A 66,414-nucleotide genomic window follows, 5' to 3' on the forward strand; every position below is an offset into this window, starting at 1 on the left:
TTTGAGGAGTGTCCTCTAACCACACACTTTACTGGCCCGTGACCCAAAACCTAAAGGCCCTCTATCAGCTGGAGGACAAACCTGGAGTTAAACACAGACAGATGAGACGCTGATATTACCTGATAGTTGGAGTGATGTAAGAAGTAGTCAGGGCATCCTGCTAAGGCCATGATTTCCTCCAGTGTTCCCTCAGTAGGCAGCGACTCCCATGAGCCTCAACGGCACTCTGCAAACAAGTGCAGGAGAAAGATACAGTTGCTGAATAACCTGAATAATGAAGAAAAGATGGGAAGAGTCAAATGTTAAAAATAATGAAATAACATTGAACATTTAACATCTCAGCTGAGCGCTGTAATTTGTGCCGCACGCACGCGGGAACTTTTGGAAAGTCCGCATCGGCGCGGTTTGCCCGTAGGGGAAAAAAGGGACTACACCCACTCCCTGCCGAAAGGGAAAAACAAAAGCTGCATGTGCGCGAGCGGCGGCGCACGCGTAGATGGACATGTGCAGCGCAAATCCAATGTAAACACAGCGACACACAAGTCAGTTCCCAAACAAAGCCTGGGGCTTAAGACTAACTAGGAAAAGCGTCCGCGAGGCCGCAACGCATGACCGTTCACCACCTGCGGACTGATGGGGAAGGAAAAGGGGGGGGGGGGGGGGGTCGAGCAACTTGAAATAGGAGTCGGCCGTTTGCAACTGCATCGTGCAGCATTATCTGCTGTGAGTAAGCAGAGTGGAGACGCGTGCTTGGAAGGAGGCTGCGATCGCATCCTGTTCATCTTACTCAGATATTCGGTTACATTCACTGACATTACCTCAAGCTGCATTTGCGGCAACGCCGCTGCTCCCGTTAAACGTAGCGATAACGAGGCGAGGCCGCAGGTGACGCAGCTTTTAGCGACACCCACGCTGGACCCTGAACGCCTCCCTCTTTGACCATCTTGGTTTCTCCTCACTTGCTCTCTCAGAGCGACTCTATTGTATAGGACATTATATAACACATATCAGATGGTTCAAACAATATCTCCTCCTCCTCGGCTCTTCTTCACCCCACTAATTACTGTCTCAACTGGGGCTCTGCTATCTTTAGGTCACTCCGCGTACGGAGACTGTGTGTCTAAATGTGTGCAGCTTCTCCGTTGCAGATAATTGCACTCTCTTTCTTCCTTTTTTTTTGAGCATTTTTTCTATTTCGCATGTTCCTGCACAGGCTCATGTGTTCGCTCACACCAATCAAAGCGCTGGCCAAAAGGCCAAGCGCAGCTGATTGCATGTGCAGCTAATAAGCCTGAAAGCGAAGCCAAAGCTCCAAGTGCTTGACATTTGCTGACATTTGTGCTTCCTCCTGCAGAGAACAGGAGCAATTCAGCCTCACTGGTCACACAGGGAGAACTGGAGAATTAAAAAGGGAGCAACTTAAACTGTGTCCAACATCTTTCCAAGAACAAGCCGACTGCTGGGTTTGATATTTACACTGTCATCAGGACAGAACTTGATACATTCTCCATCTGCACCTGTAGCTCACACTCAGTGAGACATTCCCTTAAGATACTGGATCCCAAAGCGACTTTAGGCGTCTTTCTACCTCCCAGCCTGCATTAAGTCACAGCTAATGGAGCTTTACGACAGACCATGGACACATATGCACATATCCGCACTCAGCCAGCTTATCCTCATGGTGCTGCAGCTTCTAGGTTTCCATAACTCCCTCACAAAGTTGGCATCGGTGGAATAAGGAGGGAGGAGATGAAACAGCCACCGCAGGGGCCTCCTGACACTGATGGAGCATCTAGACCGGCTGCTGAGATGAAGGCTTATGGCTTTTTTTTTTTTTTTTTTCTCCAAGGACTGAAACTCCCTCCACCACCACCAGCAGCGACTGCAGTGATGTAGCACACAAATCTTCATCTAAAAGCACGTCCAGCAGCTACATTACAGGAAGCATGGCCCAACTTTACAAACGCAACACGTACAGCGCGTTTGTATCCAATTCCATTTGTAAAATATAAATAAACATAATAAGACAGACTTTGAAGCGACTTGTACAACAACGGTGGAGTTAATCTCGTGCCAAACACACACCAAAGTGCTTACTGTTGTCAAAGAGCAGGACGCAGCTCAGGAATCAGTGTCCAGGACGCGCGACGGAGCCGGAGCCGGCGCGCTTCGACCGTCCTCGTCTGGGTCTCCACACAAACTGCTCCCCCCCCCCGAAAAAGAGAACTCCGTCCGCTTCTCCGTGCTGTCTTCACCTTGCCAGCGCCGCCACCACCCTCCTCCTCCTCCTCCTCCTCCTCCTCTGCGAAGCGCTCTCCTCGCACACGTACGCACACATAAACCGCACTCACACTCGCAGTCATTCAAACACACGCACACATGCGCTGGTCTCACCCTGCACTTTCCAACCAGCTGACTCTTCTCACTCCGTACACACACACACACACGCACACGCACACACATACACGCGCATACACGCTCTCTCCAAAGGGAACCTCCTCTCCCCGCTCCGCCCTGCTCGCAACAGCACGCTGCAAAAAATGAGCCCCTTTTTTACAAGTTCGTGTTCGTAATCACGATCGAATAAATATAAAAATAACATATTTTACCCATTAATCGTCCCCTTCTTGTAAATGTAGCTCCACGTCAATTTATTTTAGACAAGTTTCCCTTTTTTAAAAGCCCTGCTTAATTGGGTGTTGACACTTTTTGCAGTGTACGCAGCCTCTGACTCGGAGCGGGCCTCCGCTCCGCGAGTTGAAGTGACACAGTCATTAGTGTCAAACCATCCATCTGGTGTCACAGCTGCAGGTTTACAGTGTGTACCTGCTCCGCAGCCTGTAGCATGTAGCCCTCATGTCGAATCTAATCACACACACCCACACCAGCGGCCTATAGGCGCATCGCAGCCGCGGCACAGGGGGTAAAAATAACACTATGATAACTTCCTATCGCACCACTTGATACTGAAAGACACTAAAACACACTGTCACCACAAAACAGAGTTGGGTGATATGAAATGACTTGATTGTTTGACTTTGGTGATGTTAGAGCAGCTTTTTCCCACAGACCTGCTAACGTGACTGAATTCCCTGACATTTTCCGTTTTGAAACCTTCATATATACTTGTTCTATTTATTTTTTCATTCAACGCACCGTACTAAGCTGTGGCACTACCAAGGATGAATAAGCAAACAGACCAACCGTGGGTCCCCTGGTAGCCTTCACACAGTTCATACAGAGTTCAGCTTCTCATTGAAAATACAAAAATGCAAATGTTAACATCAAAGACAGACAGAAAATGTGGACCAAATGACATAAAATGGCCCAGAGAAGATGCAAAGTAACACAAAAGAGACTCCAGTCCAGCCTCACAGCTCTAACACCATGAACACAAGCTTCTTCTAATGTAGTTCCACTTCTTTAACAGGCCATAAATTGTTTGTATGGTGTTAGATCATCCTTGACCCCCCCCCCCCCCCCCCTTTCACCAATCCATCAACCCGTGGGCATTCACAAACCCAGGCTGCACCCACACGCACACACGTCAACCCCAGCCCTCACCTTATCTGCTTGCAGACCTGCGGCGAACACGTCGGGGTCGACGGCAGATAAGAAGGAAGCTCGAAAAGGCGGATTCAGCGCGTACACGTGTTAAAGCCTGTCAAACACGAGCCGGCGCATTCAGCAGCCCGGGGCCACATGTGCATGAGGATTCGTGAGTAAAAAAAAAAAATGCTGGCTTTGTATTTGGGTCAAAGGTACAGGCTATTTCCAGAATCTCTGCTCCGTTTCAACCTTTGTTTACAAAGCTAACACCAGGAGGTTGACCAGAAAAATATGCAGAGTATCAAACCGCATCACCATCACATGGAAGTGCTTATGCTTACAGCATGTGTGCGCATGGACGTACTGTAGTGACTGGAATTACATATCAGACCCAATCTTTACCGCAGGACTTACAGTAGCTGAAGCTCACAGCGTCCTGAGCTCAGTCCAGTGGTTTACGCTGTCCCACATTTGAGCACCTCAGTGCGGCAGCGTCTAATGCAGTGATGGTTGGCAGGTACTGGTTTCCATAAAGATGAGTAAAAGCCTGCAGCTGCTCATCCTGCAGCATCAAACTACTGTGCACATGCATTCAGACACACCTCATCCCCACCGTTTCTATTCTGAAGCATTTGTTCGACACCTTTCGCCAGTCACACGTAACGGAGTTACACGGACGACAACAGAAACATCTTGAAGCCTCCCGCTGAAGCGGACCGGTCCTGCCAACACATGGACGTCCTCTGTGTTTTGAAAACACAAAAGCGTGGCTCTTATATAAAAAAAAAAAAAATCCACTGACTCTCGTTGGGAAACAGTTACACATCCCAGATGTTGGTCTTTTCAGGGCTCTGGGAGGCCAAGTTCATCACACACACACTCACACACACACACACACACACACACACCACTAACATCACCATGGGCTAAATTGCCTCCAGTTGTAAATACACTGTACACTACGCTACATGCGACGGATCGCAGGCCAGAGAGTGACATCAAAGCTCGACCCTATTTGATGTGTGGGACAATTAAAATGCCATAAATGCCTGGGTCACATATTCGGCGCGCTGTGTGTTTTTGAAACCTCCGAGACCTCCGTGGAGTAAACAAAGCCAAGTCCGGCCACATAGAACTGGGTCACCCCGGCGCTGTGTGTGTTTGTGTGCCGCGTCTTCCAGAGGACACTGTGTTTGCTTGTGGTGTGTTTTGTAGGTGATTCATTGTGTTTGTCTGTGTTTGCGGGTGTGTTCATGTAGACAAAACGTCTATGGTTAGGTGGTCTGGGAGATGCTGTTGACAACCCCCAGGGTTTTTTTTGTTAAATCTATACTATTTCACTTTTCCAGTTTTATTTTTCTAACTAAATATGTGCTCTAAACTTTTCTTAACGTGATCCAGACTCGCTGAACAGCAGAGTCAGCACTTCTGCTTTTCTAACTAACCACCTGTCAAATTGTCAAGCGCTTAGTTGTTGTTGGTTTGTGTTATGACTAGACTTCTTTTGGGCTTAGCAGTTCTTGTGTTTAGTGCAGTGTAGGAAACGCCAGCTTGACCTTTATACATATATATATAGTAACATAAAACTGCCTTTTTGCGTCATTTCAAATCACCTTCTCTGGTGATCGTTAAAATCAAAATGTGCTTTTCCTGAACACAGGATTGGAATAGAATTAGGCATCTACATTACAAACTGAAATCTTATTAAGAGCTTGGTACACTGTGTTGGGATTCAGAGCTTTTGGTCCTTTTGGTGTTTATAAGCCCTGAAATATGCAAACACACACACAGATGAGTGTATTTCAGTCCTTACGTACAACAGATCAAAAGAAATGTGCTTTTCTAATAATTAGCACACAACATACTGTACATGTCACTTTTTGTGGCACTTGAATACTTTGTTTTGAATATTTAGTGTGTGTGTGTGCGTGCGTGCGTGCGTGCGTGCGTGCGTGCGTGCGTGCGTGCGTGTGTGTGTGTGTGTGTGTGCCCCAGCTCCCTCCCAAAGTCGCTTAGAGCGAGTCAGGAGATCAAAGTCGAAGCTGTAGATTAATCCACATAACAGGAGCTTTTCCACTAGTAACAGAACATTCCTTTAATTCTGGCTGCCTGGTACGTCAGTGCCACCGAGTATCAACAGCCCCGTTCAAACACGGCCAAGAGAAATAAGGTTGTGTCACAATACGGCAGAGAGATTTAGTCAAACATAAATATACACTGCAACAGTATTAGAAATAAAAGGTTGTACAGATGTTGGTGAATCCATAATGGTTTGGAAGGATGAAAGATGTTTGTACTGTAGTTTTGTTGAAGCATAGTCACCTTAGGCCTTCTCATGCACTGGTGTCTTACTGTAAATGAAGACTTTTATCATTTGTTCTATTTACTGCCACTAGACGTCACACAATTCCCATAAGCGCTGATGACAGACAGCTCAACAGTCGCTGCATCAGGGCATCAGATCAACCGTAAATAGTGGCCCGCTGCTGCTGGGAACGACAATGATGAGAGTAAAATCAAAGCAGTAAAGTGTGGGAGTGGAAGAACGGCTGAGTCAAGTGGTTTTTAACCCTACACAGTAATTTGAGCCTCTAATATTGAAAAAGCTAAAGATTACGGACCTTGGTGTGTTTCTCGTTTGAGGAGCTTGAAAATGACCCTTTGTTGATGACTTCTCTTAATCTTTCTTTGTTGAGGGCCGATTAGGGGCTGAGCTAAGGTTAAGGTGAAACCTCCAGTCCTGCTTTGTCCATAAAGTGGCCCTGAATGCATTTCCAGTGCCGGAAGCAGTGCACAGCAGCTCCTCCGGATCAAACAGAGAAATCATTTTGTAATGCTATCGCACAGAGCCGGCCTGTGTTTTGTCTCAGTGAGAAGGCCTCAGCCGTTGCCAGGCAGATGTTTTGGTTGGATCGCCGCGAGGTGGAACGCCACCCTTCCATCTGGCTCCGGCTCCACGAGCTGCAGGAATACCGAGAAAGACGGGAACACAGCTCCCCTTTCAATAGCAATAGTACGATGCAGGAATGCTCTTCCTGCACCTGCAAGTCCTTTCTCTTATGAGTGCACCGGGAGGAAACAATACTTGAGCAATAATCGTTCGAGGAATTTAATTTCGCTTTGGCTAAATCATTTCGGAATGTTTGCATTGTGCCTCTGAAACCGAGTCCGTCCCAGCGCAGGGGATTTTCATTATGACCGGGTCAAATGGATCCTGAGAGTCGGAGATGAAAACTCTCTTCTGTCACCAAGTGTCCTCTGCAATCGAAAAGCTAAGAAAGAACCTTTACAGCCACTAACGTGTAGCAGGAGCTGTGAAACTCTTCATGCTGCAGCAAAGACCTGAGCAACTGAGCTATTTACAGTTAAACACACGAAACAAAGTATCCCAGGGTTAAGCAAAGGTTTAAAGAGGCAGCTCCCTCCCATCATGCCCTGTCTCCCTCTTTAAGTATCAGCTATCGGCTGCCAAAAGACTGACTGGATATTAATAGCAACACTCCAAGAGTCTAAACCACGTTTGTTTGGGTCAAGGCTGAGCTCAGGGTCCATTAAAACAATACAGAGGAACTCAAACGACTCGGGAAGCATCAAGGAGAGGGCCGAGAGGTAAACGGAACAGCCCTCTGATGTCCTAGCTGCTCCGGTTGAAGAGGTTAATCATTTAAACTCAGTGAGTCTGAGTGCGGTGTATATGTGTCGGCCAGAAACTTGGCGTCGCGCTGCCGAACGCCAGCCAAGCTGCAGGGAGGGTGATTCGCGAAGCCCCACAGCACAAAGATCAGGAACAAGAAGGCGAAAGCTTTGAGAGCCATTTAATCTCCGGCGAACACTTAAAATCAGAGACGTCGGCCACTTTGTGCTGGGTTCAGCTCCCTAAAGGTGCGATGATGCTAACGTCACACTAAGATAAGTCTGAGACAGGCCTGAGTGTGTAATCTCATTTCTTTTAGCCAGAAAATGCTTTTTATTCTAAAAGACCTGTGAGGTCCAGGACAACAACACACAAGCTGCTCCTCTGTGCCAAACAGTGACATCTAGTGCACAGCAGCAACAGACAGGAAAGTGAGTGCGTGTTGGTCGTTTAGGTGCAAAAGTGATGCGAGTCAACCATTTTTGGTCGACTCGGAGGGTGTGTGAGCTACTGGCAGGTAGATGCAGCGTCCACTTCATCTCACCAAGCGTGGAACCCACCGGGACCACGAGGGGGTGACCTCTGAACAGCCACCTCCAGGTTATTAGTGTCTGGCCCAGCGGGACGTTCCGCCGGAGGTGCCACAGAAAGGTCAAACGGGAGAAAGTGACGTAACATGTAGAAGTGTGAATGTGTCCTGAGCGACTGCGGCCGGATAACTAGCACCGAGCCCTGCTGACACTGTCCAGAACATTCCCTTTTGAAAGTCAAGCCTAATTTTTCTCAGAACGCCGGGAACAAAATCCAACAGGAAGAGCAATGTGTGTGTGTGTGTGTGTGTGTGTGTGTGTGTGTGTGTGTGTGTGTGTGTGTGTGTGTGTGTCTGAACTTCTAGGATCTCTGGAACTGGCGTTTGCCCAAATCCTGACACATGTGTTCAGAATCCAAAGACAAAAAGAAGGAAAGGAGGGAGAGGGTGGACATAAAACTCCAGGGTTTGTGTATGTGAGGCAGACAGAGAGGTGGAGGGAAGAATGCAGCCAGGTCCATGAGTGTTTGGACAGTTACACAATAGGCAGAAAGAAATGAAAGGACTGGCCGCTCAGCTGTTCCACTGCCATGTGTGCGTGTTTTCCTCGGTGGGTGATTTAATAGCAAGCAGATAAGAGTTCATTTCAAATTCGTCACTCGCTAGTGGAACGTTTTCTCTCTTCCAAAGAGCCGTCACTACCAGTGATCAAGCCATCATCAGGATAAAAATACAAATGAAGCCCGACGCGTTACGTGGACAACCTGAGCTGAACTCAACTCGGCTGAAGAACCGGTGAGCTCCGTCACGTCACAGGCTGGAGGTCTGTGGTGAAGCAAAAGCCTCCGGAGCAACAGACCTGATGGAGAACGTCCTCCTGAAGCTGAGACCCCAGCAGGCTGCACACACACAGAGGGAGAGATTACCCATTAACAAGCCACAATGTCCATAGAGCAGCCCGTAGAGTTCCAGAAGGGCTTCCTATGGATGCAGGAGCCCAAGGGTGAATGGGAGGGATAAAGAACTGTTTATTATTCAGATCATGAAAAGAGCATGAAATTTACATTCTCACGGCACAGCTGAGGGCGAAGCCTCCGCGAGCAGGGAAGGAATGCGGCATCTCTATGGGTTCCAGATTTCAGGTGCTCATTGGCCTCCGGCCGGCTGCACCTTATTCTGATTGTTACACCAGTTCGCCAAGTTGCTTTTGAGCCGCTCCAGTATAAATCTAAAAGGTTGTAAACGCCTTGGAGCACAGCTGGCACTGCCTCAGGTTGGGAGGTTCTCCTGCCATTGTGGGTTCGATGGTTCAGCTCCCGGGTCCTTGGACGAGATGCTGAACCCCCGAGTTGTGAGTCAGCGCGTGAATGTCTTTGCATTTTCGAGAATGGCTTCATGAGCGCAGGACATTCACCCTCCGTGGAGCCGACTGTAGGTGTCATCTTGGAACATCATGTAATACCTCTGCGGCGTGTTGGGTATGTGTGGAGCCCAGGGTGAGGTAAACAGCGGGGCCGATGACCCCGACGCTGGGCTGCAGCTTATCGCTCCACGAAGGCGGCCGGGGCAGCGACATTGTTCCCCAATCAGTGGAGAGGAAGCGCGTTCCGCTGAGGCAGGAAAGGAGTGAAAGGAGGAGCGTGACTTCTTGACTCGGAGCTTAGTTATCTACGTCTGGATGTAAACTACACAACCCCCCCCCCCCTTCATTTTCCAGCATCACCAGAATGCAAAGGTCTGCTCCAGCCTCAGTTTGTGCGTTCGTGCGCAGTACAGTAGGTGCAGCCAGCAGTAAGACGGCCTCCTCCGATGCATCAGCTGGCCTCCACCCCCAGTAAAAAGCCTGGTGAGAAGTCATTACTGCGCTGCTGAATGGCAGCGATGGCTTTATTGGAGCTAAGGTCTTGGACGGAGGCTGTGAAGCCGGTTTAATGAGCGACGCGCTTCAGCCTGAGAATGCAGGCAAAAGGTCACAGTGTTCCTTCAGGAAAAGGTCGCGGCTAAAGCCTGCGCGTGTCAGTGTGGCACGAGGGCAACGCGCAGCAGACGACGCGTCGCGTACAGTAAATGCGTCCTAATTAAATCTTTACGAAACCGCGCGACTGTCCTTTTAGTCCTCCGTGTGCGTCTGTCTTTGTGTGTTTGAAATGGATTTTACTGGCAAGGTTAAATTATGAGCTGCTGTGGCGCTGAGCTCTGGCCAGCCCAGCGACACACACACACACACACACACACACACACACACACACACACACACACACACACACACACACACACACACACACAGCCTTGCCCTGCTATAAAAGTGGGGACTCACCATTGACATAATGCCTTCCTTAGCCCCTTACCCTAACCTTAACCATCACAAATAAAGGCAGACGTCTAATCTTTGCTCTAATCTGAACCAAACCTCAATTCTAATCTCAGCCCTAAAATCACATCTTGACCCTCAAAATTTTGTAGGGCCCAGCCAAACGGCCTCACAAGTGACTGTAGGGCCTCACTTTGGTAGGAAAAAAAAGGATTTTGGGCCCCACTCCGATCTAACCACAAGGACACACACACACACACACACACACACACACACACACACACACACACACACACACACACACGTCAAAGTGAACCCCTAAATATAGCTATTGCCCTGTTATTATCACAGCCGGGCAGGGCTCTGTTATCTCTCACCCTTCACTCCCATTGTTTTACTACTCCAGCAGATGACAGCTCCACTGAGGCTGGAGCCTGTTTGCTCTGTATATGGCCTGTTATGTAAGACCTGTGCTGCTGCTGCTGCTGCTGCTGCTTAGTTCACCGTGTTTTCCAGCTGCAACACTTTATAAATGATTTCACGTCAGGTTTTTTGTTCCAGTGAGGAGCAAATCCTCCCATGCTGCGCTGCAGCTACAGTCGTGTCTCAGATTGCTTCATTTCATGACTGTTTATCCCTGTGACAGGATAGAAACATGCCCAGATGGAAAGCTGAGCAGCCGCGGCACATTGGTTCAGGGGAACGCCGCTTCATCAGCAGCGGGAACAAGTGTGTGTGCGGGACACAAATATGTCAGTGCAGAAAAACACACATGATCACACACACTCAGTCTTCAGTAGAGTTGGTAAAGCAATCGCTGGACTGATTGCTGGGGACGGCCTGGTTCTTCAGATAAACACACACACACACACACACACACACACACACACACACACACACACACACACACACACACACACACACACACACACACACACCATGGGGATTGTGATGCTTTCCTTTTCATTGTTACGGATCAGCGGCATGAAAACGTCCATCACGGGCTGCCGCCCATTCAGGACTGGTCCCACTGAACAGCATGCTGGGAAGATGTGGTTCGGTGGCAGTGGCCTCGTCAAACCCCCCGCTGGGCTGCTGCCTGGCCCCGGACCGCCTGGCAATCTGGATCAGTGGTTGCAGACAGACGCAACAACATGTCACACCACACACACACACACACACACACACACACACACACACACACACACACACACACACACACACACACACACACACACACACATAAAAACCATTGTTGGCCCCATGTGTTGAGGAAGCACTGGCCTGTTTCAGCATGTCCCAGCGACAAACACTGTACGTACCACTTTCTCACAACACACACTTAGCTTCTCCTCTGTGCTGCTTAACACAAACAAACAGCGATTGGGTGGTCAGTGGGATTGGTACATACCAGGAAGAGCTTAGCGCCAGAGCTACAAAATGTACTGTGCACACAGCAGTACGAGGCTACTGAGTCCGCACTGATCCACACACAAAGCACAGTGTGAGGCCGTGGCGTTTTCATTTTCAGAACATCTTAGACACACGGTCACAGACTGGAGCAGTTTGTCCGGTGGATTAAGATTATGGGAAAAGCATTCACGTCTTGAGTGATACCCTCATGTCTTTATCCACCAGGAGCTTGTTAGCTTAGCTTAACTTGGCTTTGTCTAACAGAGGGGGAAACCAAATCTGATTACCATCACTTCTAAAGCTCTTTATTTTAAGGCTGTGTCATTTTTTTGTGTAATCTGTACTAAACCAAGAAGTAAGAATGACTGGAAATGTGACTTTTATGTTTCTTTTTTAGGTCCTCATTTGAAAATTTCAGACTCATGTTTCCAGTATTCAGTGTTTTGTTGCTGTGTCACAACCAGAACAGTGTTAATAATTCAGTTGAACCATGTACATTCACCTGTGTGGTAGTGTCTGCGTCCATCGTTTCTCATTTACTCAGGACTTTCCTTCAGTTTTTCTCCCATCACAGTACAGTGATGACGACGTGTGGTAAAAGAATCTGTTTGTCTTGAAAACATACTTTAATGCCTCATAGAGTCGTCATTAGATCAGAGATGATTTGTGAAACAAGCGTGACTCAGATTTTCCAGACATGAAACATTGAGGGCAACTGCAGTGAAAATATTATTACAGTCTAACTGCAACCATCTGTGATGCAGCGTTCATCATCCATCGACGAATGGATGCGTGTGAATCCAGGCCAGGTCGTCATACTTACAGTGTGAGGAACTGAGAACAAAAAGTATGTTGAATACATAAGGTAAAAAAAGAAATGACCCTCTGTCTCATTAGGGTCAAGGAGAGCCAGTGTTTGCATTAAAACCGTCTCAGGGGTCACAGGATTTCCCCACCGGCAGCAGTTGGCTGCAAAAATCCAGACGAGAATACAAACATGTTATTGGAGAGAGGGAAACAGGAAAAGCCAGACAAAGCGTCTGTGACGTGAAACCTGAAAATAAATCGTATGTGCTATCACTGCCACAGGTTACGGCTTTCCTGGAGAATGGCACAGTGTTTGTTTTTCAAGGTCCAAGTGAAGTGACTTCCTTGGCAACGGAAGAAATCCAAAGCAAAACGTTACAGACTGACCCAGCTAAAAGTGATTTATCAGCACAGCCACAACAATAGAACAGAACAGTTCAGTCAAATGCGATGTGCCATCATCCTGATACTGTACATGGACCAAACAGTCTGTATTTTTTTAGCAGAGCACTTTAATTGAATATTTTACTACTGCGTTAACCTTCTGCTAATGTATTCATTATACACAAAAAGTGCTGGTGACGACAGAACTAAGAATATGCAGATACATAGAGATGCATATCCCAATAATTACCTTTGCCAATTGAGAAGTTGGGTCTTAAAAATAATCAATATATTAATTTTAGGTTTTCTTTGCTGCTTTCTGTACTTCTATTTACTTTTTGAGTTAGAGCTCTGCAGATTTTTTGAACATGTTTGTGCTTCCATCTAGTGGTTCATCTGTTCCCTACAAGATACTGAAATATCATTAGGTAAAGATGGTAAAGCATACACATACCAATGGTCTAACAGCAAAGTATGTAGCGTGTATTGTGACAGTTATAAGTTTGTTTATGTCGGAACTGGTGAGGCGGAACTAATGTCCTTACATACAGCAAAGAGGCAGAATGACAAAGGACCGGAAGAGAGAAGAACAGGGATAGATGCTCTAAGGTGAAAGGGAAATAGGACGCAGAGCGGTGTTTAACTTTGTAGAGGAGACAGGCTGAGAGTGTAGAATAGAAAACGTTTTTTAAAGGAACAATGCAAACTCCAACACAAAAGGTGACGGTAAAGCACTACCAAGTTTGCCACCCGCTAATAAGGAGAGGAAGAAGAAGGAACTAAAGTTCCGTGGTTTGTAGCTGTCAGGTTTCTCTTCTATGCAACACAGTCAGAAAAAAGACGGTAAAGTTCAAGTATGCGGCTAAAGTTGAATTCATTTAAGTTTTTAAGTTTCCTCCGTACAAGTTATTGCGGCCAACGAAGTATGCCGCTATTTATTTGTATATGTATAATTAATATTACGCAGAAATCTGCTAATTGCTTAATTATCCAATTAAGTGACGTTTGTCGTTTATTGTAACGAGAATTGATTGAGAAATTTGAGTTTGAGTTTTATTCTTATATTTTCTATATTTTTTTTTATGAAACAGTCTAGGCTTTGTTTAAAATAACACTAAAATATATGTGAATGAATATAATTCACACCAACCAATAATAAAGTTTTGTTTTTTAGTAAATGTGGTCATTATATAACCAGGTAAATCTATTGTTTTATTCCACATTTTTCAGATAAACTATCACAAACTGGGTCAATGTAACAAAAAGAGGGGCGACAACACAGTTTAAATACCAATTAACAATGGCTTGTTGTAAATAATGAACAAAGGTAAATAATCAATAATGTCCATGAAGTGTGTAACATGAGTCTCAGTAGAGTGAGCAATGCATGAGTGAGTGGTGATTCAGTGTGTGCATGTTATCCAATGCAGAGCAAAAACAAACAGAACACAACCAACCGGGCCTAGTGGTTCCTTTGAGTCTCATCAACCTAAAATCTACACTTATACTTATAATAAATGTGCATTTTTGTATTTGAGGAATAAACCGCAATAACGCTGGACCTACCAGTTGCTTGATAATAGTGTAATTGTCTACAGATCATCAGAGTGGAGAAAAGGTATGAAAACATTAAAGAAAAGCTACAACAGCAGCTTTTCAGGGGTTGTAAGGTGAAGTTTCTCAGAATGCCGAGTTCCTGGATTCACTGAGGTACTACGGTGTGTCAATGTCTACATCTGTAATCGTTCACCTGACATCATGACAGCTGCCTTCTGTTTCATCTATTGGGACACTCATGTAGCCAATGCAGTGATGACCTACTACCCAGACAAGAACAATAAATATTACTGACAGAACCATCAAACTCGCAGAAAAGGTTTGGTGTCATGCATTTAAAATCAGTGATGGAGCAGAAATGCCTTCATATAAATCATGTGGGAATTTGTTTGGCTTCCGTACAACTGATACACACACTGAAAAATAAGAATTTGTCTGTGGCAACTGTGCTGAAATTGAGTGTGAGCAAGTTGTTTAAATATGAAAGTAAAATTACTGTAAAGAGCAGTCACAACTGAGTTCTAACGCACGAACAGCTGAGAACAGGAAAAATGTGCAAAAGTCTGCTTTTCGTGGCTCAGCTTTTACCTCATTGAAGGAAAATTTGAGTGGGATGATAAGGTCTATTTTTTGCCTTTTCTTATGATAATTGTGTATCTACTTCTTCTGTACTATATGAATTTGAACTGTTTGCACTGTTGCAGTTAAATCCTAATACAATTATGAGTAATTGTGTGACTTGCAATAGTAGAATAGAAAGTTGCAATAATTCTTATGATGAGCATGTCTGTTTTTAGTAATAATGGAGCTACAGTGGAAAGTAATGTAAGGCAATTTAAAATACAGTTCATGGCATAAACTGACAGTCTCTATCACTCTTCCCAGTCTCTATTCACCTCACCTCACAACATCAGTGCCACTTTTACCTTGCAATGAACCTACTCCCTTCTCCAACGGCACCAGAACTGCCCTGCTAAAAACTCTAAGTGGGGCCAACTCCTTTTTTTCCATAAAGGTCCTACTTTGGGAATGACCCAGGTGGAGGCAGCGCTGCACTGGTTTTCATGTGAAGCAGGTGACTGGGAGTCAGTGGTTCTAAGCTGTCAGGGCCATTTTCTCCCCCTGCGTGATGCAGTGGGGTGATTCATCACAAAGTTGCACTGATTTTTGTAAAAAGATATGTACATAGTCTCTGCATCTTTAGTTCTTGTAGAGCTGCTTTCAACTCATTTCAAGCACCAACAACGTCTCTTCCGTCGTTGTGCAGTTAACTTCTGCCATCTCCACCGCGTTTCACCCTTAACTGCATTACTCACTAGTAATGTGTCATGTGCAAAAGATGCGTCTCTGAGAGCCCATGCTTTGTAGTGAATCAGAAGAGCCCAGTTTTTTCAGGGAAGAATTCTATCAGGAACGCAGAAACCGCGCACCTGTGGGCTGTCGGCGCAAATGGGAAGTAAGAACAACTCCCCCAGCTGACGTACCCCAGTCACGGGACCGGCCTTCAGGAGACAGTTCACACGGACTAACGGCCGATGGAGACCGCTGGCTGCGCGCTTTGCCTGCTAATGGTCGCTTTTCAGGTGAGATTTAGTGCCATTTTTTTATTTCAATGTGATAGTTATATTTTTACAAAGGTTACTTTTTCTACACAAAATAACGTGAAGCGATTCGGTTGGTTTTAACCAGGGTTATGTTTTGTTTATAAACATAACACAATAAAAAAAAAATTGTAAAGAAATCATACGAATGTGAAACTACTGTGTTTTATGTGTAGGTCTTTCTAATGTGCAAAGAAAAATATGGACATGCACTTTTTTACTGAAAGCGAGTGACTTATCCTCATATCCCTGATCAGTGAGAGCTACAGAATCCCACTGTTCTGAAAACTGGGGAGAATTATTATCATGTTTTGGGGGATTTTTATTATTTTGAGACTTTTGGCCAACTAAGCATACCTTGGGTCAAATTGACCCGGGAACATTATAGTACATAAGAAATGAACATAATACGAGAGGTAACATGCGTTTCAGTTTTGTGTGGTGTACTTAGGTTTATGTCTCTGTTAGGACGTGTTAATCAATAACCTTGTTCTTCCAGGCCTCAGTTCTACTGAATGCTGAATGCCCAACATGTGCCCCTGGATTCAAATACGATATGTTGATGAGAGTGAGCAGGAAGCACCTGAAGCCGGGCACAGTCCTGGGCCAAGGTGAACTGTACATATACATTAATGAAGCTAATGTGTCCTCTAATGACTAACGTGGCTGCAGACAGACCCGTGTCGTGTCGTCCATGACTCCTGAATGGGCTGTGTTGTTTGAATGGAATTGAGAGCTTATTTGTAATGTGTGCAGATGTTTCTTTAAAGATGGGGTCACTTGACCTAAACTGTCCAGTGATATCTGAGCTGTGTAGCCCTATAGACCTCCCTGTACTGGACCAGGAAACTGTTTCAACACATCTGGCACTTAAACATTACACCTGAAGACACTGGCTATTTAGAAAACAAAAATACTGATTTGGGAATGATGGCTGGAGGGGAAAAGTAACACTTTTAACTGTACATTAATGTAGCAGACAGAGTCGAGGTGTGTAGGATAATTCATTGTGGTTTACATGTTTTTAGACAGTGGTTTTCATTGAGTAAATACAAGTTTGGATAATAAATATGTTGTTTTAGCTGTAAAAACTCTGGCTGGTACTGTAGTCTGCCCCTCTGTGGTCGGTAAAACTGAAAGAACCACAGTGAAACCTTTACAGAAAACATCCTTGTTGGAAAAATACTGCGATTAAACCATTGTAACATTGTTGGAATTTTTTTTGCTCAGCTAACGAGGTCATCTGCTGTGACCTCGTTAGCTGTGCTATCTGCAAGAACTAGGGAGTACCGGTGTGTAGCATCCTTATCTATGACCAGTGCCTGCTTTGTGCAGAAAATATTTCCCATGTACTGCGTGACTATATAAATATAATGAGCTGCCTTTTCTTCAGATGATAAAGTTGCCTTTGCTGTAAACTGCTCACTCCTTAAAATCCTGAAGAAGGTCTCAACTGATTGTGTCTCTTTTATTTAAGATTTACAAAGGGAAATCTTAATTTCCCTAACAATCCTTTTCTTTTTTTGGCCTAGTTTCACATTTAGAAAGTTAAAGGGATGGTTTACATACATGAACAGTAAGCCCTTCTTGTTTACTAGAACTCTAGCTCGTTCTGTTCCTGGCAGCTCTATGTGATTATATGCGTCCGTGACTTAATCATTTCCTGGGTGTGTGGGTTAACCATTTTTTCTGCTTTTAATCTTGCTAGCTGAGCTAAGTGATCACCATGATTGTTGATTCTGCTCAGCGATAGAGTTTTCTCTGCAAGGAAGAAAGTCGTCCACTCTCAACTATAAGGGACCTTGTATTGACAGAAGGAACCCAGCTGATGGGTTTTAAAGCCAGTTAAATCCATATTGTGTCCTACAATGAGGTGGTAACTGCATTGGACGCAGTGCTGTAGGTTGGGGCTGCATTACCTCGTCTACCTCGTTGTATTTATGTATTTGCTCATTCCAAAAGATTACCATCAGACGTGTGATGTCCCACTCAGTAAATTACAGTTAAACAAACAAGCTCAACCTTTTTTAAAAGGTTTCAGGCTAAGCTGTTTTTGCCTCCTCCTGCAGTCGGCTTCACTGACGGCACAGACCGCACCAGGTTCCTCTTCAGCAGTGACAACAGCCGGTTCAGCGTTCAGACCGATGGGACTTTAATGGTGAGTGGAGTTCAGGCCTTTTAATGCTCATCTTCACATCAAGTTAAACCTTCTAGAATTGTATATTTTGTAAAATATAAGTGCTGGGAAATCCTGTTTTAAGATTTAAATAATAATAAAAAAAATGTTATACTGTATACAAGAACTTATTATAGTTAACATATTTATGTAGTTAAAGCTGCAAAAAAAAACGAAAAAATCTGTTTTGCTGTTAACTTAATTAATAAAAACTTACAGCAGCTACTGTAATAAACGAGGCGAATAAAACTTTATAAATAGAATTTTTTTCAGGTCAAGAGAGCAGTAACTCTTCATGAAGGACATAGGGACTTCTCTGTCCATGCATGGGATTCACAGGGTCTCAAGACGACTGTTGATGTGAGGCTAATGTACCAAAGGCGTTCTCCTGAAATTGCTCATCACAACATTGAGCATTACCTTAGTGACCACAGTAATCAGCAACACCTCGCTGAAATGGAGTCTCTAGCAGAGGTAAGACAAGCACTATTAATCCTGCAGCAGTTACAAGTGTTAAGCAATGGTCTATTAGTAATAATATTTCCTTCATTTCATTTCATTTCATTTCATTCTGTGTGTGTGTGTGTGTGTGTGTGTGTGTGTGTGTGTGTGTGTGTGTGTGTGTGTGTGTGTGTGTGTGTGTGTGTTAGAAATTACCACACTCTCTAACTGTGTACTGTATGTGTTTGGTCCACAGGTGCCTGTTCTCTATTTTCCCAAGACTAAAGGCCTGAGGAGGAAGAGAGAGTGGGTTGTTCCTCACATCAATGTTCCTGAGAATAACAGAGGTCCATTTCCTCAAAAAATTACTAACGTAAGACAATCTATGTAATGTTTTTAATTCCCTTTCAATATTTGTATGAATTGTTTATTAACTCTTAACAGTTTTTGTTCAAATGCTTTTTTATGTTTATAGCAGATTTAACCCTAGAACACTCTCAACAAAAGTTAAACCATCACTTTTGCCGGGTAATTGTTACCCGATATAATATACCCAACAAAAAGTACTTATCATAGAAGATAAATCTAAACACAGTATGACAACGCATGATAAATTAGAGTGGTAGAGTGCTCAAGGGTTAAATTTTAGTTGTATTGTCAATTTATCATGATTGATTTTATAGTAATTTCAACTGGCTTAAATTTCAGTTGTATCATAGTGATTTTACAATCATTTTAACTGGCTTCTTTTGTTTTCTTTACCTTGATTGATTTAGAATAAATAACACGTTGTTGTGGAATAACTGAAGTCTTATTGTTTTTTCCAGATCCGTTCAAGTGAGGCTAAATTTAAGAGAATCTTTTATAGCATCACTGGTCCTGGAGCAGATCAACCTCCCATTGACCTTTTCACCATTGACAAAAACACGGGTGTTTTGTTCGTCACACAACCCCTGGACAGAGAGAGCCAGGCCAGATATGTGGTGAGAACCCCAAAACAAAGACACGCCTTCTTAAATCGATTACCCCTCAGTATCCAGGGTTGAATCTATTGACTATACAGCAACTTGACATTAAGTTGGTCAAAGAATGTTCTAGCATTAAGACACATTACATACTGTTATTATTTATTTTGATTCACTGTATAACCGTATTTATCTGTGTACAGTTTCAAGCTCATGCTGTGGCAGATGGTTTAGGAAATGTTGAGAAGCCAATGGAAATTGTAGTGAATGTGCTGGACCAGAACGACAACAAGCCTGTGTTCACTCAAGCTGTATTTGTAGGACAAGTTTCCGAGGCATCACCAAAAGGTATTTAATTTATTTTAAAGACCGATTTGCATCTATCTTGAGATCATCGCTCATCATATAATTCAGTACCTGATCCAACACGTGAGGAGAAGTTGAAATGGGCTCGTAACTACCAAAACCAGATGCAGTATCAGTTGTTGGTGTTTGAAGAGAAGAGATCATCCTCAATGCTGTGGTGGTGGTAAAGCCTCATACCTAAAATCTTCTGTTTTTTTAGGTTTTGAGATTTGTACAGTAAATGCCACAGACAAGGATGATCCAAATACAGATGGTGGAATAGTCCATTACCGTATTCTGAGCCAGAACCCCCAACTGTCCAGCGTCCCTCTGTTTGCCATAAATGAAGTCACCGGGGTCATCTATATCAGTGATATTGGGCTGGACAGAGAGGTGAGTTGTGTTCTCAGTTGTGCATCTCAAAGTGTCAAAGGTTTGCCCCAGACTTCACATCATGTTATTAAAATCTTCAGCACTTTGCTACTATTTGCGTGATATTTTGGGGTATGAGTTTGTTGTTTTATCCCTACGTCTAAGCCTTATGTGCTTTAAAGAAAATGGGAAAGAAGGTTCCTATTCGATTCAACGTACTAGAAATTTAAACATCAAACTCTGAATAAAGAGAAACACCATGAAAAGTTAAGATGTCATGTCAGGAAACTGAAACAATGATCAGTTCAAATCTGGATTTATTCCAACAGAAATGGCCAAAGTATACTTTGTGGATACAGGCTGCCGACACCAATGGAGAAGGGTTGCGTGCAGAAGCCCATGTAATTATTACTGTAACCGATAGCAACGACAATGCTCCAGTCTACACTCAGCGCACGGTAAGTATATAATACATATAATACCCAGTTACTCTTCATGACAGTATTTAAATTGGCTTAGAGTAAAGGAACCATATGTGGTCTACAAAGCCACCCAGTATAAGTGTTTAATGTTTTTAGCTTCTCTCATTTTCACCCATTTTTCTAGTATAAAGCAGAAGTGGAAGAAAACCACCATCTCGGTCACAAGGTGATCAAGATGGTGATAACGGATGGGGACGAGCCACATACCCCGGCCTGGAATGCCAAGTTCAGGATCGTTGGTGGTGACCCCGGAGGGCTTTTCAGTGTGACAACAGGAAGTAACAAACAAGAAGGAATTATTACAAATGTGAAGGTAGGAGGTGAAGTAAAGCAGTGAAAATGGTGGAATGATTGTTACTCAGTAATTAAAACAACATTCTTTTCCTTCTCCAGAGTCTTGACTTTGAAGCAAACAGCAAACACACCTTTTTGGTCGCAGTAGAGAATGAGGTTCCCTTTGCTGTTCCGCTGCCCACGGCCACTGCCACCGTGGTGGTCAACGTGAAGGATGTCAATGAACCTCCAGTGTTTAATCCTGAAACAAAGATCGTAACCAAACCAGAAGACCTGGTTCCTAACAGCGAAGTGACTCAGTACACAGCAACCGACCCAGACACAGCACGCTCACAGACTGTCCAGTGAGTGCCAGTAATGTCGGCCGCACCTTCAGGGATACGTCAATCTATATGCCTTAAGCTAAGGAGGAATGGATGCAAGGAGGAAATGTGTTTTGTTCTTTTACCGGTTTTTCTTTATTTTACATATTTGAACATTGGTTGAAATCTGACTTTTCATCTCTTGTCATTTCCCATCAGGTATAAAGTGATCAGCGACCCTGCAGGGTGGCTGAACATCAGTAAAGACAAAGGTGTGATACGGGTGAGAAGCAGCATGGACAGGGAGTCTCGCTTTGTCAGGGATAACTCGTACACAGCACTCATCGGTGCATATGATAATGGTAAGTGCAAAGCCAAAATGACTTTGGTGCATCTTTGGATGAAATCTCGAGTTGTCATAATCCTGGTTGAGTGCTGTCATCTTGTCATTTCATCAGACGAGTCCCCAGCCACAGGAACTGGTACACTGATCATTCGGCTTCAGGATGTCAATGACAACGCCCCGGCCATTGAGGAGCGCGCTATTAAGGTTTGTCTTTGACTAAAATCAGAACCTGTGCCATTGATGCACTCACATTTAAATGCGTCACAGGTTTCTGTTATGTAAATGTATGATTTCTCCTCAATGACGTGACTCATCATCACTGAGGAACAACTCTTTAAAGGTTCATGTCTGTTTGTTATTGTTTTCCAGGTATGCAACATGGAACCAGCTGAGCACCTGTTGACTGTGACTGATAGAGACGGGCCTGGATTTGGTGCTCCGTACGCCGTCTCATTACATGGCACGTCAAAAACCAACTGGACCGCTAAGATGAACAGCAACAGTATGTGAATGAAATGTGTATGACACCATTTCAGACTTCAGTTTTGGGTAGAAAATACATCAGTACTGCTGTTCAGATAACCTGTGTTACAGTATAGACTGTAGAACGCCCAGTGGAGTTGAAACCGACTTGTTGGGATTACTTTATACCTGTTGACTTATTTCAAGTGCTTTGGCTTTGGCTCACATTTACACTGATACAATTTTTTTTTCTATCTCCACCCCTTGAGGAGTGTTTTCTCTCTGTTCTCATTCTACTTTTGTTTGCAGCGTCTCCGTCCTTGTCTTTTTCTAGCACCCTGATCTGCTATTGTGGAATAACTTTGTTGAACATGGTGCTGATCTACTGGTCACTTTTGGTCAATCTACTGATCAACTTGGATAAAGTTTTCCTAAAAAGATTCACTGGGAAAACCTCTCTTCCCCAAGAGGACTGGAGCAGAGAGTCCTGGTGTCCTGTGTGTCTGGAGCCACTGTCCATCGAGGATGCAGAGGATATTATATTATTATTACATATTTTGGACTTTTGCGGTGCCCTGCTTTATCGAAAGATTGGACAATCGGCTCATTGGCACGTCCACCGGCCGCAAAGTAAAAAATAGGATGTGCAAGAGGCGATGAAGCCGTGAGTCCTGACCGATTGGACTATCGATCTGGACAAATTAGTCATGGATCGCTAAAAATGTTACTAGAATTGGCTGTACAGTATATTATTCTGTCTCTTCTCCCTCTCCCCCTCCCTTCCCGGGTCCAATCTAGCTCACCAGCTGTGCGTCTATCTCCTTTACCTTGTTGCGTCTTTCTCCAAGGACAACTGTTGGACTGACCTGTAAACATCTTGGTCGTCCTCGGTCATCTATAAACAACAGTTTACTATACTGATTCAGATACAAGACCCCCCCCCCCCCCAAGTTTCAGTTTCACCGTCTGCTATGTGTGTGTGGGGTGGGGTGGGGGGGGCACGTTTTTCCTTCGACGTGGGTACAATAAACCATGTTTTTGCTATCAAGGTGAGGACACTGTGACAACTTGGGGACACTTGAAAGGTCCCCACCGGTCCGAAAGCTTTTTTGAGGGTCAAGATGTGATTTTAGGGCTGTGGTTAGAACTGAGTTTTGGTTTGCAACTTGCTTCCACTGTCGGATGGCGCCGCTAGCGTGGCTGCCTGCAGAAATTCCTCTATTGTGGACTAATAAACGCATTCTATTGTATTCCATCTTGTAGCGCTAAGCTAAAATGACTAACTAAATGGTCAGGGATATCAAGTAAATGTTCTCTGTTGCAGAAACTGGCATAATCCTGAATTTGGCTACGGAGCTGCCCAGTGGAGACTATGTTGTGCTCCTGAGCGTTTCAGACAACCAGGGCTTGGACCAGGAAAGCACCCTGCAGGCCAAAGTGTGTGACTGCACTGGGGAGAACGTGACCTGCCAATGGTCGGTTGCAGGTGGTGCTGACCTGCCTGTGATCCTGGGAATCCTCGGAGGCATCCTGCTGCTGCTTGGTAAGTCTAGTTTTACTGGCCGGGCTCCGTGTCGGCCTTTTGAAAGTAAAAATAAAATCTGCATTTATTCATTCATTCACATTTTAGCACATGAGGATTTAATCTTTTTATAAATGAGCTCAGTCGCAGTTCTTGTATCTAGTAATTTCATTTAAATGTCTGACAAAATGACAACTGGTGGAGAGTTTGTTTAACTGGACTCTTGTTCAGATAGAAGATGGGCTATGCAAATTAGTCTAGTAATTTACATAGATCATCTCCTTAAATTGGAAGGGAACTGAGGACATGCTGCCAAATAAATGAATTCTTCCTCTGTCTAATACAGTATATATGTAGTAGATGCTGTGTCTCTTTATACTTACAATCGAATCAAATGTAGGTCTTATAGAAAATCCCAACCATCAGCACCTTAAAAGCTGGACTACAGTTAGGTTTAAGGGCTTGTATGAAAAAAATCAAACCATCCTTATCTAGGAGTTAAATTTGAAGTAGATCTTATTTTTCAGGAAGTGCCTCTAAATTTATCCTAAGAACAGCCAATGTACTGTAGGAGAAATGTCATCTCTCTGCCGATTCCAGTCAAAACTGGCAGCAGCATTTTGATTAGAGTCATTGGGACAATCTGAGCAGAGTTAGTCGTCCAGTCTGAGCTAATGATTGAGTCATGTCATTCAGCCATTTAGTCATTCAGCATGACTCTGTCTAAACATCTGGACCTAAGAGCTTGAGTGCCTTATAGTAAACTTTGTGCTCCACGTTCAGTGTTGGTGCTGCTGTTGCTGCTGTTTGCAAGACGGAGAAAAGTAGCGAAAAACGAACCTCTACTGCAGGAAGACATCAGAGACAACGTCTATATATACAATGAGGAGGGAGGTAGTGAGGACGACAACCAGGTATGCACAGAAAAATATCAGCTGTACATGAGTAAAAGTGTAAAAGTAACTGAGACTAAAACTCAAATTGCACTGACTTGTCAGGTGTACTGTAATTTTTATTTGAAATAAAAAACCTTTTTTTCTAAACTACATTCGGCCCATCCAGCCCTCGCCTAACCCACTTGGCTATGACTAAAGCTTGTGTCTGTGTTGTCAGAGCTTCGATCTTGGCGTTCTCCGCCGTGCGCTGGATAACCAGCCAGAAGTCCTCAGAAATGAAGTGGTGCCAAGCTTCATGCCGGCTCCTCAGTACCGGCCTCGTCCTGCCAACCTGGACGACATTGGCACATTCATTGATGATGTGAGTGGAAACATGAAGCGCCCATTTAAACATTATATTTTAAACTGAATAATGGTGATTCGTGTTTCTAATCTTACCTGATAAAACCGTGTCTGTGCTCCTCAGAACCTGAAGGCAGCAGACAGCGACCCCACGGCGCCCCCCTATGACTCGCTTCTGGTATTCAACTATGAGGGAGGGGGCTCGGGTGCAGGAAGCCTGTCGTCCCTGGACTCCTCGAGCAGCGGAGACCAGGACTACAACTCGCTCAACGAATGGGGGCCGCGCTTTAAGAAACTAGCAGATATGTGTGGTGGAGGGGAAGATGACGTGCTGTGAACAAACCTGCATGAATGGCTCTTAACACTGGATTTGTGTATATACGGACTGCGTGCATCCCAGGGCAAGTGATGTGAGCCAGACATGGGGCTCATACAGTATGTGCCTTGGGTTGAACACGTGTTGGGTTTGTGGTTTACGTTTGACTGCGCTTACTAGAGTTTAAAAAAAGTCCCCTGTTGTCAATCCTAAAGTGCCCCATCTTTATTTTACAGCCATGTTCAATACTAGAGGTGTTTTGTCTAATCTGTAGATTTCATGCAGATATTTGAGGCTGACAGCTTTAATACATGACTCTGGAAAAACATGTTTGCACTTGCACTGAAATCTTAAGCAGTCTACTGTATTTTTTGTCTATTCTGTTTAGTTTTTTATGCTGCAGTATGTTTTGTTTTCTGTTAGAACTATAGAACGATATCCTGGTAACCAACCAATATATTATATATTAAGCTTGAATTTCTATAATTTTCCGCTGAGCGTCAGTAGAACATCTGGCCATAGTGGCATGATTCTACATTCGTGTCTGAATTAATTTTCAGTTTGTCTGACTTTCTAATTTATTGGTGCAGTTGTGAGGGTACCTTTAAAGCGATCATGTCTTAGTTCAGAATGGAAATCTCACATGACTTTCAAAAAAAGTCTAGTTCTTGCTTTAGTTCCTGCCTTGATGCTGATTATTTTCGCCCGTGTTTTTAATCCGTCATCCTTATTTGTTCTATTTGGTTTGTTGTCTACTTGGTGTGTTATCTACCTTGAGTATGTGTGTGAGGTCACCTGTGACTACATGTCTTGTTGCTCATCGTGGTGGTTGTTTTCGTTCTGCATTTGGGTTTCACTTTCTCAGCTTCCTCGTGCTCCTCTTCAGTAGAAAGCGAGCGTTTGTGAATTTGAAAAACAGTCATCGCACAATCCAGTTAAAGATCTGTCACGTGAGCTCCCAATACACCCGACAAACCTTTATTTAATTATTCCATTGTCCTTTAAGCAGCAATACAAGTCCCACTGCTTCATTCCTCACTTCTGCCCAGTCGTCATCAATCTGAACAAAACAGGAGACATTAAAAAAAAATTAAAAAAGAACTACAAACAGTTGCTGATTCTCTGCAAATCCCTTCCTCACCATATCTTTGAAGGCCTCCCGGTGGTAGGCTGGATATCAAGTTCTTGTTTTGCTGTTCAAAGGTCAAATTCTATTAAAAATATAGCACTGTATGTACAGTAAAGGTTTAGTTTTCCCAATAAACAAAATCCCACCTTTAACCAGCTCAGCTTTTACAATGCTGCTACAGCTGTTCTTTAGTCCACTGCTCTAACAAGCGTTTAAATGGATCCTGAATGAACGAGTCTGATGAGTTTATCACAGAGTAAGCAGTTTATCCCAAACCAATCCAAAAGAACAGTTGCTAGCAAACTGGTGTCTTTTCACTTATTAACTAAATACACTCAACCCTAGTCTTCATGTAGTTACTGATGAGGGGTATTTATTCATTTTAAACCTGCTAAGCAGCCACTTTGCCGGTTCGATGCAGCAGAAATCTATGAACGTGATACTGAGCATTTAACGCTACTCACCTTCACCGTCACATTAAACAATTGAATAGGCATCAAGTTTTATATTAGAAAATATCACTATAGCTACCAAAAAAGCAATCAAAGGAACCAATTATTGGGTTAATTATTAAAAAAATACAGGCCAATCAAAGGCTCTATTGACTAATGCTCACTACAACTCATCGCCTGTGTCCACCAACTTATCATTAAAACCAACTCTGTGCCTTTCAGCAGAGGCTCAAAGGAGACACAATTAGAATAGAATAAACTCTACAGTAGTTACAACAGTTCATTAGCAATATAATGAGTGCATGGACGTGTGTAAACTGCACTAAACAAAGATGAATGACACAAGACCAAACCACAAAACATGAGCACCAGATTATTTAGCTAGAGGATTGAATTTCATTTTCTAATATTGTGCTTTGAATTATAGAGATATTTATAATTAACTTTTTCAATTAAGAAATTTGGTCTTTAAAATAATCAGTACAGTATCTTAAATTTAGGTTTATTCTGCTGCTCTCTGTACTTGTGCAAATTTTTCACATGGTTGTGCTTCCACCTAGTGGTTCATCTGTGCCCCTGGCAGCGAAACAAAAGAATAATTACTGTTGGTTGCTAATAATAATAATAATAATAATAATAAGTAAAAAATGCATATTTCAAGGTACTGGAATATCATCAATTAAAGATGATTAAGCATAAAGATGCTAATGTCCTAACAGTAGAGTTGAGGCAGAGAGAAGGAACAGATATGTAGGTCATACTGTACCTACTGTACTTAGGTCATGAGAAGTTACTCTTTTCAACATTCTGTAAACATTTACAACTGATAAAACCCTGGTGCTGGCAGGAAGCGTGGAGCTAGTTGTCCTTTGACCTCTGTACAGGTGTGACTGCAGCAGTATTGTTGAAGAAGTGAAAATCTAAGCAGACATGGGGAGAACATACTGACTCAACACAGAAAGCACCTGGAAGACGTTAAAATCAAGCCCAGGGCTGTTATTATTAAAAGCTCCTCTCTAGCAGTTAGATCTCTGCAGGCCTTTATTCAACACATTTGTCTCAGAGCAGATTCTGACAATGATTTAAGGATTCTGTCATTATGTTTAATAATCAAAGGAACTGTGTCATTTTATCATGATTCATGTGTAGCTTTATTCTGGATATTTTTCATTAATTGTACATTATATTGTTGTTACCGCCTGTTCAATTTTACATCGCAGTAGCTGATATTTAAAAGCAAAGGTCCCCATAGTTCAAGTTAAAACATTGACCATCAGTGATATAATATAATTAATTAATAGGTTTTCTGCATATATTCCATGTTTCATTGTAAGCAATAACACATAATTGGCCTCACAGTTGTAACTGAAGAGTATAATCATAAGAAACCATTAGAACGGATGATAAAAAGCTGCAGTAAATTAGTTCCTAAGCTCAGTTTTGTGGTTCGTAAAACACGTCACCGACCCACTTAAAATCCACCATCTTCAGCACCTGCTTAAGCACCATGCGAACACTGGCTTCAGCCTTCTCTCTGTTCTCTGCTGTGTATGTGGGAGATGTTGGTGCAGCTGCCTCTTTAACAGCTTTCTCTGCTTTAAGCAAGTTGCTCACACTCCCAACTTCAGCACAGTGACCGTAGGGCCACTCCTTTGTGTCCTTTGTGGGGAGACCAAACAAATTCCCACATGATCTGCAAGGTTCCATGTTGGTTTGATTCTTGATGTTAGAAGCCTGACATGTGACCTTATCCAGAGGAAGTTTGATGGTTCCGTCAAAATATTCCTTCTTTTTATATTTCTCGCTGGCTTTCTCTGGATAGTAGGTCATCACTGCACCAGCCACATATTCTTCCCAAGTGCTCAAGCTGGATGCAGCAATCACGATTTTCCCAGCATTAGGACCAGTAGTGGACATGGACACTCCATAGTAGTTGCTGTTGGATGTCTTACAGGTAGTAACACACATGGTGGTGGAGACCAGGAAGCCTGGTTTCAGACGGTCGGCGAATTCATGCACACGCTCTTTTATTTTGTCTATTTGACTCTTTCCTTCCTGCAGGACAATCTAGAACGACACATAGTTATTAAACACTGACACTCAGCTTTTCTCAACTTTTTGATTATTTTTAAAATGCAACAGAAGAAACTAACTGTACTGTACTGTCTTGTGAACCCTAGTGTCATGGCGTAGCCCATGCCTGGTATTTAATAGGAGGCCAAAGACCTTTTTTGAAAGCTTCTCTGTTCTGTTAAGTTCCCCATTTTTTTCTTTTATTGTGAATATTTGTGATGTATCATTGTTGTTTTTAAAACAGATATCTTTAATAAACTTGCATCAGGTGAGGAGTATCACTGACTCCCTGAGTGAGTGCATCTTCCAGTGCCCCATCAACCCTTACACTGTAGAATGTGAGTATTTCAATTATCGTTTCACTTTTGAGAATTTTCGACATTGAATCTAACACTTGGATTTGATCAGCCTAGTTCCAGTCTCCTACTGTACATTAATGCGTTTCAAAAGAAAACATAAATCTACACAACTGATGTGATAATGTGAACAGTGCTGAACTGTGAACACAAAGGTTGTATCAACAGCTGTCAATAGTGTGTTGTTGATTAAAGAACCACCACTGAAAGTACCTGGTAGTTTTGGGCTCCTTGTCTACTTCCTTAAGTTTACTACTTTTACTAATACTTTATTACAGAACATTTAGTGTTTTAGAAGGATTCCCTGTTTTCCATGGTTTTTACATTTCAATATGCAACCTTTGCAGGATTAAAATGTACATTAAAATAATTGTTTGAACTCTTACCATGTCCAGCACGCAGGAGAATGGGCTTCGCTTCGGAAGTTGGGACACATAATACTGTAGAGGTCGAGGGTATTGCCCCTTCAACATGTTCATCATATTGTCGTCAGTAACAATATCTTTAGGCTCATATTTTGGTTTATTGATTCCTCCGAGAAAGAAGATGCTGTGAAGTATCTGTTAGTAGAAATGCATAGAAACTGTCTACTGTTATAAACTGATACACATTTATATATGTGACACATGTGTATTGCCACACAAATGAACTTACCTCATCCACCAAGTGTTTGCTTCCTGGAGTGGTATTGGACCAAGCCAACATTTGGGTTATGATCTTCAAGGCATTCTCTCTAAAACCCTCTTGAACTAGTAGAAATTTCTCCCTTCAATATAATAATATTTATGACAAAGTAATTAACGAGTTACTGTAATAGCACGTTACAGCATTGATCACTTGAAGCTTAGAAGAATCAGCTGACTCACCTCGCTGTCAAAGACTCCTGCCACAACATGAGAAAAGCATGAAAATTAACATGACATTAACATGTGTAACAATAGTACTATTATTAGATAGAAGTGATTATTAGAATAAATATCAGTATTAAGAGGAGCGTCAACGGTAGAAAGGACAGAAGCTGCGACTCACCATTGCTTAAAAGTGAAAGTAAGTGAAAGGCTGCTTGTTATTGCAGCAATTCGGCCTTCAGGCCTTCAGGGGGCGATCATGTCCTAGTTCATGCTTGTGTCTCTGGTGGTGTCACGTGACTATGCTTCCTTTTCTGGGTGGCTTGACGCTGGGTATTAGTTTCCCTTGTGTATTTAGTTAGTATCAGTCATTCTTATTTGGTCTCATTTGTTTGTTGTCTAATGTGAGTGTGTGAGACGTCAATGCTACATGTCGTGTTGTTAGTTTTCTCTAGAGCTGTTTGTGGATCGCTTGGTTCATATTGTCAGTATCTGTGTTGACCCTGTTGGTTAGTTTAGTTTCCCCACTCGCCTTCTTTGCTTCCTTGAGCTCCGTCTCGACAGAGAATTTGCAACAGTCATTGCACAGACCAGTTAAAGTGTGATCTCCCAATACACCCGACAAGCCTTTATTATTATGTATTTAGAGTAGGATGTCATTTAAGCAGCAATACAAGTTGAAGTGAAAATAAAAAGTAGAATAACATTAAAAACAACAATAAACTCATTGTGATACATGTTGGTGGTTTAGGTTAAACAAAGGCACGTTAAACCACTTCTCTTCCTTTGCACTTTACACTGTGTGGTCAAAAGGAATCAGGCAGAAACATTTAACAACACAGAGGGGATGTATTTTCTCTTACTTCTGCTGATGGGTTAATCCATGTGCAGGCGAGCGCAATTAAATATATTTAAAGATAAATTTAATGTCTTACAGATATTTTAAGACTTCTGGAGCATGTTGTTGCATTTTAGGGAAACAGCAGAGTCTGAAAAAGCAGGTTTATAATCAGTCACTAAATGTATTTTTATTGTACATCACCTGTTATTATGTACTATCACACCTACAGTACATTTGCCCATCTTAACTAAGGGATTCCAGGAATTGCGATTTGACTGCCTTCACCAGTTTTTGATGTTCTTTATCCAACCTCTTCCCCACAGCTCCCTTCCTCACTTCTGCCCATTCGTCGTCAGTCTGAACAAAACAGAAGACAATACAAAACTTAAAAACCAGAAACTACAAACAGCTGCCGATTCTCTGCAAATCAAATTCTCACCATATCTTTAAAGGCCTCCCCGTGGTAGTAGCTCTTGGAGGCTGGATACTCTAAGCCCTCATCACGTAGCTCCCTCAGGTCTGACGCCACCTCATGCAGGTCCTCTCCATCGTAGCCATACACCTTTCTGTCCTCACATGTCATCAGAACCAGCTGGTCACAGCGGCAGGACGTGCCCTCCACCACCCCAAACACACACATCTTTACCTCCTGGGGCAGGTAAAACAACCCCCAGCCGTCCACCACCTCAGCGCTCTCTCTGTAAATGGTGTCATCGATACCTGCTATTCTCAGGTTAAAAACAGAGCCTGATCGACTCTTTAAGACAAAAAGTTTGCCTCTTTTGTGTGACACCAACTGTTGCACCTTCAGTAGGAATGATTCACCTGCAACAGAAACAAGGACACATGTAAACACATGTTAAATGACTAGACTAAATGACACAAAAGAGATGTGTAACGAACCTTCTGCTCTGCTGTGCTGCCCCCAATCAGGTAGGTCAAACAGAGGGAGCTCGCTGAAACAAAGAAAAAGCTGTTACTTTTGAATTTTCTGAGCAACACATGAAACTCATATAATCGCCTATGGATTTCAGTCATATTTGACAGCATTCATTTCAAACATCCTAAACAAGAGCAGATACCTCATAGCTGCCGCCATCCTGGTCCTCTGTCACCTACAACACACATAAAAAGTCTCTGTCAAAGTAGTGGTGACAAAAGCATAGTGATTGTACATTTAAATAAAATAATATTTTCAGAGCGATCAGGTCGACGTTCATTTTTGAAAACGAAACCAACGTGTAAAATAACGCTGCTTATTGCGTGTGACAAATCACTAACATTTGACCTACATCGCAGTGTTAAACATTAATTTCTGATAAATACATAAAGTTCTGTTCCACCGAACAACACGATCCAGCTGAACCGTTGTGTTGCGTCAGCGACGTATCACCTACCACAGGTTTTTACAGATGTGTCTGTAGAAGATCGCACAACGACAGCGGAGCATATAGTTCTCAATTTTTCCCTGGTACATTAAATATAGACGTTTGTCCGAGTACGATATGATTGCGCTATCGATTTCTTCTTCCTCGTTATAGGGCGGTTGGCAAACGAGTTTGTGAATTACTGCCCCCTACCGGTCAGACTGTGAAACGACTACTATTATCAATTGGCAATTCAATATGCAATATCGTTCAATTTGAAAATGCATTTTGCGTTTGGCAATTCAAGTATGTGTTGATTTAATACCAAGCTTCATTATTTAAACGTTTAAATAAAGACTTAATCAATTGCATTTCATTTGCTCGTGGTTTAGAGGTGTCTTTATTCAAATTCGACAGCAGACAGCTGGAATGCAAGGAAAAGAATTCAAGAACCAGGTAAAACAGTACATACGTAAAATAGTTCATTCAACAATACATGAGTAACCATATTGGAGACATTAATCCTAATTTACATGATCATATTTAAGATCAGTTCCAGACTCTGTCAAGTTCTATGAATAAAAAGGAACTTCTGCGCTCCATATCATCCTCAACAAATGGCTCGGTTGAATCCATTCAGAGGTATGTGAAACATTTTAGTATTTGACTTAAAGGTTAGACACAAAGTCCCTGTTTTACATTTTATCTAATTACACTCTTCAGATCTTCAGACGTTTGCCCAGAGAAACCCTCAAAAATGGGACAGTTATGTGCAGTGCACAATGTTTGCTAAGGACAAAAAAGCAGCTGACAATGCAGTTCAGTCCTTATTTTTTACTGTCTGGCAGAGAAGCCAGATTTTCCTCAGAGGTTGCAGTGAACTATGACGTAAGAGAACCAATTATTATTCTACCCACATCGTTAATAGTACTTGGTTATTGGAGGACAAAACATACAATTCTATTTCTTCTTTCACGATTACAGGTTTGGACAGAAACTGTGGAACAACTGGTAAGGAACGAGAAACTCGTTGAAGGGCGGCTGATGCGTGAGTCGACCTATAAAGCTGCTCAGAGTAATGTTAAAAAATCTCAAGACCTTGTTGTGAAGAGAAAACTTAGGAAAGGCTTTGAACACAACTACAAAGTCGACGACAGAGTGCTAAAAATTAACATTGGAGAAGAACAGCGAAAAGGAAGGAAACTGGAAAGCGATATGCACGGGCCATATACAATTACTGTATCAGCATTCAGGGCAAACTCTGTCACACTCTGCTGAATATTCACTTGCAGCTTGATTGTTCGGAGTGGGAAACATTAATCGGTGCTGTCTGTAAGGATAGACGCTAATTGTAAGTAATGTCCTTTCAAGCAGCTGACGCAAATGTATTTCCAAGTTTATTTCATATTTGTTGACATTTATTACAAACAAGTGACATATCGTTAAGACATACATTGTAAGTATGCTTTACATGTTGCCGGGCTTTCTTAACATTCCAGATGGAAATGTGAAACCATTTCCCACCCTCGGCAGCAAGACTCCTGTTTCTAGTCAGCAAAAGATGCTCACTCAGTTTATAGAAAACAATTCACTGAGCTTATTTACAGTATCCTGTTTGTCCAATAGTCAATATCTATCTCTTGAGCAAAATAGGAATTAATGTACACAGGACACTTGTACTCACTGAACTCAATAAACTATACTAACAGAATAAAAGAATAAAAACTATAACACTCAGCCAAAACTGCCTTTCACAAAAAAGCCCAGGGCAGCTACATGTGCAGTATGCTTAGTAGACCTGAGACCTCACCATTCTCATTAAAGGAAAACTTTACTGATTTTCAATGGGGGTTGATCCAAACGATGGCAGGATATAATAAAGGGTGAACATCCATTCATCCATTTTCTACCCCTTGGTCCCATTCTGGGTCGCGGGGAAAGGCAGGGTACACCCTGGACAGGTCACCAATCCATTGCAAGGCTAAGAACGAACGAACAATCAGATTCCTGCATATTTTCTATGCAGAGAAAGTGTCATTTATTCCTTTGCAAAAGTCCAGTGAAACATCTCAGATGACTTTTTGCCATGTGCTGACAGACTACAACTAGTGCTTCCTGTTTTTTCTGTACCTGCCCCAGCAACGGTCAGGCTGAGAGGGTGGTGGAGCTAAATGGCAGGTAGGTCCAATCACTGCAGCGCAGGTGATTCGCCCGAGCGCAATGCATTCTGGGTGTTGTAGGATATGACCATTTAAACCACAACACATATTACTTCTGTTTTCCCTGTTTTTTTTTTCTTGACATAGAACAACAATGTTAAATGTTGTTGCACATTTTTCCACTTCTGATCAAGTGTTAGATGTTGGTGGTGTCTCTTTTTTATTCTTTATGTGAAAGTATCAATCTTCCAGCATCAAAGTTTGACATCTTCACATCTAACACTGGGTTGGTTGACTTTCTCTACACATTATCTCATTATTGCACTTACATATGACAAAAGCTACACTGTGGGCACTAAGCTATGTTGGAGAACACTGGGCTGAAGTACTTTACAACAATGTGAGTGATTGTGTGGACACTAAGATATGTTGAAGGACAATGGGCCAAAGCACGTCACAACAATGTGATTGTATGGACACCAGTGACACCAGTTCATGACTGGTGAGGCACTGACACCTCAACAGTATGTGTATTACTACTGGCCATGTTTCTCTCACCCCCATGAACATGTTTGGTCTAGAACGAATGTTACAGAACAAATTTGATCTGAGTCCTCTGTGTGTTCTTTACAATTCATACTCATTCTAGATGAGAAAGTGTGAGCACCACATTGAAACAGCGATGTCAAAGACACGTTTTACTTTCTTCACCAGCTCTGCATGAGAGACAAACAGGAGCTCAGGAGGTAAAGACTGCAGCTGAGGACACTGATGGTTGTTCAGAGCCAACGTCTACTGTTGAGCTGAAGGTGACACGTGTTTGAACATCACATTTTGATGATTCAGGCCACCTGCTACATCATATATATAATATAATAATTGCAAATAAAAAAAACAAACTGAACTAAAACAAAGACAAATGAACACAAGGCCAAAACACAAAACATGAGCCCAAGGTGACAGAAAGAAAATGACTGAATCCACCAGATTATATAGCTGGAGGATCTAATTTAATTTTTAAATTTTTTAATATTGTGCTTTGAATTATACGGATAATTATAATTAACTTTATCAATTGAGAATTTGAGTCTTGAAAATAATCAGTATATTAACTTTAGGTTTATTCTGCTGCTAAAAATGCATTTTTCAAGCTACTGAAGTGTCATCAGATCATGATGATAAAGCATAAAAATGTTCAGATATCAGATATGTAGGTCATGGTAAGTTTCCTTTTTCAATATTTTGTTAACATTTTCAACTGGTAAAAGCCTGGTGCTGGCAGAAAGTGTGGAGCTAGTTGCCCTTTGACCCCATTACAGGTGTGACTTCAGCAGAATTGTTGAGGAAGTACAGGCGTGTGTACTGTAAAGGAAACGTTTTTTTTTTTCATGAAATTTGTAAAGATTCTCTTAATGTCACATTAATCCTCTGCTGCATTTATTTTTGAGTAAATCTGTTCATGTTGCACAGACGTCTGTCTATGCGGTTCTGTCATACTCCAAATGTTCTGTTTCTGGATGACTAAACTGTGTTTACTGGATTCATTGCTTGATTTAAAAAGCACAGAATAACTGTGTTTACAATGATTTTGATGAATGTACAAAGAAAAGAATAGAGGAGCAAAACACAGGACAAGTATTTATTTGCTTCTGTAATATGTTTACGATGAAAATGTTAGTTCTGTGTACTCTAATTAAAGAGGCAACCACTGACTCTCATGCGTATAGGCACCCACTCCCCAGTCAATACTAATGCTGTGGGAGGAAACTGGAGCATCCAGAGAAAACTCCTCTAGACACGGGGAGAGCATAAAAACTTAGACAGAAAAGCACCTGGGGGATGTGTAAATCAAACCAAGGACTGTTAATAATAATTAAATAATTAAAATCTTAATTAAAAAATAATTAAAATCCTCTAGCAGTTAATCTGCAGACCTTCCAGAGTAACTTCTGACACTGACCTGTCAAAAATATTAGTGTTAATCATTTCAGTCAATGTGTTGTCAATGTCTAAATCGACTGTCATTATTCTGGCATCTGAATGTCTTTGTCATTTGTTGTATAGATATATTGTTATATTATATAGTATATATTGTTGACTGATATTTATAGTATATGTTTACCAGTATACAGTAGTCAACTGAGTTTTGTGCACACAGTACATTTCTTTAATTGTAAATAACAACACACAGTTAAAGCTATGAATATATTGTTATAAGCACAGTTTGAGCATAAAGCAATAAGTACACTACAGTAATCAATAAGTACAGTGAAGTCCCACCCGATCAGCTCAGTTTTGTGGTTCGTAAAACTCCTTCTGATACTTTACCTCCCTCAGCAGCTGCCTGAGCGCCCTGCGAACACTGTCTTCAGCCCTCTCTCTGTTCTCTGCTGTGTACGAGGAAGATGTTGGTTTTGCTGCCTCTTTAACATCTTTCTCCTCTTTAAGCAAGTTGCTCACACTCTCAGCTTCAGCACAGTGGCCGTACAGCCACGACGCTTCTATTCTTTCCTTTTTTTCTTTTCTCTTTGCTTTCTTCTTGGAGAGACCAAACAAATTCTCACACAGTGTGCAAGGATTCATGTCCTTTTGATTCCTGATGTTAGATGCCTGACATGTGACCAGGTGTGGAGGAAGTTGAATGGTTCCATCAAAACATGACTTCTTTTTATGTTTATTGGTGTTCTTTTCTGGCTTTTCTTGGTGCACCTTTGGATAGTAGGTCATCACTGCACCAGCCACATATTCTTCCCAAGCACTCAAGCAGGATGCAGCGATCATGATTTTCCCAGCATAAGGAATTTTTTCAGTAGACATGGACACTCCATAGTAGTTGCTGTTGGATTTCTTACAGGTGGTAACACACAAGGTGGAGGAGACCAGGAAGCCTGGTTTCAGAAGGCCGACGAATTCTTGCAGACGGTTCTTTATTGTGTCCACTTGGTCCTGTCCTTCTTGCAGGACAATCTATAAGCAAACACAAATATAAAAACGCTGACATCTGTTTTTAGTTTATTGATTTGTAAAATGCACGAGAAGAAACTAACCATGAACTGTATCAACCGTACAATGAAAGTATTCATGTATTTAGTTTGAAGACATTGAATTTAACATTCAATTAATTTGATTATAACATGTTTTACTCTTCTGTGTTAGTGCATTACTAAGGCATTTCAAGAGAAAACATCATCTCTATCTATTAGTGTGAAGATGTTGTGAATGGTGCTGCACTGTGACCACAGGTTGTAGCAACACCTGTTAATAGTGTGTTGCTGATGGAATAACTTAAAATAGTGAAAACATCAAAACAGCTGGTAGCTTAAGATTTAGGCTCTTTGTCTACTCTCTTAAGTTAAAATGTTATTGCAGCAAAAGTTATTAAAGTTTTGCATTTCAATATGTAACTGTAACTAACTGTAATTGAAATATGAACTTATTGTAAACTCTTACCATATCCAGCACACAGGAGAATGGACTTCGCATGGGAAGCTGAGAACTATAACACAATAGCGGCCGGGGGTATCTCCTCTTCAACCTCTCCAGCATCACCTCATTATCAATAATATCTTTAGGTTCATATTTTGGTGTATTGATTCCTCCAAGGAAGAAAATGCTGTGAAGCATCTGTTAGAAACATGTAAAAACTGTTTATTGTTATAAAATGAACTACATTTATATACTGTATCTGACATCTGTGTACACACAAATAAACTTACCTCATCCACTAGGTGTTTGCTTCCTTGAGTGCTTTTCGACCAAGCCAACATTTGATTTATGATCACCAACGCATTGTGTCTAAAAACATCTTGAACTTTCAGATATTCCTCACTACAATGTAATATTATTAAAGACAAAGTAGTTAGAGAGTTACTGTACAGTTACAGTGTTGATCACTTGTGGACCAGAAAAATTGTATGACTCACCTCAACTTTATAGAACCCTGTCACAGCAGAAGAAAAAAGCATAACATTCAACATGTGTAACAACAATAACATAATATTAAATGATTAATATGATTTCTTAGAATAAAGATCAACAGTAGAAACAACAACAGGACACAAGCCACTCACCATTGCTGCTGTGTGATGACTAAAGTCAAAGCAAGTGAAAGGCTGCCTCTGTCACTGCATCTGTCATGTGATTTCCTTTATGTAGAAGACAGTGACTCTATGTGCAGTAGGACATCTTTTAAGCTACAAAACAAGTAGACGTGATAATAAAAATAGTAGAATAAAGTCAAAAGCCACAATAAACACAAAGACATTTTAAATGGTAGTTTTATTTTTAGTCATCCTTTGTAATAATAACTGAGTGTGACACATATTGGTGGTTCAGGTTAAACAGAAGCACATTAAACATCCTGTCTTGTTTTGCTTTCGATTCAACTTGACTCAACTCGATTTGACTCGACTCAACTCAACTTTATTTCTAAAGTACATTAAAACAATTAAAAAAATTAAATAATACTAAAACAATAGACAGGGATGGAATTCATAGATGGAACAGAAACAGAGTCTCACACTGCGTTAAAAGCCAAGTAATAATAATGGGACTTAAAGTAAAGCAAGTTTTATAAATGGGCAATAAAGGGACCTGTCTATTGTGCAGAAGTAGAACATTCCATAATTTGGGAGCTGCAGCAACAAAGGCCTTTGTCCCCTCAGAGCTTCCATCTGGATTTCAGTACTGTCAGAAGAAGCCAATCAGCTAAGTCCAAAATGCAGTGCAGTACAATGTAGTACTGCATGGATTACTGTTTCAAACCGCTGCACTGTAACAAAAGGCTTTACCCTTTACAGCTGCCTAAAGAGGAAAAAAGTAGACTTCAACACTAAAATCACAGTCAAACTGAGCCAAAGGGCCTCGGTTAGTCAGAGAGGGTTTAGTGGAGCCATTTACTGTAGACTGAACACCATCACTTTGCTTTTAGTAATGTTAAACTTCAATTTGAAGGCCATTCCTGTTAATACCAGCATTGATAGCTTAGCTATCAAGCTGAGCTTTGCTTAAGAGTGGAGTGACTTTTTGTTCAGTATTACAGCCTTTCATGCCTTGTGTAGCATCTTCAGTTTGAGTGTAGTTATTTCCTATTTTCCAACTGTACTAGTGACTTTATGTACTTTATATTCATTCTGCTCTGCAGCGCTTCATGTTACTGGCACAGTAACCTGTGAGTGCCAATATATACTTATGTGCAGTCCACCTTTTCTTTTCTCTAGTCTTCTCTGCAATCAGGTCCTGACTAAAATATTTTATCTGTTAAATCCTAAGGTGTTTTTAAAAGATCTTCACTAGCAGTTACAGTAGATTCTGCAGACCTTTAGTCAACACGTCTGTCTCTCAGAGACAGAGGTTTCAGTGTTATACAGTATATGTTCCTTTATTTAAAAAATGTGTAATTTGTCATTTTAACCATGTTTCATGTGCAGCTTTACAGTAGTTTTTTCTCACATGTGGATGATATTGTCATTTGTTGTACAGTTTATATTGTTGCTATTTCACATTTATAACCCAGTGATTGGAAATTAAGAGAAAAGGTTGAAAAGGTTCAACTTCAAGTAAATGATAGACCACAGATCATCAGTGTTGTTTTATTGATATTATAATCAACAGGCTTTCTGCATAAATTCCATATTTCATCATAAACAAAAAAACATAATTGGCCTCACATGTATATATCAATATATTGTTAGAAGCAAAAAATACATTTTAAGATAAACCTAAGACTTCTAAAACAGCAGAGTCTGAAAAAGAGAAGTGGCTTAAAATGACCAAAGGAGGTTGTTATGATCAGTCACTAAATGGATTTCTATAGGATGTCACCAGTTTTTAATATCACGCCTACATTTGTCAAGCTTAACTAAGGGATTCCAAGAATTGCGATTTGACTGCCTTCACCAGTTTTTGATGTTCTTTATCCAACCTCTTTCCCACAGCTCCCTTCCTCACTTCTGCCCATTCGTCGTCAGTCTGAACAAAAAATAAGAAAATACAAAACTTAAAAACCAGAAATCACAAACAGCTGCTGATTCTCTGCAAATCAACTTCTCACCATGTCTTTGAAGGCCTCCCCGTGGTAGTAGCTCTTGGAGGCTGGATACTCTAAGCCTTTAAAACATAGCTCCTTCAGGTCTGACGCTACCTCATGCAGGTCCTCTCCATCGTAGCCATACATCTTTCTGTCCTCACATGTCATCAGAACCAGTGCGGTGGTGGAGGACGGGCCCTCCACCACCGCAAACACACACATCTTTACCTCCTGGGGCAGGTAAAACTTCCCCCAGCTGTCCACCACCTCAGTGTCCTCACTGTACACGGTGTCATCGATCCCTGCTATTCTCAGGTCAACACCAGAGCCTGATCGATCGACAAAAAGTTTGCCTCTTAGTTGTGACACCAACTGTTCCACCTTCAACAGGTACGATTCACCTGCAACAGAGAGGAAGACACATGTAAACGCATGTTAAAGACTAAATGACACATAAGACAATACATGTGTAACCAACCATCTGCATTGCTGAGCTGGTCCCAATCAAGTAGGTCAAACAGAGAAGGGTCACTGAAACAAAGGAAAAGCAGGAGTGACATTAATAATTCACTCCTGAATATTTGAAGTTCAACTTTGTTATTTTTGAGAGATGTTGCTTTTGAATTCTCTGAGCAACAGAGCAATTGCATTTAGTTTTAGTCACCAAACTGCCTTCAACATTGTTTTTTGTATTTGAAAGCATTTACGTTAAATATCCTAAACAACAGCAGATACCTCATAGCCGCCCCCATCCTGGTCCTGGTCACCTTTAATAGACAAAGACAATAAAGTCTCATTATCAAAGCCATGGTGGAAAAATCGCCTAGATTTCACACTTTTACATAATACAATAAAGTCGTTGCAAAGTGAAATGTACCAAACCTGAGGTGGAAGTTAATTTTTGAACACGAATCCAACATGTACAACAACGCGACAATGGATAAAGTTCTGTTCCACAAAACATCATCAGTACCAGCTGAACTGTTGTGTTGCGTCACTTACTGTACGTACGTATTAACTATAACAGGTTTTTACCGATTTGTCTGTAGAGGATCACAGACCGACAGCGGAGCATACAATTCTAAATAATTCACATGGACTGAAATATAAACGGTTACCGGGCGCGGATACAGTAGAACGAGATCCGAGTCCGATGCGTTTACAGCTGCGACGTCTGTTCGGCTCCGTTCGACAGTTTTCGCTGCGGCTTCGGTTTGCATCGAATCACGTGATAGACGCAGGTTATTATGTTTTACAGACAACGTTCCCGTACGCAGATGTTTTAGCAAAACATTTGAACCCGTTTAAAATACTGATGTGAAATGTTAATGCATATTTGTTTTTTAAATTTTAACTTTAAGCAAGATTTCCTCTGTGCCAGTAAAAGCTGCTCAATTCATCTTAACAAACATAAAAAAACACTTCACTGACCATATGTCATTTGGATCTATACTATTTGTCCAATTGACAATATCTATTATTGCAATTGGACAAACATGTACATTAATTCAAAATATATAGAATAATCTTTGAATCTAATTTGAAGGTGAGAGCACTAATTATTCTCTGTACAGCAATATAAACACTCATCTCTCTGGATTGTAACTACTCCATCAGTTCATGATATTCCTCATCCAGCCTCCTCCTCAACATTCTCTGTCTCTGTATTGTCTTACAGTACATGCTTTTCCATTGCTCTTTGAAAGATCCAACTGCAGAACTGGAAGATAGACGATTAGATTGATAGAACATTCACAGCAGTATTTTATGTAGACCATTACATTAAAAAATGTGTGAATGATAACTAGATGACCTGGTGAATTCAGCACTGTAATTTAGCATTCATAAGTCCTCAATTCACTGGCGGTTCTGGTTCTGGTTCTGGATCTGGATCTGTATCGTTGCTTTTGCTTTAGAGAAGCTGATGGATCATAAGGAGAAGTTCTTGATCTTCACCACCGTGTGTTAATGTTCCACACACCCTTTAATACTTTTGTAAAGGTTTCTAGCAAACCACAGACAGCTGATTTATTTTCCACACACACAAATGCATTTCAGCACCGTGAGGGTCACTCCCACACAGGACACTTATACTCACTGAACACAATAAACTACTACTACTTAGAATCACATGAATCACTACTGTAAACACTTACATAGAAACTATAACACACATAACCAGAACTGGCTTTACCCATAATTGACAGAAAGCCCAGGCAGCTACAGTATGTTTAGATATACTGTAGAGAAGGAACAAACATGTAGGTCATACAGTACAACTCACCATTCAACATTGTGTATGTAGGTCGTAGACCTTACCATTGCCTTTAAAGATCACTGTATTTACAGTAGCATATTCAGAACCCTGTTCAACCTCTTGTTTTCTTCTGATCTAGTGTTAAAAGTTGGTGGTGTCTATTTTTTTGTTCTTTATCATCAAGCTTTCTCTGAAGCTTTTCAGGTTCCCGTCAAAGTTTGACACATCTAGAACGTTGGGTTGGTTTCCCTGCCCATTAGCTCATTATTGTACTTACATATGACAAAAGCTACACTGTGGACACCAAGCTATGTTGGAGAACACTGGGCCGAAGTACATCACAACAATGTCAGTGATTGTGTGGACACTAAGATATGTTGAAGGACAATGGGCCAAAGCGCTTCACAACAATGTGATTGTATGGACACCAGTGACACCAGTTCATGACTGGTGAGGCTCTGACTCCTCAAGAGTCAGACTTTACTTAAAAGAGAATCTTTTTCACATACGTAGAATGCGTATTACTACTGACCTAGTCATATTTTATCATCATTTCTCTCCCCACCATGAACATTTTTGGTCTAGAACGAATGATACATGTTTGAACATCAAAATTTGATGATTGAAGAAACATACAGTATAAGGACCTGCTACATCATTGCCTAGAAACTTGAGCCTACAGACAGGAGGTGGTCCATTCAGAACCAGCTGGAGCTCAACACACTCAAGACTATGGAGATAACAGTGGACTTCGGGAAGAACTACCTGCCCCCCACCATCCACAACAACGCAGTGTCTACCGTGGACTCATTTAGGTTCCTAGGGTCCACAATCTCATAGGACCTGAAGTGGGCCCCCACATAGACACTGTCCACAAAAAGGCCCAGCAGAGGTTGTACTTTCTGAGACAGGAAGTACAACCTGCCCTAGGAGCTGCTGACCATCTTCTACATCATCCAGTCTGTCCTCTGCACCTCCATCACTGTGTGGTTTGGTTCCAACACCAAACAGGACAGACACAGACTGGGTGCGTGGTCCAGTCAGCAGAAAAGATCATTGGGACTGAGCTTCCGTCCATCGATCACCTGTACAGACTCAAAAAACAGGCTGTCAGCATCACTGCTGACCCCACACACCCAGGACACAAACAAAGTTATTTTTTTGAAAGCTATTATGGTATTGCTCTAACAAACCTGATTAGCAGGGGTGCAACTCTGTTTTCATAGAGGCCTTTCGTCTCAGTGACAACGGCGCAGCTGCAGCTTTGAATAACAGGTCACACTCCTGATGCTCAGTGTAGCAGCTCAATGCATATTACTGATTAGCTCATTACACCGTTCCTTCCTCTGAATCCTTTCAAAATAAGAGTACCAATTCAAAACTTTTGCTAAAAATAACAATATTTCTGCTTTCAACTACTTTATTATGACTAGTTAATAAGACTATTTTACTGTTTAACAATTACCTGCACAGGTTTCTTTAAGATCCTTTCAACATAAAAGCACCAATCCAGATCTTTAGCTAAAAATACATTATTCCTGCTTTCAACTGGACTATTTTACAATTTAACAGTTTTTACAAATGCTTCATCCATATCATTTCAGAATAACAGCACCAATTTAATTTATCAGCTTTTTTATCACACTTTTCTACATACTAATATAATAATAATAATAATAATAATAATAATAATAATAATAATAATAATAATAATAATAATAATAATAATAATAATAATAATAATGGTTTTGACTAGTTAACTTAAACTAGTTAATGAGACTACTTTATAGTTTAATAATATTACCTGCATGTTTTGTCCATACCCTCTCAAAATAAGACTTTAGCTAAGTATAGCAGTATTTCTGCTTTCAATTGGTATATTGAAGGCAAAATGAGTTTTTGCTATGTATTTCAAGTGTTTTGACACAGTTAGAGCCTTTAGCAAACAAAGTGTGTCATGACATTAAAATCGGTGTTTAGACCTGTGTGTAACCTGTTAATAGAATGTGTTGTTTCTGTAAAGATCAGAAGTGAAGAAAAGCAATGTAAAAATAAGTGAAAGGCTGCTTTTGTCGTTGCAGCAGTTTGACCTTCTGGCCTGCTGGGGGCAGTCCTATCTTTGTTCAGACTTGAACGCTCTAGTGGTGTTGCATGACTTTCTGTTTTTTTTTTCTTGTTCTTGCCTTGACTCTGGTTTTTGTTGTCTATGTGTGTGGGTATGTGGTTTACATTTCCTGTTACTGTGTTTCTTTTCTACACATTTGTGAACACATGCTTGCTTCCTCTTGCTTAAGTGAGGGATTCTAGCAATCAGGACTTTAAATTCTTCACCAGTTCTTGATGTTCTTTATCAAACCTCTTCCCCACAGCTCACTTCATCACTTCTGCCCATTCATCGTCAGTCTGAACAAAACAAGACAATAGACAATACAAAACTTAAAAAACAGCTGCTGATTCTCTGCAAATCAACTTCTCACCATATCTTTGAAGGCCTCACCGTAGTAGTAGCTCTTGGAGGCTGGATAATCTTAACCCCCATCACGTAGCTCCCTCAGGTCTGACGCCACCTCATGCAGATCCTCTCCATCGTAGCCGTACACCTTTTTGTCATCAGAACCAGCTGGTCACCTGAGCAGGACGTGCCCTGCACCACCGCAGTTTTCATTTCATTTTGTTTGTATTATTGCTCAGGACACTGCTGGAAATGTGAATGTGAATTTCCATCTGTCAATCCATTTATCTATCTATACATTGTCTATCTACACATTGTCATAAAAATATTTACACTGTAGCTCTAATATTAGTAAGAACAGTCATGCATGTCAATAATTCTTAGAATTATGCCTAAACGCAATCTGTATTCAATTTTATTCTCTAGTGTAGAACTTTGTGCCATTTGAATCCTATGTACACTCGGTTTTCGGAGACAATTTACTGACAGTCTTTTATTATTATTATTAACCACAGTTGAAATACACTTTTATCCAATTTCTTTATTTAAAAAAGAACCCCACACAAAAAGTTCAATTATTTTTTCTGGGCTTTATTGGGCATCTGATCATTCAATAAGAAAGAAAAATCCAACTAGTTGTTTTTATTTTCATTTCTTTTCTGCATCCACCTCAGGGGATGGACAATTCAATGTTCACATAGAGTGCTCATTGCAACTCTCTGCCTTCTTCATTTGCATGTAATATTTAGATACACAATCACATCAAACATCTCCTAATATGGTCACAACTAACTGTTAAATTACTTTCCATCTTATCTGGAGCTGCTTCTCCGTTCAAAGAAAACAGGAACTTCACTCATGCACCAAGGTGCCTCACTCATGTACTGAATTAGTATAAAACAGGGTGGTGGTTGTGAAGTGTGAACAAACAGGAAACTATAACAGGAATTGGCCTTTAGTCTAAATGCAGCAAGCATCAGGTGACAGAGACAGACTTTGAACTTATTAAATTAATACTTTTAAGCAAACATGTATTAGTTGAATGGATATGTATTTTTGTTACATTACCATGTTGGTACCTTTCCTTTAGTACCAAGTTCAGCCTAGCTTACATTTTGTGCTAGTCTTGTTAGTTTGTCCATTCATTGTTCTGTTCGTTAAGTTTTCTGCCTCCTGATGTATTTTGTTTAGTCTATAAGGAGTGTTTTGTGTTTGAATTAAACAAACTGTTTTTTCTTTATTCATGGCTAACTTTGGCTCTGACTTGGTCCAAACTCCCCCTTTTAAGCAGGCGATCTGCCATTTTGTGTGGCAGAAACCTCACATAACGACCCAGCCACAAATGGACCCAGTCAGAGCAGGCCGAGGAGCCCACACCATCAGAACCTTGTTCAAGCTTCTGGCCATGATCCCAGAATTACCTGACATGCAAAGGCAAACTTTCCACCTTAGACTGGACCAAGGTCTGTGTGTGTGTGTGTTCCTCTACTCCTTGTTTGAGGGAGTGTGAGGGCTTTCATGTGGTGGAACAAGTTGTTGCCCTGCTAGAAGACTCTCTAGCCTTGCTCTGCCCCGCTGCAACTGTTTCACGTCCTCTAGATGGAAACACTCAGTCCAAAACCAGGTTTAAGACTCTATTCTCCTGTTTGCATGTAGCATTTAGATACACAATCACATCAAACATCTCCTAATATGGTCACAACTAACTGTTAAATTACTTTCCATTTTATCTGGAGCTGCTTCTCCGTTCAAAGAAAACAGGAACTTCACTCATGCACCAAGGTGCCTCACTCATGTACTGAATTAGTATGAAACAGGGTGATGATTGTGAGGTGTGAACAAACAGGAAACTATAACAGGAATTGGCCTTTAATCTAAATGCAGCAAGCATCGGGTGACAGAGACAGACTGTGAACTTATTAAATTAATACTTGTAAGCAAACATGTATTAGTTGAATGGATATGTATTTTTGTAACATTACCATGTTGGTACCTTTCCTTTAGTACCAAGTTCAGCCTAGCTTACATTTTGTGCTAGTCTTTTTAGTTTGTCCATTCATTGTTCTGTTCGTTAAGTTTTCTGCCTCCTGATGTATTTTGTTTAGTCTATAAGGAGTGTTTTGTGTTTGAATTAAACAAACTGTTTTTTCTTTATTCATGGCTAACTTTGGCTCTGACTTGGTCTAAACTCCCCCTTTTAAGCAGGCGATCTGCCATTTTGTGTGGCAGAAACCTCACATAATGACCCAGCCACAAATGGACCCAGTCAGAGCAGGCCGAGGAGCCCACACCATCAGAACCTTGTTCAAGCTTCTGGCCATGATCCCAGAATTACCTGACATGCAAAGGCAAACTTTCCACCTTAGACTGGACCAAGGTCTGTGTGTGTGTGTGTTCCTCTACTCCTTGTTTGAGGGAGTGTGAGGGCTTTCATGTGGTGGAACAAGTTGTTGCCCTGCTAGAAGACTCTCTAGCCTTGCTCTGCCCCGCTGCAACTGTTTCACGTCCTCTAGATGGAAACACTCAGTCCAAAACCAGGTTTAAGACTCTATTCTCCTGTTTGCATGTAGCATTTAGATACACAATCACATCAAACATCTCCTAATATGGTCACAACTAACTGTTAAATTACTTTCCATTTTATCTGGAGCTGCTTCTCCGTTCAAAGAAAACAGGAACTTCACTCATGCACCAAGGTGCCTCACTCATGTACTGAATTAGTATGAAACAGGGTGATGATTGTGAGGTGTGAACAAACAGGAAACTATAACAGGAATTGGCCTTTAATCTAAATGCAGCAAGCATCGGGTGACAGAGACAGACTGTGAACTTATTAAATTAATACTTGTAAGCAAACATGTATTAGTTGAATAGATACGTATTTTTGTTCCATTACAATTATTATATTTATTATCATAAAAGATACCTATATTTCCAGTACAACATCAAAGGTAACATAAAAAAGCACAACATAAGGGGACAAAGATGAGAAAGAACACAGTGAAAAAGAATTTGCATTTAATATGGCAGAAGGATTAGTGATGAAATAAACTTTGAATAACTTTCACAACCTTTAATTGTCATTCTGTGTTAGGCTCTTGGAGGTGATAATGCTGATGCTGTGTGATGTCACTAATGCTTTGCCCGAAAAACTCTCATCACTTAATGTGAATAGGAGAAGGTTATTTTAGTTGATAGACCGCTGCTGCAATGGGACATTCTGTCAATCTGGAATCAGGATTGAAGAATCATCTGAAGGATTGTGGAATCGTGTTAATTGTTATGGGTATGTCATGGAAATTTCCCATAAAGAGGCTTATGAGAGACTTGTCTTTTGTGCAATTTATGGTAATACCAAAGAAAACAAAAGATAATGAGGAAAGCAAATCAAAAAGCTTGGGGACATCAGAACATACACCACTGTCAGGACCCTGGGCTGGCTCTGCCAGTTGCTAGCTCCCGTTTGTTCATGCCATGCCTTTAGTCTTGTGTGTTCATGCCACGCCTTAGCCACGTTGGTACCTTTCCTTCAGTACCAAGTTCAGCCTAGCTTACGTTTACGACGTATTTTGTTTAGTCTGGAAGGTGTATTGTGTTTGAATTAAACAAACTGTTTAATTCAATCACAAAACAACAACACAAAAAACTGTTTCTTTATTCATGGCTAACTTTGGCTCTGACTTGGTCCAAACTCCCCCTTATAGCAGGCGATCTGCCATTTTGTGTGGCAGAAACCTGACAGAATGACTCGAGTTTTGTTTTTTTTGGACAGTCTTTGGATGAAGTGTTCCCCAGGATCCACACATTCCCCTGCTTCAGACTCCAAATTGTTGGATTACAACTCTGTTACTATCTATACCCGCTCAGACCTTTTGCCTGCTTCAGTTCCGGGTGGTCTGGAGGGGACCACGCCATCCATGTTTCCTCTGGGTCCGAAGGAGACCATGCACGCCTCGTTTCCTGGTGGTCTAGAGATGACCCCCTCCGTTCTTGATCCTCTTTTAGGTGCCAGCTCCGGCCCCGCCCAGACAAACCTGGACACCGAAATTTACCTGCAACATTGCGTTTAAGTGACTCACTGTGACGCGAACTGACATGGCACCATTAGAGTTCAGAACGTGCTCTGTTGGTGGTTGTGCCAACCAGCATCAAAGCCTTTTTCATTTTACCAGTGGACCAAGAAAGGAGAACTCTATGGATTAATTTTATTGTATATGGACCCGTGCCAGCGCCGCTGCCTAAATGCTTGTTCGTGTGTGGAAACCATTTCACCTCTGACTGTTTTGAAAACGAGTCTCAAGCCATCCTGGGCTTGAGGTTGAAGAAGGGCTCTGTTCCTACAAGGCATGATCCACTTGCTGCTTCCCCAAACGTAAGTACATGTGTGATACTTATTTGATGTATGTACTCATACACCATTACAACTGATCTAACTACCTCTACATATTGTTTACATTTGTGAAGGTTGGGGGATACATAGGAAATAATGGACATTTCATTAATCTACTATTCTATTCTCTATACCTTCTAGAGTGGTGTCAAGGAAAACAGCTGCGTCCTTCATCTGTACAGCTGCTGCACTGCTTCCGATGAACACAACAAAGATCCTCACATCTCCCCAGCCAACTGTCCATGACTGTACCTGTTCCACTTCAGAAACTATGCTTTCAACATAACTATGAATCCTACCAATTCATTTTGTGGTCTGCAAATTGAACTGTGATGGTAACTTATCCAGCATTATAGTGCTGGTGCATTGGTTGACAATAAAGTTGGCTTTGACTATTGCTGTTTCACTGAATTCTTTTTTTATGAGGGAAAAACTACATATGTTTTATAATATTTCAACTTTTATTCAGGTATTGCAATGAAAACAGTAATTTAGTTATTTCACAGGTGGTCCAACATACTGTAGGTGACTTGTCTCTTAGGAAACACTGCCCTGATCCACAAGACCAGGGAAGATGGCATGACAACTTGGACTCTTCACCCTAGAAATTCCCAGCACAAGCTGACAAAACCTCTCTAGGCTAGATACCTGCAATGACTTCACATACACACAGAGATACTACTGTCAAATTTATAAAGAAAAATACAAAATAACTACATTTCTATTAGTTATATATTAGCACTTGATATATCATACACTGAAAAAAAAATCTGTTGGATTAATTTAATTCAATAATGGACATTGGTTGCACATAAATTTTTTGTTTTGACAGAAAATGTCCGAAGTAATTATTATTTCAACATAATCCAATTAATTTTATACCATTATGTAATTACTTTAGTTCAACATGATATTTTTAATTATCAAGTGTGCATTCATAATATACTGTAATTTGAAAATGAATCTTATGACATGTACAGTTTTAACAATGCATTTTATTTTTGTCTACACTTTTAATGCATAATGTCACATGACCACATACTGTAGAACAGATACCAAGGGCACCTTAAAAGGCACCAATACAAAGATTTATCAAATGCAAATAACTGCAATGTAATTTTAACTGTACAAAAGCAAATTGATGATTTATTTAAAATTTAAGGTACAAACAGTTATTACTAAAACATCACATACCTTAGATAGGTTTTAAAAGAACTACAGCATTCAGGTATCAAGAAATGCAGAACTAGAGGTTATACAACCTACTCAAAATGTTCTTGGTCTCAAAGCTACGGTGCTCCAGGAACATGAATGCTGACTGTCCTATTAGTGAAGTTTAGTTTCCAAGCTTTGAACCTTCTTTGACAGTTTTACTTCATCTAACTCCGTTTTGAATAGCTTCAAAAAGGTGTAGTGAAGCTTTGTTAGGTACTTCATGTAAAAGACATAAAAAAAGTCCAAACAGCAAGGCAGATGTGAGGGCCACGTTGTTCAGACCTTTACAGCAAGTAACACCACACCCTTACAGTACGCCAAAATCCGATCAGTCACTGGTATGAGTCTCTCTGGCAACATCTCCACTGTTGTTCTCTTGATGGCTCTTTGAGTTGGCCTCAGTCATGTCCCAGTTAGATAAGGATCAGGTTACATTACAAATTACTTTCTACCATGAAGGTTTGTATATTATAATTAAAAACGCTATTGTTTAGACTCACCATGTACTCCTGTAGTAGACCATTAGAATCCTCATTAAGGTATATGCAGAGTCCTTTCATGACACACTTTCTGGAGGCATTGATGTCATTCTCAAAGATCAAAAACAAATAAATATATAGCATTTTAGTTATATTGTCAGTAGCAAGGATGAAAACAGTTGTGAGGTTGTGAAATGGAAACATAATTTTATGTGTAATGGGAAATGTAATTAACATGGTTTTATAAACATATGCTGACTAATCCAATGACAATATAAAACATATACTTGAATTAATCAATATACGTATTATTTTAGGCATGAATACTTACCGAATTGAATGGAGCTGACCGGAGTAAACTGACGAGTGGAGGCAAATCCGTTTCTTCTTCAAATTATGGCGCGAAATTCACTACATATCGCGAGAAGATTCGTGACATATATAGATATATGAATTTGATTGATTCACTTCACTCCAAATTCTAAGACTTGTGTTGAGCCAAGATAAACCAAATGCGTTTATGTACTTTCTCTGCACATGGCTTAGAGTCTACACAATACTATTACGTTTTCTTTAAAACACAAAACATTTGATTAAAATTCACACAAGATGTTCATTTAAATCCTACAGATGCATGGCTTCCTTTTTTTCAGTGTACACCTTACTGAAAACAACCAAAAATATGTTAGGTCAATATGTTTTTAGAAACAAAGCTACTGCATGTTTGTAAACCAGAGTTCCCAGGTAGGTAATGCTGTGATTAATCTGTAAATAGTAAAACGCAAAAGGCAACTGTGCTGAAGTTGAGAGTGTAAGCAAACTATTTAAAAATGAAACAGAAATTAAAAACCAGTCAGAAGTAAGATCTAGTGGAGAAGTGGAGAAAAACAACCTCACTTCTGACCTCCTCACATTTACTAAAAAACAAGACCTCAGCCTTGACTCAAAATGTGTTACCACAGCACAAAATCCTCTAAGTGCAAAGTGTCCCTAAATTCAAATAGGTCATGTTTCACAAAGTTTTCGAGTGTTTTGACACAGAGACTTTTGCAAACAAAAAGTGTCAATTTTTGGAAAAATTGCTTTGAATTTTCAGCACCTGTGTGTTGTAGTGTTTGTATGTTTTAGAGCTTGTGTGTATTGTCCAAGGGCAAAGTTTGCTTTTGGAGATTTTTTTTGAATGATTAGGATTCGTTTAGGGTTGCTATGGATTTGTGTTCAGTGTTGTATTCTCACAACAGTGTAGGTGGCAAGGTGTTGTTCCAAGAAACGTGTTTAAGCAACTGTACTGTATTATTAGTTCTAAAATAATGACTCAAAGCTGACAATCTAAGCACAAACTTTAAAGCTTTTAACAGGCTTCAAATGTGGTTTTGCCTTCGATATAAGGCAGTAAAAATAACCTAGCGTTTGAAATTAGGGAGCTTTCGCATTTAAGACGTTTCGTGCTGTGTGAAAACGGTATGAGTCGATGCTTGACCAGTGAGACACCGCGGTCAAGTGAGCCGTCGTTCGTTCATCCGTCGTTCAGCCAGCCGCGCTTCAAAAACGTCTTGCGCCCGTATTACGCACTTTACAGCAGAGCACAAAACACGCTCGTCGCGACTTCCTCTTTTCATAGCGAGACGTCGGTCTGTTCAAAATATAGAAAACTACGAAACAAAATATTGCATATATAGAAAAACTGTCGCCTAATAAAGATCTGTGTACGTTTACTGTAAAATTAAGCATTTATTAGTATTTAAAAATACCATGTAATTCTGTAAAACTTTTATAATTAATAACTTAACTTTGGTGCATAGTTCCAGGCTCAGACCACTTTCCCCCTGATCTACTAGAGCTGTATTATCACCCCACAAATATTCATGTATTTTTACTGTATAGTTTAGGATTTAGCAGTACTTGAAAGTACTATGTCATACTGTTATACAGTCAACTTTATTCATTAATAACTTGACTTTAGTGCAGAGTTCCAGGCCCAGACCACTTCCCCCTTGTTCTACTAGAGATGTACTATCACCCCACAAAGATTCGTGTATTTTTACTGTATAGTTTACGATTTATTAGTATTCAAAACTACCAAGTCATACTGTAACTTTATGGGCTGTATAGTCAACTTTAATCATTAATAACTAGACTTTGGTGCATAGTTCCAGGCCCAGACCACGTATGGGGTGCCAAATGTAAAAGTAGAACCTATAACTAGTTTTCTCACATTTAACTAAATGACACAACATGTTTTCTCACATTTAGTTAAATGTGCAAAAGTCTAAATGTAAATGTTAAATATAAATGTAAATGTTAAATATAAATGTAAATGTTAAATGTTAAATCTAAATGTTAAATGTTAAATATAAATGTTAAATGTTAAATGTAAATGTTAAATGTTAAATCTAAATGTTAAATGTTAAATATAAATGTTAAATGTTAAATGTAAATGTTAAATGTTAAATGTTAAATGTTAAATCTAAATGTTAAATGTTAAATGTAAATGTTAAATGTTAAATGTAAATGTTAAATGTTGGCCGAGTGTAAAACTGAATATTCATGAATGGGCAAGACTCCATCCCTACCATCAAACAGCGCTGGTCTCAAATCAGAGACGCGAACTCAAACACGTCAAACAGTACGCATAGCTCCGCCCACATCTGACTCTGGATCGGTGCACGAAAATACTGGAGAGAAGCTTGAAGTCGAAGCCATCATGGCCGCCAGCTCCGACTCCCTCCCGTTGGGGGAGATTGAACGGGCTGTAACGGCAGTTGTGCGGGCTGAGGCTCCGCTTCAAACTGCCGTTCTGTCGTAAACACCATTAATGAGAAGTCAAGTAGGTTTAAAAAGAATATTTCTGTGGCGCCGGTGGAGAATTAGTTGGCTAACTATACTAGCTAGTCGAAGTTACGTCCAGGCTAAAAACAAAAGTTTCCAGATCAGATGTGGGCGGGGTTTGCGCGCACTGTTTGAGGTGATTGAGTTCGCGTCTCTGATCTGAGACCAGCGCTGTTTGAGGGTAGGGATGGAGTCTACTTGCCCATTCATGAATATTCAGTTTTACTCTCGGCCAACATTTAACATTTACATTTAACATTTAACATTTACATTTAACATTTAACATTTACATTTAACATTTAACATTTAACATTTACATTTAACATTTACATTTAACATTTAGCATTTAACATTTAACATTTAGCATTTAACATTTACATTTAACATTTACATTTAACATTTAACATTTACATTTAACATTTACATTTAACATTTAACATTTACATTTAACATTTAACATTTACATTTAGACTTTTGCACATTTAACTAAATGTGAGAAAACATGTTGTGTCATTTAGTTAAATGTGAGAAAACTAGTTATAGGTGCTCCTTTTACATTTGGCACCCCATAACCACGTTCCCCTTGTTCTACTAGAGATGTACTATCACCCCACAAATATTTATGTATTTTTACTGTATAGTTTAGGATTTAGCAGTACTTGAAAGTACTATGTCATACTGTAATACAGTCAAATTGAATCATTAATAACTTGACTTTGGTGCATAGTTCCAGGCCCAGACCACTTTCTCCTATTTCTGCTAGATGTGTACTATCACCACAGAAAGATTTGTGTATTTTTACTGTATAGTTTAGGATTTATTAGTATTCAAAACTTCCAGGTCACACTGTAATACTCTATGGGCCCTATATTCAACTATGATGATGAATAACTCGACTTTAGTGCATAGTTCCAGGCCCAGATTATGTCACTTTTCATATAAAAAACTGTGAGTGAGGCTAAGCACACACACATTAAATCCTTTTATTACCATCTGTTAGGACTCCAAAGTGTGACTTTTAATATTGAAAGTAAATGTTTAATGTTTAATTTAAAGTCATGGAACAGTCAAAAACTGAATATTTATATGTGAAACATACATTAACGTGGTGGAGGAGTTTGTGTGCCTGAATGACCCCGGGAGCTATGTTGTCGGGGGCTAAATGCCCCTGGTAGGGTCTCCCAAGGCAAACAGGTCCTGGGCTGGGCTGAACTGGAGGAAGTGTCTGGAGAGAGGGAAGTTTGGAGTTTGCTTAGACTGTTGCCCCCGCGACCCACCCCCAGAAAAAGCGGTTGAAAATGGATGTATACTGAAATCGTTATTTGTTCTCATCAAACCATTTCCCATGTCTGGAGTTTGTTTTATCAAAGTTATTGCCGTCTCTGTTATTGTATTGTATTGTATCATTGTAATATCTAGCTTTGAACACTAAAATGTAAATACAAAATGTATATAACCAAATATTCAGGATTAGATTTAATGCAATTATTCTGTCTTCACAATACAGACTTAAAACAATAAAAAAGAAAGTTACACACTACACTGTTTGTAGTGCAGTACTTATTGGTTTTGTGCTTGACTGTAAGGGCCATATTACAGCATAACATGGTACTACTAAAATCCTAAACTATACAGTAAAAGTACACAGATCTTTGAGGGTTACAGTTACAGTATGACTTGGTAGATTTGAATACTAATAAATCCTAAACTATACAGTAAATACACCGATCTTTGGGTGGTGATAGTACACCTCTAGTAGATCAGGGGGAAAGTGGTCTGGGCCTGGAACTATGCACCAAAGTCAAGTTATTAATCATCAAAGTTGACTGTATTACAGTATGACATACAGTAGTACTTTCAAGTACTGCTAAATCCTAAACTATACAGTAAAAATACGCAAATCTTTGTTTGGTGATAGTACACATCTAGCAGAAATAGGAGAAAGTGGTCTGGGCCTGGAACTACGCACCAAAGTCAAGTTATTAATGATTAAGGTTGACTATAAAGCCCATACAGTTACAGTATGACTTGGTAGTTTTGAATACTAATAAATCCTAAACTATACAGTAAAAATACACGAATCTTTGTGGGGTGATAGTACACATCTAGCAGAAATAGGAGAAAGTGGTCTGGGCCTGGAACTATGCACCAAAGTCTAGTTATTGATCATTAAAGTTGACTATACGGCCCATACAGTTACAGTATGACATGGTAGATTTGAATACTAATACTAATACAATACACAAATCTTTGTGGGGTGATAGTACATCTCTAGTAGAACAAGGGGAAAGTGGTCTGGGCCTGGAACTCTGCACTAAAGTCAAGTTATTAATGATTAAAGTTGACTGTATAACAGTATGACATAGTACTTTCAAGTACTGCTAAATCCTAAACTATACAGTAAAAATACATGAATATTTGTGGGGTGATAATACAGCTCTAGTAGATCAGGGGGAAAGTGGTCTGAGCCTGGAACTATGCACCAAAGTTAAGTTATTAATTATAAAAGTTTTACAGTATAACATGGTATTTTTAAATACTAATAAATGCTTAATTTTACAGTAAAAGTACACAGATCTTTATTAGGCGACAGTTTTTCTATATATGCAATATTTTGCTTCGTAGTTTTCCATATTTTGAACAGACCGACGTCTCGCTAGGAAAAGAGGAAGTCGCGACGAGCGTGTTTTGTGCTCTGCTGTAAAGCGCGTAATACGGGCGCAAGACGTTTTTGAAGCGCGGCTGGCTGAACGACGGATGAACGAACGACAGCTCACTTGACCGCAGTTAAGAGACGGCCAGTCTCCGTCTGTGTGACTGATACGAAGCTGAGGAAGACGCTGGAAACCTGTGCTTCTCTCCTCTCCGAGGTAACTACGTCTGTTTTCTATTTAGCAGCGGATCTTAGTCATATGTTCGTTGCATTTCAGTTCAAAATACATGTAGGCGTAATACTAAACACAACACGGTGCCATTGATTTACCGCGGTGAAGTTGGTTTGACGTTGGACATCAACAGACCTCCAGACAAGCGGTCCGTGTTCGAACAAGCGATCAAAAGTAGGAACCGCTGAACGCCTGTGGCGGACGATTATAGTATTTAGTATAGTTATGTACGTAAGTAAGTTATGGCAAGTTATGGCGGTTTAAAACCGAAAATAAGAAGCTGAATGCTTAGAACGGTGCGCATTTAATCACGGAATTATGTGAAGCCAATATGTATGGGGTGCCAAATGTAAAAGTAGAACCTATAACTAGTTTTCTCACATTTAACTAAATGACACAACATGTTTTCTCACATTTAGTTAAATGTGCAAAAGTCTAAATGTAAATGTTAAATATAAATGTAAATGTTAAATGTTAAATCTAAATGTTAAATTTTAAATCTAAATGTTAAATGTTAAATGTAAATGTTAAATGTAAATGTTAAATGTTAAATGTTAAATGTAAATGTTAAATGTTAAATGTAAATGTTAAATGTTGGCCGAGCGTAAAACTGAATATTCATGAATGGGCAAGACTCCATCCCTACCCTCAAACAGCGCTGGTCTCAGATCAGAGACGCGAACTCAAACACGTCAAACAGTACGCATAGCTCCGCCCACATCTGACTCTGGATCGGTGCATGAAAATACTGGAGAGAAGCCTGAAGTCGAAGCCATCATGGCCGCCAGCTCCGACTCCCTCCCGTTGGGGGAGATTGAACGGGCTGTAACGGCAGGTGTGCGGGCTGAGGCTCCGCTTCAAACTGCCGTTCTGTCGTAAACACCATTAATGAGGAGTCAAGTAGGTTTAAAAAGAATATTTCTGTGGCGCCTGTGGAGAATTAGTTGGCTAACTATACTAGCTAGCCGAAGTTACGTCCAGGCGAAAAACAAAAGTTTCCAGATCAGATGTGGGCGGGGTTTGCGCGCACTGTTTGAGGTGATTGAGTTCGCGTCTCTGATCTGAGACCAGCGCTGTTTGAGGGTAGGGATGGAGTCTACTTGCCATTCATGAATATTCAGTTTTACACTCGGCCAACATTTAACATTTAACATTTAACATTTACATTTAACATTTACATTTAACATTTAGCATTTAACATTTACATTTAACATTTAGCATTTAACATTTACATTTAACATTTAACATTTACATTTAACATTTAACATTTAGATTTAAAATTTAACATTTAGATTTAACATTTAACATTTACATTTATATTTAACATTTACATTTATATTTAACATTTACATTTAGACTTTTGCACATTTAACTAAATGTGAGAAAACATGTTGTGTCATTTAGTTAAATGTGAGAAAACTAGTTATAGGTTCTACTTTTACATTTGGCACCCCATAAATATGTTGTATCAGATGTTAGAGCAGTGGGTGTGTACATATTCATAAGAGACGCCTGCTATTTAAAGACACGAAAAAGCTGAAGAGAATGAAAACAAGAATGTTTTGCTGCTGTGGCGCAATAGATGATAAAGAAATATTCACGTTGCATTGATTTTATTTTGACCGATTAAAAAAAATGTTTTTATAGTTGTGAGAGACGAGATGGACGAACCACCGAACTCCTCACAGTAAGAACCAATTTTTATTTGGGGGATGATTAAATCAACAGATCAGAATGTAAAGCAAAGTCAATATGGCTCTACTTGGAAGACAGCTTATTGTTACATACAGTAAAACACTGCTGTAGATGTCTGCTCTTCACTTTGTTAATAAAGTATTTTTTTCTACCTTCTAGTTCTACAAATCAGCAATTAAATCTGTCTGCGTTTTCAACAGGTGAATAAACTTTTTTTTCTCAAATATCATAAAAAAATAAGAATTTTTCCTTGATTCACCAAACAGTTATTCTTTCATCTGTATTGCAGTTCAAGAGGACCTGGGGAAGTATGGGTTGAAAGACAAAGACCAAACATTTTCCCTAAAGAATCCATCTGGTGCCAAACTGAGGATAACAGATGTTGACGGCACCATTTACAGAGATGATGAGGATAAGATGTATGCATGGGGAAACTTTTTCCTTCCTGGTCCCGTCCACATGCAGGTATTTGCTGTGGTAGAGGATGTCTCATGTGATGAACTCGTTCTGATGACCTGTGAGGACAAACAGGTGTATGCCTACGAGGACGAGTGCCTGCATTTGGTGGCTAAAGATCTGAAGGAGCTACTTGATGAGGGATTAAGATGGCCGGCATACGAGAAGTATTACGAAGGGGATGCCTTCAAGCATATGGTAGGAATTTAGTACCTGCATAGTAACAGGCCTAATTTTATGATGTGTGGTGTTAAGCCATATGATTAACAAGATGTTTTGATGTTGCCTGTAGACGGAGGAGGACTGGGATAAAGAGATGCAGAGTCCTTTAGGGAAGAAGCTGGATGAGGAGCATCGTAAGCTGGTGGAGTCGTTTGAACCTAGAATTATGGAAATCCTCAGAAACACCAGATCAAAACAGGTGAGTGTTTGTTTTGTTGTCCAGAGATAAATTACTGCACTAATCTTTGAATATAATTCACTGTTTGCATAAAATAATCATTTGTTTCTCTCTCTTGTTTTCTCACCAGGAATTGACAGCTGACCCAACTAATGAAAGAAGTTGTATGTTGAGTAGTGCAGGTAGTTATATGTAGAGTAGTTAAGCACGTTTAGTTGAGTTATGAAAAAGGTTCTATGATGGATCCAGCCTAACAAGAGCTTGTTGCCTCAGCCCGATAGGACGAGAGTGGATTCAGGCCTCACATTAAAGCAGAAACTCCTGTCTGTGGTTTAGCAGCACATTCTATTTAAGGCTGAGGCAAAGGCATTCATCCCAGTGTTTCCTCCACTAACTCTCAATTAGCACTCGTCTAGAGCTGTAGATAACAAGTCACTCTGGTTTTCAGTTTACAGTAGCTTTTCTTCTGATAGTAACAGTTGTTGTGGTTGCTGGAGTCGTTTTTGGTGATGAGTGTTCTTTTATAACAGTATTAGACTAAATCGACTAGAGCCTTTATAATGTGAGCTTGGCTTGGTCTCTCTAACACCTTAATGAGGAGAGGACACTTAAGAAAAATACAATAATATAAGATAGCTATTTTTAACTTGCACTCGCTTAGAAACAGAGTTTTGGCTGGTTTGTGAGATGGGTTATGGAAAGTCTCTGTTGGAGCAACGTGCTCAGTGCACATTTTGTCCTTCATAGTTATTTCCTCCCTCTAAGCCTTTTTAGGCTGAGTCATCTTTTGTTCTTTCAGTTGATTTAAGTCTTGATGCAGACAGACAGAATGACCCATTGCAACAGTGATCTCTCAACTAACCAACCAATCAACCAACCAGAACCCAGGCTTTATACTGATTTTCTGCTTAAGTCCAGCTTACTTATACCCTGCATAGCATTGTTGATATCACATAGTATGGTTACCTCCAAGAGCCAATGACAGAATGACAAAAACATTTGTCAAAGTTAATCAATTAAAGTTAATTCCATAACTAAAACAAAAATGGTGCATTTTGTAGATAACTTTCCTTATATAAAGTGTGATATTTATTTATCGGAAAAATAAATTATTTTTGCCTATTTTGCCTTTCTTACAAAAAGTTGATGAAGAAATGCTTTCGTGTTTCATTATTTGTATTTTGTTTGGAGAATATTTTTTCATCACAGGTTTAATAATATATATTTTTTAGGTCTGAAAGAAAAAAAGGACGAACAACTGAACTACTCCCAGTAAGAACCAGTTTTTATTTTGGGGATGTTTAAATGACATATCAGAATGTAATGCAAAATCAATATGGTTCTACCTGGAAAGCAGCTTGTTGCTACATACAATACTGTAAAACACTGCTGTAGATGTCTGCTTTGTATTTTCTCTTTTTTTCTTCCTTTCAGTTTGGAAGATCAGCAATTGGATCTGTCTAAATTTCCAACACGCACTGAGAGAACAGGTAAATACACCTTAATGTCAAATTTCATAAACTAATAGAAATTCTCCCAAATTCATCAAACATTGATTCTCTGATCTGTGTTACAGTTCAAGATGACCTGGGGAAGTATGGGTTGACAAATAAAGGCCAAACAATTACGTTAAAGAATCCATCTGGTGCCAAACTGAGGATTACAGATGTTGACGGCACCATTTACAGAGATGATGAGGATAAGGTGTATGCATGGGGAAACTTTTTCCTTCCTGATCCCGTCCACATGCAGGTATTTGCTGTGGCAGAGGATGTCTCATGTGATGATCTCGTTCTGATGACCTGTAAGGACAAACAGGTGTATGCCTACGAAGACGAGTGCCTGCATTTGGTGGCTAAAGATCTGAAGGAGCTACTTGATGAGGGATTAAGATGGCCGGCATACGAGAAGTATTACGAAGGGGATGCCTTTAAGCATATGGTAGGAATTTAGTACCTGCATAGTAACAGGCCTAATTTTATGATGTGTGGTGTTAAGCCATATGATTAACAAGATGTTTTGATATTGCCTGTTGCATGTAGACAGAGGAGGACTGGGCTAAAGAGATGCAGAGTCCTTTAGGGAAGAAGCTGGATGAGGAGCATCGTGAGCTGGTGGAGTCGTTTGAACCCAGAATTCTGGAGATTCTCAGAAGCACCAAATCAAAACAGGTGAGTGTCTGTATTAATGTCTAGAGATGAATTACTGCACTAATAAAATATGATTCACTGTTGGCATATAATAATTAGTTTCTTTGTCTTGTCTTCTCACTAGGAATTGACATCTGAGTCGACTGATTCAGGATATTGTACAACAAGTGAAAGTTTGAGTCCATTTAACACCCGCTTCCCTCTAAGAGAGGTGGATAAAGAAGAGAAGCAAAAACATTCGTCCATCTAATTAACTGCCTTCATCCCATTGTTTCCCTCGCTTACTCTCAATTAGCACTCATCTAGACCTGAAAATAATAGGTCACACTGGTTAACAGTAGCATTCTTATGATGTATTGCCTGTTCAACCATTCTGCTGCTTTTTTCTGCTGTTTTTGGATCTGCCTTTATTAAAAGAATATTTTACTCAAGTCCTGTCTCTGTGCTGTGCATTTAGGTACTGTTATGGGAAAAAATTGTTTCTTCCTTATTCTATGCAGTTATTATATGATTTATGACTTATGTTCTGCAATTAATATCTTATGTTTTGTCTTACTTCTCTTTTATGTATTTGACATTTCACTTAGATTGTTCAATGGTTGTCTCTGCCTGATAGACTCTAGCCCCAAACCCAAGGTCGGGGAGTTGTGTCTCTCTGTCTGTTGAGACTTAGCGCTCCTTCCTCTCTGATAGTCAGACGCCAGTGATGCAGGTGTGAGAATGTAAACATCTCCACACACACGGCGACAGGGATGAGATGGTGCATGCAGTCTGATTGGGCTACACAGACGTTCCACTGTAGTCTGACAGAGGGGTTAAAAGGCAGAAGCAACTTGAAGATTTTGGGCTCTTTGCATCACACCTTCGTGGTGTAAGCACTGATAAAGTTAAAGTTTTAAAGAAAACGGTTCAACTATGAATAAATGACGAACCACCAAACATTTTAAATAACTAGAGTCGTTTTTGGTGATGAGTGTACTTTTATCACACAGTAATAGACTAAACCGACTAGAGCCTTCAATATCTGAGCTTGACTTAGTCTAATACATCAACGAGGAGAGGACACTTAGACAATAAAAGCAAGGAAGCTTGCAAACAACAAAATTGTTAAAAATGTGAGAATTAGATTAGAATGATGAGGAAACTAATGTGCTCAGTAGGTTCAGTAGGCTGACTGCACTGGGGAAGAAGCTAAGAAGCTGTTCTTGTGGTGCGAGGTCATAGTACTGATGGACCAGAGCCTCTTGCCAGAGGGGAGGGGCTAAAAGTGTTCATGTCCTGGGTGAGTGCAGCTCCTGGAGAGACGGGAGGTGGCAGCCAATCACCTTCTCCGCAGAGTGTATGACACGCTGCAGCTTGGCCTTGTCTCTGGCCGTGGCCGCAGTGAACCAGACTGTGAGGGAGGACGTGAGGATGGATCCAATGATGGCAGTGTGAAGTTCACCTTCTTCAGCTGCCTCAGGAAGTACATCCTCTGCTGAGCCTTCTTAGTGATGGAGCTGAGGTTCTGCTCCCATTTGGGGAGCAGAACTACAGCTCTCCGTCAGAGATGAGGCCAATGAGGGTGGTGTTTGACAGACTAGTGTCCAGATGTGCAGATCTGAGTACCAACCAACCAGAACCCAGTCTTTATACTGATTTTTGGCTTAAATTCAGTTTACTTATGTTACGATCCATGACCTGACTCTGCCTGCCCCCACTCATTCCCTCTGTCCATGCCCCAGACTCTGTCCAAACCTCCTTCCTAATCCTCCCCTCTGCCACCTGTAGCCTTCACTGATTGACTAATTCCACTCACCTGTGCATTCCCTTCTGTTCCTGCTCCACCTCACCCACTTGACCTTTGCTGGTCTGTCAATGTTGGCCACAGCTCATCGAATGTTTTCCTCCTGGGGTGTGTTCCAGAAAGCAGGGTTGATTAACCTTATGCTAAACCCTGAACTCTGGGTTGATTAACCCAAAATACCTGATAAGAGTTAGGTCAATCTACCTCCTGTCGGTAACCCAGAGTGCATGGTGTATATATAAAGACATTGTCAATGGATCGCCAAATTCACGAGTCACCATGGAAATCCGAAGCGACACTATAATGGCAGCGTATTTCAACGGCGGAGTTGGAGGTTTTAATGCAGAGAATAAAGAATTTAAGCAGATTATTAATAGAAGAGGAGCAACACAGCTGCATCGGCGAAGGAAAAAAAAGAAAAATAAAGTAAAGTGAGTTTATTTAATTACCGTTATGTTGCCCTCTCCTCTTTTATTGTAAAGGGAAACTGAACATAACTTCCACATCGTTTTGTACTATTAATTCAATGAGATTCGAATAATATTAGATAATAGTAATATTCTTGTTTAAAAGGTGTAATCCTTCTGGAGCAAGAGGAACTCTTTCCCAAGTCAAAATGACTATATCAATCTATATCTTGCATAGGCTTCTACAATGTTGTAGTACTCTGACTTTATTTCATTTTGATCTTATGGGTGTCACAACCTCAGTTAACTACTTCACTGTCCTAGTCATTTCCGGTTTTATTTTGTCACCACTTCCTGTTTAGCTCCCATATCCAGTCAGACCAGCTTTATTTCTGGCCCTTGTTAACCTCACCTGCACATCATCAGTAATCAGTAGTTCAGTACTTAAGCACCACGTCTAACCCCAGTACCTTGCCTGATTGTCTGGGTTCACTCCATGACCAGCATTCCAGCGTTGTCGAGTCTCCAGTTCCCGTGCATGACCCAGTTTGGTAATACCGTTTTGATTCTAGCCCAGTTTCTGATAGTCTAGTCTAGTGTGTTTGACCTCTGCCTGTTTTTTGACCACGTCTTTGCCCATGCCTTGTCGGATCTTGTTTTTTTTGGGTCCTTCCACCATTGTGCCATTGTGACAGAACAATCTGGCCAAACATGGACCCAGCCAGCGCCAAGTCGATTAAGACCGAGTCTCAGGCTGAGGATCCGGACACAGGAGGAACGAATTACCATGCTACAGGAGCTCTCCAGATACGCCGCCCGACAGGAAAACCTCATGACGGTGTATGGGGAGTAGGTAGCCGTACTTACCTAGCGAGTGAAGCCAGTGCCAGCACCTGCAGTCACCGTCTGTCAGGATATGCTAGACGCTGGACCCACATGCACGGCTCAGACACACTAGGCAAAGGTAGATGAGGGTTTATTCCCAAAGACAAAGTTTAGATCCTGCAGGGTCATACACAGATAGTTCATGTGGCGCAATGCAAAGAATCAGGCAGGCTCGGTGTTGGGGACAGGCGAGGTTCTTAAACAAAAGCTCAGGATTACAGTACCGTTCTGGCAGAGGCAGTGTCGTCGACGAATTAGTAAGCAAGGTCGTTATCAGACAGGATCAAAAGCCAAGGCGAACAAAACAGACAAGGGCTCGACAGGATCGGCGTCGGTGATCAAAAACAAGGTTCACGATAACAAAGCTGGACTAGGATACCGAACGCTGGAATGTGGTGAATGTCATGCAACAATCTGGCAAGGTACTGGGGTGAGAGCTGGTGCTTAAATGCTACAGGTGACTGATTACTGATGAAGTGCAGGTGTGGATAATGACCGGTAATGGCAGGGAAAAGCTGTGACTTGACATGAACAGAAAGTCCTTTCAAAGTAAAACAGGAAATGAAAGCTGGAATCAAAACATGACAACATGGGTAACAAACTAAGACCTTTCAATATATAACTAGAAACACAACCAAAACCTGACACCGTCGCACCAACGCCAAGCTCAGTCGCTCCTCATATCCAACTGGGAGCTCCGACCTGCTTCTCAGGTGACACAGGTGACTGTAGAGCTTTTTTAACCCAATGCGAAATCCAGTTCGAACTTCACGCTCCGTCATTCCCCACGGAGCGAGCTAAGGTCGCTTTTGCTGTGCCTCATCTGGCCGGAAAGGCTGAGCACAGGGAGATGAGGAATGAGAGGGTAGAGAGAGTTGGAGAGGGAAATGAGGATCAGGAGAGGGAGGGGTTGTTGGGCAGCGACCTTTGCAGCAGCTGCATGTCGGCACAAACAAAGTTGTCACTGATGGTGTGAGTCGGACAGTGACAAACAGCATTAGCTGTAGGTAGCAGGACAGCATCCAGCAAAGCAGCAACCTTATGATGTAAGATAGGTTTGCAATCAGACTTCAAAAGCTTCCTATGCTTCCACAGAGCGTCTGTGGAGTCTGTGTAGATGGTAACAGACTCTCCTTCTGCTAGTTTACTAGCTTCGGTCAACGCAATCAACTCTGCAGCCTGAGCAGAGTAGTGTCTTAGCAAAGCACTAGACGGCCTCTTGATAGTAACGTTCAGCATGTTGAGCAAGGTGGTGTTGTATCTAAGCCATCGGGCTGTGAAAAGATGTGATCTATTCCAAAAGAATCAAAGACACAGTATGAGGACAAAAGAAAAGAAGTCGTACAACCTGATTTCTCATTCACTGTTTGAGTGAAGGTCGGCACGGTGGTGCGGTGGGTGCACTTGCCTCACAGCAAGAAGGTTCTGTGTTCGATTCCCGGAGGCGACCCTGGTGCCTTTCTGTGTGGAGCTTGCACGTTCTGTTTGCGTGGGTTCTCTCCGGGTTCTCCGGCTTTCTTCTCCATTGCCCGAGTGTGTGAATGGTTGTCTGTCTATGTGTTGCCCTGCGATGGACTGGCGACCCGTCCAGGGTGTACCCTGCCTCTCGCCCATAGTCAGCTGGGTTAGGCTCCAGCACCCCCGCATTAGGGAGTAAGCGGTTTAGAAAATGGATGGATGTTTGAGTGAAAGGTCGCGTAGGGTCAGATAAGGAAGACCCAAAGTAGGAGCCGACTGAAGATCATGATCATGTTCACTTCCAAGTGAGACAAGAAGTGCATCTGCATCAGAACCCTGAGTGGGGCCTCAAAGACAGTTAGTCTTGAAGT

The 66,414-nt window shown here is 41.0% G+C and overlaps 5 protein-coding genes and 2 long non-coding RNA genes across 14 annotated transcripts in view; 3 read left to right on the forward strand and 4 right to left on the reverse strand.

The window, feature by feature from the left end:
* The window catches only part of grb10a (growth factor receptor-bound protein 10a), a 26,936-nt gene extending 23,530 nt beyond the window's left edge, over window positions 1–3,406 (reverse strand). Inside the window, exons 1-2 of one of the 4 annotated variants that reach the window (XM_029166739.3) lie at window positions 2,086–3,406; window positions 120–226 (exon numbers count right to left, since the gene is read on the reverse strand). In XM_029166739.3, the coding sequence (XP_029022572.1) occupies window positions 120–170 (51 nt within the window). In that variant the 5' untranslated portion in view covers window positions 171–226; window positions 2,086–3,406. Of the gene's footprint in view, window positions 1–119; window positions 227–2,085 lie in introns of those variants that run through there. The other 3 variants (XM_029166741.3, XM_029166738.3, XM_029166742.1) reach the window with 3 other exon arrangements.
* A 12,245-nt stretch (window positions 3,407–15,651) lies between these two features.
* On the forward strand, window positions 15,652–25,394 carry LOC114865912 (B-cadherin-like). 3 transcript variants are annotated; one of them, XM_029167431.3, is made up of 18 exons: window positions 15,652–15,767; window positions 16,285–16,396; window positions 17,855–17,943; window positions 18,223–18,435; window positions 18,659–18,775; window positions 19,230–19,385; window positions 19,571–19,715; window positions 19,933–20,105; window positions 20,414–20,542; window positions 20,691–20,879; window positions 20,960–21,204; window positions 21,382–21,524; window positions 21,621–21,712; window positions 21,878–22,010; window positions 23,295–23,513; window positions 24,276–24,406; window positions 24,606–24,749; window positions 24,855–25,394. In XM_029167431.3, the coding sequence occupies exons 1-18, from the start codon at window positions 15,720–15,722 to the stop codon at window positions 25,065–25,067; spliced, it is 2,691 nt and encodes an 896-aa protein (XP_029023264.1). In that variant the 5' UTR covers window positions 15,652–15,719; the 3' UTR covers window positions 25,068–25,394. The 3 variants fall into 3 exon arrangements, with proteins under 3 accessions (XP_029023264.1, XP_029023266.1, XP_029023268.1); XM_029167433.3 differs by having other exon boundaries at window positions 18,235–18,435; XM_029167435.3 differs by having other exon boundaries at window positions 18,301–18,435.
* A 2,357-nt stretch (window positions 25,395–27,751) lies between these two features.
* Window positions 27,752–30,180, reverse strand: LOC114865913 (uncharacterized). The gene is made up of 5 exons (XM_029167436.3): window positions 30,086–30,180; window positions 29,923–29,939; window positions 29,711–29,822; window positions 29,443–29,616; window positions 27,752–28,694 (listed from the first exon to the last, which is right to left on the reverse strand). Exons 1-5 carry the CDS (start codon window positions 30,086–30,088, stop codon window positions 28,062–28,064), a joined length of 939 nt encoding a protein of 312 aa, XP_029023269.1. The 5' UTR covers window positions 30,089–30,180; the 3' UTR covers window positions 27,752–28,061.
* A 2,494-nt stretch (window positions 30,181–32,674) lies between these two features.
* LOC121202591 (uncharacterized) lies at window positions 32,675–37,856 on the forward strand. The gene is made up of 4 exons (XR_005898339.2): window positions 32,675–32,754; window positions 32,836–33,000; window positions 33,097–33,160; window positions 37,731–37,856. It is a non-coding gene; the product is annotated as an uncharacterized LOC121202591 (long non-coding RNA).
* Window positions 35,897–38,644, reverse strand: LOC129602879 (uncharacterized). Its single transcript, XM_029167452.3, has 5 exons — window positions 38,342–38,644; window positions 38,195–38,211; window positions 37,988–38,099; window positions 37,722–37,895; window positions 35,897–37,238 (listed from the first exon to the last, which is right to left on the reverse strand). Exons 1-5 carry the CDS (start codon window positions 38,342–38,344, stop codon window positions 36,561–36,563), a joined length of 984 nt encoding a protein of 327 aa, XP_029023285.1. The 5' UTR covers window positions 38,345–38,644; the 3' UTR covers window positions 35,897–36,560.
* A 1,202-nt stretch (window positions 38,645–39,846) lies between these two features.
* Window positions 39,847–41,564, reverse strand: LOC114865921 (uncharacterized). 3 transcript variants are annotated; one of them, XM_041072968.2, is made up of 5 exons: window positions 41,418–41,564; window positions 41,035–41,066; window positions 40,778–40,830; window positions 40,324–40,700; window positions 39,847–40,241 (listed from the first exon to the last, which is right to left on the reverse strand). In XM_041072968.2, exons 1-5 carry the CDS (start codon window positions 41,517–41,519, stop codon window positions 40,128–40,130), a joined length of 678 nt encoding a protein of 225 aa, XP_040928902.1. In that variant the 5' UTR covers window positions 41,520–41,564; the 3' UTR covers window positions 39,847–40,127. The 3 variants fall into 3 exon arrangements, with proteins under 3 accessions (XP_040928902.1, XP_055368938.1, XP_055368939.1); XM_055512963.1 differs by lacking the exon at window positions 41,418–41,564 and adding an exon at window positions 41,335–41,407; XM_055512964.1 differs by lacking the exon at window positions 41,418–41,564 and adding an exon at window positions 41,182–41,266.
* Window positions 41,565–56,534: 14,970 nt separating this feature from the next.
* On the forward strand, window positions 56,535–58,692 carry LOC129604824 (uncharacterized). The gene is made up of 3 exons (XR_008696097.1): window positions 56,535–56,791; window positions 58,454–58,493; window positions 58,661–58,692. It is a non-coding gene; the product is annotated as an uncharacterized LOC129604824 (long non-coding RNA).
* The last annotated feature ends 7,722 nt before the right edge of the window (window positions 58,693–66,414 follow it).

This window comes from Betta splendens, chromosome 11, assembly GCF_900634795.4.
Source record: "Betta splendens chromosome 11, fBetSpl5.4, whole genome shotgun sequence".
NCBI classification, from domain to species: Eukaryota; Metazoa; Chordata; class Actinopteri; order Anabantiformes; family Osphronemidae; genus Betta; species Betta splendens.

Excerpts from the sequence above, each read along its gene's own strand:
- LOC114865912 (XM_029167431.3), top strand. The coding sequence starts at position 15,720 with ATGGAGACCGCTGGCTGCGCGCTTTGCCTGCTAATGGTCGCTTTTCAG. Across the intron at positions 16,397-17,854 it reads GGGCACAGTCCTGGGCCAAG|TCGGCTTCACTGACGGCACA; the intron begins GTGAACTGTACA and ends CTCCTCCTGCAG. Across the intron at positions 19,716-19,932 it reads TTCCGAGGCATCACCAAAAG|GTTTTGAGATTTGTACAGTA; the intron begins GTATTTAATTTA and ends CTGTTTTTTTAG.
- LOC114865913 (XM_029167436.3), bottom strand. Across the intron at positions 29,617-29,710 it reads GCAAACACTTGGTGGATGAG|ATACTTCACAGCATCTTCTT; the intron begins GTAAGTTCATTT and ends TTCTACTAACAG. Across the intron at positions 28,695-29,442 it reads TCTCCTGCGTGCTGGACATG|ATTGTCCTGCAGGAAGGAAA; the intron begins GTAAGAGTTCAA and ends GTGTCGTTCTAG.
- LOC129602879 (XM_029167452.3), bottom strand. Across the intron at positions 37,896-37,987 it reads GCAAACACCTAGTGGATGAG|ATGCTTCACAGCATTTTCTT; the intron begins GTAAGTTTATTT and ends TGTTTCTAACAG. Across the intron at positions 37,239-37,721 it reads TCTCCTGTGTGCTGGATATG|ATTGTCCTGCAAGAAGGACA; the intron begins GTAAGAGTTTAC and ends GTTTGCTTATAG.
- LOC114865921 (XM_041072968.2), bottom strand. The coding sequence starts at position 41,519 with ATGCAAACCGAAGCCGCAGCGAAAACTGTCGAACGGAGCCGAACAGAC. Across the intron at positions 40,831-41,034 it reads AGGATGGGGGCGGCTATGAG|TGACCCTTCTCTGTTTGACC; the intron begins GTATCTGCTGTT and ends CCTTTGTTTCAG. Across the intron at positions 40,701-40,777 it reads CCAGCTCAGCAATGCAGATG|GTGAATCGTACCTGTTGAAG; the intron begins GTTGGTTACACA and ends TCTCTGTTGCAG.